This window comes from Hevea brasiliensis, chromosome 13 (assembly GCF_030052815.1).
Source record: "Hevea brasiliensis isolate MT/VB/25A 57/8 chromosome 13, ASM3005281v1, whole genome shotgun sequence".
Classification (NCBI taxonomy): Eukaryota; Viridiplantae; Streptophyta; class Magnoliopsida; order Malpighiales; family Euphorbiaceae; genus Hevea; species Hevea brasiliensis.
In genome coordinates, this window is record NC_079505.1 from 56,162,889 (window position 1) to 56,234,977 (window position 72,089).

General features: G+C 33.0%; 4 protein-coding genes, 2 long non-coding RNA genes and 2 pseudogenes across 9 annotated transcripts; 4 read left to right on the plus strand and 4 right to left on the minus strand.

Annotated features, from left to right (window-relative positions):
- Positions 1-5,717: 5,717 nt before the first annotated feature.
- Positions 5,718-8,829, plus strand: LOC110637237 (protein CHROMOSOME TRANSMISSION FIDELITY 7-like). 4 transcript variants are annotated; one of them, XM_058132037.1, is made up of 6 exons: positions 5,718-5,968; positions 6,260-6,533; positions 6,617-6,712; positions 6,858-6,926; positions 7,210-7,556; positions 7,694-7,965. In XM_058132037.1, the coding sequence occupies exons 1-6, from the start codon at positions 5,793-5,795 to the stop codon at positions 7,722-7,724; spliced, it is 993 nt and encodes a 330-aa protein (XP_057988020.1). In that variant the 5' UTR covers positions 5,718-5,792; the 3' UTR covers positions 7,725-7,965. The 4 variants fall into 4 exon arrangements, with proteins under 4 accessions (XP_057988020.1, XP_057988021.1, XP_057988019.1 ...); XM_058132038.1 differs by having other exon boundaries at positions 7,751-7,965; XM_058132036.1 differs by lacking the exon at positions 7,694-7,965 and adding an exon at positions 8,550-8,829 and having other exon boundaries at positions 5,721-5,968; positions 6,269-6,533.
- Positions 8,830-10,772: 1,943 nt separating this feature from the next.
- Positions 10,773-48,786, plus strand: LOC110670557 (uncharacterized). Its single transcript, XM_058132034.1, has 15 exons — positions 10,773-10,865; positions 13,056-13,117; positions 13,205-13,277; positions 13,746-13,868; positions 37,428-37,597; positions 39,350-39,499; positions 44,794-44,937; positions 45,042-45,102; positions 45,532-45,818; positions 46,245-46,376; positions 47,438-47,548; positions 47,747-47,833; positions 47,982-48,104; positions 48,191-48,308; positions 48,402-48,786. The coding sequence occupies exons 2-15, from the start codon at positions 13,061-13,063 to the stop codon at positions 48,590-48,592; spliced, it is 1,827 nt and encodes a 608-aa protein (XP_057988017.1). The 5' UTR covers positions 10,773-10,865; positions 13,056-13,060; the 3' UTR covers positions 48,593-48,786.
- Positions 16,959-18,828, plus strand: LOC131171882 (uncharacterized). Its single transcript, XR_009142534.1, has 4 exons — positions 16,959-17,101; positions 17,207-17,267; positions 17,869-17,973; positions 18,789-18,828. It is a non-coding gene; the product is annotated as an uncharacterized LOC131171882 (long non-coding RNA).
- On the plus strand, positions 22,622-24,659 carry LOC131171883 (uncharacterized). Its single transcript, XR_009142535.1, has 3 exons — positions 22,622-23,065; positions 23,707-23,829; positions 24,433-24,659. It is a non-coding gene; the product is annotated as an uncharacterized LOC131171883 (long non-coding RNA).
- On the minus strand, positions 23,913-29,114 carry LOC110670565 (uncharacterized; annotated as a pseudogene).
- Positions 33,656-36,649, minus strand: LOC110670559 (mediator of RNA polymerase II transcription subunit 27). The gene is made up of 7 exons (XM_021832647.2): positions 36,169-36,649; positions 35,718-35,883; positions 35,108-35,573; positions 34,420-34,479; positions 34,254-34,322; positions 34,076-34,119; positions 33,656-34,000 (listed from the first exon to the last, which is right to left on the minus strand). The coding sequence occupies exons 1-7, from the start codon at positions 36,452-36,454 to the stop codon at positions 33,826-33,828; spliced, it is 1,266 nt and encodes a 421-aa protein (XP_021688339.1). The 5' UTR covers positions 36,455-36,649; the 3' UTR covers positions 33,656-33,825.
- Positions 48,787-50,494: 1,708 nt separating the features above from the next.
- On the minus strand, positions 50,495-57,760 carry LOC110670562 (uncharacterized; annotated as a pseudogene).
- Positions 57,761-62,306: 4,546 nt separating this feature from the next.
- Positions 62,307-64,229, minus strand: LOC110656800 (mediator of RNA polymerase II transcription subunit 27-like; the record flags this gene model as incomplete). Its single annotated transcript, XM_021813769.2, has 5 exons — positions 62,307-62,679; positions 62,755-62,798; positions 62,930-62,998; positions 63,096-63,155; positions 63,786-64,229. Coding segments are annotated over 5 exons (792 nt in total), but the record flags the coding sequence as incomplete, so codon positions are not given.
- Between the last annotated feature and the right edge of the window lie 7,860 nt (positions 64,230-72,089).

The window sequence follows — 72,089 nt, forward strand, 5'->3', positions numbered from 1 at the left end:
AGTAACTTTATGTTGCCTCCGTGAATATTACCTGTCCATTAATTTACAGTGTTGGCTAGTTTGGTTTAGTTACCCCTGCTGTTGATGCTTTGAGGATCTAGTATAAAATAGCTGAATTACCTACATTTATGAAGTATTAGGCTGTTATATTATTTAATTTCATATTTGATGGTCCCATATTTGATGGTCCCATACCTCCTGATTTAGTCATTGAAAACTTTATAACAGGCGTTGCAAGAAAACCCATATCTATGTTCATACATTTGCTCACTTATGTAGCATAAATCGTCTCATTAAGGTGCAAAAGTTTTCATTGTGCGGATTGTATAATGATAATGGCATCAAGCCGAAAAAATGCCTAATTCTGATTTTACATAAATATTGGAAAAGAAGTTACTTCCTGAGTTCTGAAGGTTAGGATCATGATATTATTGAAATACATTATTGTTCCTAGAGGATAAGGTTTTCCTTGAAGTTGAAGCTGACAATTTTTTTCCCACCACAAGGTAGTCAATTATATGTTTAGGAATGTCTGAGTTAGATGATCTTATATCCTATCGCATTGAGGCGTTCAGTAAATTTTCTCGACATCGTGTTATGGGCATTAAAGAAGGGCATGCATATGATACTAATAAAGGAAAAAACTATCCATGTCTATTGAATGTCATGGAATTTATTAATTTCCTATCTTCTTTTCCTTTGCATGTCAGATCCTGACTTGGATGAAGATGTCTTGTTTCTGATCATAGAACAATTGCATTCAATATTTAGACGCGGCAAAATTGAGATGCAGGACCACCTTAGCTTCTTTGTCACGCTGGTCACCCGTTTCAATGTTTTTCCAAGTATGTAGAAGTAAATTTAGCATTGCAACTGGCAAGCAAATTTGATGAATGATTTTAGCTAGTTTCTATTTGAAATTATTGATGTCTGCAGAAAATATTTGCTCTACAATTGAGGAAGGTACAAAGTTCTCAAATTGTGGAACTTTCAAGAAATTGATTGGTGTTGTTTTCTCATGCCTGGAACAGATGGGTGATGCTTCCCTAGTTTTATTTCTATTGGAGAGAGAAATCCTAAAGCAGATTGTAAGTTAATTGCTTCGGTCTCATTTTGTTCATTTAATTCTTTCTTTACACTATATTGTAAGGTTTTATAATACTAAAAATTTTTTAGAGGAAATTTTCTAAATGAGCAAATGAATCTTGATCTGTCCTTAAAAATTTAAAATTTCCTTGCAACCTTGAGGCCTTATATTTTTGTCATTGTTTATATTTTAGTTAACTCCGCCTAAGTAGTTTGCGCTTAGCCGGTCCCAAGCCCGGATAAAGGAGGAGGGTTGCGGTAGGTGACAACCAGCGTAAAAATTTCGTCACACCCTATGATATGGATTCAAATGATATAAACGTTGGGGCATCCTCTACTAACGACGCGCTATATCGGAGCCCGGGTGTAGTGATAAATATGCAAGGGTGTAGGGCGTTCACCGAAGCGACAGCGCCATGCCCTCCGGGTGTGGTGTTAAGTGAGCAAGGGTTCCCACATCATGGGCGGTGTGGGTAAAGAAGTTAGTCCATAGGATGATAATAGAACAAATAGTGGAACAGAACACAAGATAGACATAGAAAATAATAGAAGATATCATAGAAGGAGACCAATTAGGAAGGAGAGGATAGGAGGAGGATCGGGGTTGGTACTTGGAATGTTGGATCACTTACGGAAAATTAATGGAGCTTGTGGATACCGGAAAGGAGAAGGGTGAATATTGCTTGCATTCGGAGACTAAATGGGTAGGAGAGAAAAGTAAGGAAGTGGGTAATTCAGTACAAATTGTGGTTTCTGGAAAGGAGAGAAACAAGAGCAGTGGGTATAATTATAGACAGGACATTGAAAGACGCAGAGTAAATGTGAAAAGAGTAGGAGATAGAATTATACTAGTAAAGCTAGTACTAGACGGAGAAACAATAAATATAGTTAGTGCTTATGCCCCACAAATAGGACTAGACAGTGAGAGTAAACAAAGGTTTTGGGAAGATATGGATGATTTAATGCAAAGCATACCGAATGAAGAGAATGTTTTCATTGGTGGAGATTTGAATGGACATGTAGGAAGTGATAGGCAATGTTATGAGAATGTTCATGGAGGTTTTGGTTTTGGCAGTCGAAATGAGGAGGAAAAAGCATCCCGAATTTTGCTATGGCATACGACCTAATACTAGCAAATACCTACTTTATAAAAGAGAGTCACATTTAGTGACTTTCAAAAGTGGGCAACATAGAAGCCAAATCGACTTCCTCTTAACCAGAAGACAAATAGAACTCTATGCGAGGATTGCAAGGTCATTCAGAGAGGCTTTAACAAGTCAACATAGGTTGGTGGTCTTGGATGTCAAGTTTAGGAACAATTCAAGTAAGGTCAGAAGAAATAGTGTAGCTCGAACAAAGTGGTGGGAGTTCAAAGGAGTAAAGCAAGTGAAGTTCAAAAATGAGCTTCTTGAGTCCAAAGTATGGAAGCTAGATATGGAGGCCAATTATATGTGGATACAGATGGCATCAAATATTAGAGAAGTAGCTAGAAAAGTACTTGGGAGTCTAAAGGACATGGACCACCCTCAAAGAGAGATGGTGGTGGAATGAGGAAGTACAAAAGGTAGTGAAGAGAAAAAGGGAATGGTATAAGAAATTACCTAAATGTGATAATAATGAGGCATATGAACAGTACAAGATAGCAAAGAAAGAGGCAAAAAAGGCAGTTAGCCAAGCAAGAGCACAGGCCTTTGAAAAGTTATATGAGAAACTTGGAACTAAAGAAGGGGAGAAAGATATTTATAGATTAGCAAGGAGTAGAGAAAGGAAATGTCAAGATCTCAATCAAGTTAGGTGCATTAAGGATAAAGAAGGAAAAGTGTTGGTGAAAGATGAGGACATTAAAGAAAGATGGAGAAATTATTTTAATGATCTCTTTAATAATAGTCAAAATGGAAATAGCGTGAATATAGATTATAGAACAATAGAAAAGAATGTAAATTATACTAGAAGGATTAGATCTTTAGAAGTAAAGGAAGCACTTAAGAGAATGAAAGTAGGTAAAGCCTGTGGACCGATGAAATACCAATTGAAGTGTGGAAGTATTTGGGAGATATGGGAGTGGCATGGTTAACTAAATTATTTAATAAGATTCTAAACTCAAAGAAAATGCACGATGAATGGAGGAAGAGTATTTTAGTACCTATTTTTAAAAATAAGGGAGACATACTGAGTTGCTCAAACTATAGGGAATTAAACTCATGAGCCATACTATGAAGTTGTGGGAGAGAGTTGTGGAGCATCGACTACGTCATGATACTTCTATCTCTCTCAATCAATTTGGTTTCATGCACAGTCGTTCAACTATGGAAGCGATCTTTCTCATTAGAAGCTTGATGGAGAAATATAGAGATGGGAAGAAAGATCTACACATGGTTTTATTGATTTGGAGAAGGCTTATGATAGTGTTCCAAGAGAGGTCTTATGGAATGCGTTAGAACAAAAGAGGGTATCTATTAGGTACATACAAGTATTGAAAGATATGTATGAAGGAGCAACTACTATTGTGCGCACAGTGGGAGGGGACACAAGAGATTTTCCGATCTCAATTGGATTACACCAAGGATCAGCCATAAGCCCTTACCTTTTTACATTAGTTTTAGATGAACTCGAAACATATACAAGAGAGTATTCCTTGGTGCATGATGTTTGCGGATGATATTGTTACGATAGATGAGACACGAGAAGGAGTCAATAGGAAGCTAGAACTTGGAGAAGTACTCTAGAGTCAAAGGGTTTTAAGTTAAGTAGAACGAAGACAGAATACATGCATTGCAAGTTCAGTGAAGGCCAAACCGGTGATAGGGAAGGAGTTAGTTTGAATGGAGTGGCACTGTCCCAAAGTAATCACTTTAAATATCTAGGCTCGATCCTTCAAGTAGATGGGGATGTGAGGAGGATGTTAGTCATAGGATTAAAGCGGGATGGTTGAAGTGGAGACGTGCCACGGGAGTTTTATGTGATCGTAAGATTCCCAATAAATTAAAAGGAAAATTTTACCGCTCACCATACATGGCTATGCTATATGGTAGTGAGTGTTGGGCCTTTGAAAGAGTCGTATGCATCTAAGATAAGAGTTGCAGAGATGAGAATGTTAAGGTGGATGAGTGGTCATACTAGACTAGATAAAGTCCGTAATGAAAGTATTAGAGAAAAGGTAGGAGTGGTGCCAATTGAAGATAAGTTGAGAGAAGGGAGATTGAGGTGGTTTGGTCATGTGAAGCGTAGACATACGGAGGCTCCAGTTAGACAAGTAGAGCACATTAGGCTAGAGGATAGAAAGAAAAAAGGGGTAGACCTAAATTGACTTGGAGGAGAGTAGTACAGCATGACTTAGAAGTATTACACATTTCTGAGGATTTAACCCAAAATCGTTCAGAGTGGAAAAAGCGAATCCATATAGCCGACCCCAAATTTTTGGGATAAAGGTTTAGTTTAGTTGAGTTGAGTTATATTTTAGTTATTAAAGCCCCCTCTAGACAATGCCTGTGCTATGCTAAGGATACTTGTTAGGCTAGACTCCAAACCCATAAGACTTTCTAAACAAAGTATTATCAATTTGAGCAATTTCATTCCAGGCTACTTGATTGACGTTGTGCATGTGAGTATTTCTCTCTCATGTAATATCTGCCCTCAGTTGATTGTTGATGCATAAGGATGATAAGATGAATCGAATTATTTCTTCATCGAGGGCTGAGTTTGATCATGTTTCACAGAGCATACGCTCATTAAAGGTATAGTTTTGCTCAAATGTGTTTGAAATTAGCAGCTAAAAAGTGTATGTGATTTAGTTGTAACGTGCATCTGTTTTTCTTCTTTTGCAGTTGGAGGATAGCAGTCTAACTGTTGGGGAAAGGCGTAGAATACAATATGCGTTAGAGCAACTAAACACTGTTAGAAGCTCATTAGATCAAGAGATGCGAAGAGCAAAGCAGGATATGTTACCCTAGTTTATTGCACTGCAAGTTTGCAATGGCCTAAAATTTTGAAGTTGACAATTTTGAGAATATAGTAAAAGATTAATTAAAGGGGATAACGTTTTCCATTCATTTTTTTGCTGTACATATAGAGGAACCATAATGGATATAATATTTCATGTCAAAACTTGAGCACATAACATGTTCTTTTTTGCCAATCTTTTTTTGTTCATCTTCACAGAAATTTGAAGAAGTCGGCAGATGGGTAAAAAATAGTAAATAATCAGCAGTTAGTAGAAATTTACCCAAAAAAATGTTCAATTTAATTCCTAGCTTATTTTTAGCTTTTTATCTAAATTAGTTTTAAAATTTTAGTTTAAATAAGTCGACAAATGGGTAAAAAAATAGTGAATAATTATCGATTAGTAAATTATTTTTCAAAATGTACCAAAAAAATAATAAAAATTAAAAGCTATAAGCTAAATTTTTGGATTTAAATTAAAAAATCAAGAAGTTTATTTTTTTTAATTTAATTGTAAAAGTTTAATTAATTTCTTAATTTTTTAGCTAAATTGAATTTAAATTATAACTTATGAATAAAATTAAATAAAATATTAAAAATGGTAATATTTTGTGGCGGGTCGGGAACAGTATTTTTTTTTTTTTAATATTTCAATCTGTTTATACTAATTAAATGGGCGGGAAATAAAAAAATCTTAGAAATACGTGTTGGCGCTACTGGGATCCCATGTCTTACTTACTCACAGAAAATAGAAAACACAGGATTCAATGCAGTCCAAGATAAGTTCCTTCTTCAAGCCATCTTCATCGTCTTCTTCTTCAAAATCTGACCAGGACCTGCCTTCGATTTTCAAGGACGATGACCATGAATTGGTGCTTTGGGAGATTGCCGAGCACCAATTTGTCAATACTTACAAACGCAGAGCTCCACAATCAAACGAAGGGTACGAATTTTCTTTGAGTTAATCTTCTTCTTCTTCTTCTTGTTTTTCTTTTTTTAATGGATTTTGATGGGAAGGTTTTGTTCTTTATGGTTTGATGTATAATCCCCATTGAGAAAAATTATAGGGAAAAAAAATTATTCCACAAAACAATAATCAACAGTTTAATATTCATTTCATATTTTCTTCCAAAACATCGATAAGCAATGGTATTATACAGCTTTTCACAGCATGGGTTATGTTATAAACCAACTGGCTTTCTGCGTATTTGTTAAATTTTGGGTTTTTGGCTAGAAACAAAAGAGTTGAAGGCAATGAAGGACCTGGAAGTGATGTATTGACAACACCCATTTCAAAGGATCTGTGTCTGAAACCAGAATCGAGGAGTTCTGGGAAAGTTCTCAACAAGAAGAGAAGCTATGCACAGTTCCATTTGGACTTGGGTCAATCTGATTTCAATTTCCGTACATGTTCCGCATGTGGGGTTAAATATGCTCCTGGGGAAGAAGAGGATGAGAAGAACCATAAAACATTTCACAGGAATTACACTCACGGGGTTCAATACAAGGTATATTTCTAGACACTTTCACAGCTAATGAGTTTATTTGGTCTATTTTAATGATTATTTTTATTATCTTGTGGAATTTATAGGGTTGCAGGAATGAAAGGGTCGTTCATATGCCTTGCTCTGAGTTGGGGCGCATTGTTTTGGTGTTAGGCAGTGACCCTCCTGCTCAGAGAAATAAGGTTTGCACTAGGTCTTTCAGATTCTGGATTTGGGTTTTCAGTGGATCTATAATGAAATTTAGTTTTCATGTGCCTGATGCTTGTGTTTTCAGTGCAGAAGCCTGTACGGTCTACTTTTTAACTGGGGTTCTATTCTTTTTGGCAGGTACAGGAGGTTGTAAAGATGATGGAAATTGAACTTGGTGGTGGATGGATTTTTCATAAGCTCTGTAAGGCAAGAGGTTTCTTGACAATTATCAAATTGTAATCAATTTTTTATAATGCTTTGAATTAGAAATTTTCAATTAAATATGAACTAGTGTTCAGAACATATTCCAATTGCTATTGTGGTTTTTGTTTGAAATACAAATACTCTCTCTATTTGTGTTTGATTAATTTTCTTTCTAGTTTTCTCATGTGGGCTTTGGTAAGTTTTGTCCCCATCTTTTTCCTGTGTTTTGAAAGTAGAACAAATCTTGATTTCCTTTCTCTGGAATCTCTCCCCCATTTTTTTGCAGGTGTATCTATTTATATCTTCTCAGAGAGTTGCTGGTTGTCTAGTTGCTGAACCAATAAAAGAAGCATTCAAAGTCCTTCCTTGTTCAGTGGATAAAAGATCTGATGCTACTAAAAAGGATTCGAAATCAGATTCAACCACTCTTCGATTTGGGGAAATCATATTGCAGAGGGAAACCACAAAGAAAGCCCCCACTGTCAATTCTCTTGAAGTGTTGGATAGGAAGAGCAATGGAGCTATTGTCTGTGAAGAGAAAGCTGTATCCGCTATTTGTGGCATTAGAGCAATCTGGGTCACTCCCTCTAACAGAAGAAAGCGCATTGCCGCCCAGTTACTGGATGCTGTGAGGTAAATACGGGCCTTAAACTTGTATTATGATTCTGTTCATTCTTTATGTACCTTTAACTGACTTGGCTGTTTATGATTACTCTTCCGCCTATAAGCTCCACACATGCCTATTTAATAAACTTGCAATTCATTTGTAGTTCTTTTTGCTCCATATATTACTGCCGCTGATATAAGCTAAGAAGAAAATTGATCAGGTAGATGGAATTCTTCACTCGTTATTGAGAGGGTAGCCCACAAAAGCTTGAACCTGAACAAATGTCAGCTCTCAACTTGTGAAATTGATTTTTGAGCTGCACTATGTGGTTACAGTTTTATTAAATCCAGCAATTGAAAATTGGAGTTTATATGAGCTTGATTGGTTGGCATTTCCCTATTTCATAAAATAATGGAAAATTTATAATTTGGTTCTTGGGTGTTGTCCTATATTACATTTTAGTCCTTAGGTTTTTGAGAAATTAATTATTTAGTTCTTGAGTTTTGCATTATATTAAACTTTAGTTTTTAAATTTTGAGTAATGAATTATTTAGTCCATTTAATTTTAATATATAGAACAATTTAATCTCTATAATTTTAATGTTTATAACAATTTCATCCATTGAAAGAATGATTAAATTGTTAAATATATTAAAATTACAGGAATTAAAATGTGATATAGTGTAAAATTCAGAAATTGAATAATTAATTTTAAAAATCTTATGGACTAAAGTGTAATATAGTGTAAAATTTATGGATTAAATAATTAATTTTCTAAAATTTAGGGACTAAAGTGTAATATAGGGTAAAGCTTAGGTACTAAATTGTAAATTTCCCTAAAATAACAAAGCAACTATGAGTCAATCTTTGAGAAGAGTCTTGAATTTCTGGTCAAGGGAGTGAACCCATATCCATTTATCTTGTCAATGATTGAAAAACTGTTCAAGTTGCTTTTGGTTTGCAATTTGGTTTACATAAGTAGTGGTTGGTTCACTTATTTTTCTCTGCAACCTATGCAGGAAAAGTTTTTGCATAGGTTTTACTCTGCAACAATCTCAGATAGCATTCTCCCCACCAACGTCAGCAGGAAAGGCATTGGCATTCAGTTATACTGGAACTGCATCATTCATGGTGTACAAGCCTAATGCTGTGGACAGTTGAATGCCATGAAGCTGCAATTATGGTGACTAGTAGTTAGGTGTTGCAGTTTTTAATTATAATTTTGATCACTAGCAGTTGGATTTTCAAATGATTCACAAGCAAGCAGTAGAAAATAAAAATGCCAACGATTCACCTCAACCCTTTACACAAATGAAGCTTTTTATATAAAAAAAAAATGCGCATATGGAGAATTGGTTGTCATAAACTTTTGTATAATGATGAGGAATGATGGTGTTGGGTCTCATTGAAAGATGAAAGTTGGACATGAAAAATTAATTAAAAGAAAATGCTGCTCATGATGACTACAAAATCTGAACCATGTGCTCAATTGCACGTTCTGGACTCCCTTCCCTCTTAGAATCCTTTTTCATCAATGTCAGATATATAGATGCTACTTAAGATAATATCACGTGTGAAATAATTGGCTTAGATGAAAAGTATTTTTCTTAGCACCAAGAGTTTATTTAATTTAATTGTTGAATATAATTGATGATTGATAATAAATAATAGACAATTGATAGTTTTTGCTGATTGTTGTTAGTTGATTATAGTTAATGTATTTTAAGTGTTTAATAAAATTTTATTTAGTTATCATTATTATATGTAAAATAACTAATAAAGATGTATATCATATTATTTATTTTATTATTTAATAAATATATAATTATTAATTTATTACATAACATATTAAAATATAATTATTTTTTAAATATTATAAAAAATAACATTATAATTATTATATTTACATTATTTTATATTTATTTATTATTTATTGTAATTTGAAATAATCTATTAGTATAAAAGACAAATTTTATAATTAATAATTTTTTTAAATATAATATATTCTAAATAAAAAAATAAAATAAAATCAACTATCAAGTAATAAGAAATAACTCTAAAAATTAAAACTGATATAAGTTGTTGTTGATGGATGTATAAATTGTAGTTGATGATTATCCTGTTAATTACTATCATCTCTATTTTTAAAAGTTTACAATTATGAAGTTTATTTGGCATTATTGAAACAATCACTTTTTACATATATTAGTTAAAGAATATTAAAAAATAATTTAAAATTAAATTTAATAAGTTTTAGTCATAAGAATACTAAAATAATAAAATAATTTTTTTAAACTATTTTTTTTCAATAGCATATAAAATGGTACCTTTATACATTAAGAGTTTATTTGGCATTATTATTGGAACTGTTGTTGAAAAAATCACTTTTTAGATATATTAATTAGAGAGTATTAAAAAATAATTTAAAATTAAATTTAATAAGTTTTAGCTATAAGAATACTAAAATAATAAAATAATTTTTTTAAACTGGTATTTTTAACAGCATATAAAATAATACTTTTATTTAGAAAAACTATTTTGATCTTTTAAACGCAATATCAAACAGGCACTAAGTGTTAACTCATAAGAAAAATAAAATCAAAAGTAAATTTTGAAAGTTTTGATTTTTTTTTTTTATTTTAATTGATTAAGAACACATGCACAAAAATTGATTAAGAACACATACAGAAAACAGTAAAAGTATATGTCATTCAATAAAATTATAACAATTTTATCAAATATACAAAATTTTATATTCCATTGCTTTTAGTTTTAGGCCAGTTATTTCTGACAATCGGATGATATTATTTTAGCGTGATTGAGGGCTAATTTGGCATATTATATTATTGTTCCCAATTCTCAAATGAGCTATGCTTTACAATAATATTCGCTTGTAACAAAGGGTCCCCTTTAACTATAGATTTTGTGTAATTTTGAGATTTACCTAAAAATTTTCGTTATGGTTTCAATTTAATTTTTTGATATTTTTGTTTTGATTTCAAATTTTGATGTTTTGATTCTAATTTCAATCTCAATTTTAAAACAATTTTATAGAATTTGTCAATTCACTAGAAATTTTAGGGTTTTTGGATCAAAACAAAATGCGCCGCTCCGCGCCATCGCTAAATAGAATAAAGATTTCGAGTTGACCTAATCCTAATAGCATCCGACTCGATTTCTTAACAGAGTTCGGGTTTACATACATGGTTTAGAATCCGGAGCAGTCCATCATTGTTCCTGACTTCGAAACGATCATCTTCTTCCCCGTTTAAGGTCTCTTCACCGATATAGCACTGTCTAGTCTGGCGGCGGCCTCATCTTCTTCCCCGTTCAAGGTCCAATAGAGTATTTTCTCTCTCCTTTCACTCTTTATGTGAGTGTGTGTTACTTTTCTTTAAGCTTCTGATACGAGAATATGCCAGCTGAAATTGTTGAAGTAGTCAGGACACTTGGGTTTAGGAAAGACGGTTACGAGTCTTTTATTTTGAGCTGGCTATATGAGCTATGGTTGTAATCCAGATTTTCATCTTGAATGATATTGTGAATTGTGTTCTTCTCCCTCATGAATTCTCTCTATTTTCTCTCTGTGTTCTGTTTCTGTAAAAATCCATAACAATGGTATCAGAGCAAATGACCCTCGGCCATGGATTTTGCTGCTGCTATTCTTCCTTTCCGTTTCCTCTTTTCTCGAACCTAGGGTTCTTCTAAATTCTCCTCTATTCTTTCTGATCTTTTCATTCCTTTCTCTTCTTGCCTATTCTTCTTTCTTGGTCATTCTCATTCTCCTTTCTCAATATGTTTTTCTTTCCGTCTTTTCTTGGTTACAAACAGAGCTGCTAGATCCTTAGCCAGGATGGAAGATATGAAATCACAAGATTTTGTACAAAAATTCACTGTCACGATGCAAGAATTAGAACAACGACAGGAGGTTTTGCAAAAGGAAGCAGAGCAACGACATCAAGAAGCTTTGGAAGAAATTAAAGCGTTGCTTACTGGTATAAGTTTTCGCAATATGAATATCGTCAATAATATAACTCAAGGTGAATCCACAAAAGCAAGGGAAGATCCATTAGAGGATTTAAAGAATTTGAAACAAGAATTTACCTTGCAAGATTATTGGAATTCCTTTAACCAGTTGTATTCAAAAGCTAGAATTCAAGAAGAGAAAGCATTGAATTTTTTCCTCTCTAGACTGGTTGATGAGTTGCAATTGGCAGTGAAGATGTTTAAGCCAAGGACACTTTCAGAGGCTTATTCATTGGCTAGGTTGCAAGAGGTAACTGTGGCAACAATCAAGAATAATGTCAATCCAGATACTAAACCCACAATCTTTGTTACTGCTTCATTCCCTCCTTCCACTCCATCCAATCTCCAATCTAATTTTCCTAAGCTCTTGGGTTCTGGAGACAAATTTGATCTTTTGCCAATACCCATCATTCAGTTACCAAAACTACCCGGTGTACCTCCAAGAAATCCAAAATTGGAGCATCATGAAAATTTCAAAGGTGAGAAGAGTATCAATGGAAGTTCTCTTCCTAAATCTGTTAAGGTATGAAGGTAAAGCATATGTTCTTGTTACTAAAAAAACTGACCAGCACAAAAAGAGAGTTGGTGGGAAAAAACAGTACATGAACTATGGGAATTATGGTGAGTTTGATTTGGGTGCTCATGAAAAATACGGGAATTATGAGAACTGTGTTGACTTTGATTTGAGTGACCATGATTACATCACCCTTAAAGAAGATGAGTTTGAGAGATGGAAAAGGCAGAAAAAGAAATTTTATGGGGGTGTGAATTTGCTGTATAAAAAAATATATAAAAGCTATAGAAACATTTCAATTCTGGATCATATTGGTTTATTCAAGAATCTCAAGATGCCTGTTCTCAAGCGTTAATAATGCCGCAAATCTGCTCCTCATTCATTGAAGATTTTTTTTTTCCCCAATTGATGCTTCCTAGAAATGTGCAGATGAGTTGATATATCAGTTTCCTGCATTCCTTGAGGACAAGGAATCTGAAGGGGGAAGTATTGATACGAGAATATGCCAGCTGAAATTGTTGAAGTAGTCAGGACACGTGCCATGCTTTACTTGGGTTTAGGAAAGATGGTTACGAGTCTTTTATTTTGAGCTGGCTATATGAGCTATGGTTGTAATCCAGATTTTCATCTTGAATGATATTGTGAATTGTGTTCTTCTCCCTCATGAATTCTCTCTATTTTCTCTATGTGTTTTGTTTCTGTAAGAATCCATAACAGCTTCACGCTGCGTCATCTCTCTCGGTCTCTCTCTCTCTTTCCACCTTCTTCTTCTCCTCCTCCTTCCCTTTCTTCTATTTCTCTTCCCCCTTTCCTCTATTTTCTTCCCCCCTATCCTCTATTTTTCTGTTTGGTTGTGGCATAGTCACAACACTTGGCTAAAACTAGCATGAGCTTTTAATTATTGCCATTGAATTAATTTTATGAAGACCTATATCAAATTCATTATTATCATTAATTTTTCCTTTATCTGTATTGTTTTTTGCAGTGAAAATGGAAAAAACTAAGGCTTCCTCAAAAAAGCAGCAAAAGCGTGGTGTCGATTTCAAGGTGAATTTACCTAGCAACGCTCTACCTTTTCTTTTATAAGTCCTAAATTTCGTGGCTTTTATTGATGGATCTTTTTAATGTCTATAGAAAATTAAGCGGAAGCTTGGCAGGAAATTGCCACCACCTAAGAATGCTACAAACACTGAAATTAAATCTAAAGGTAAGGTAAAATAAAGTATAAGGCTCCATGTTTTGTTTTTTTCTTTTAATTAGTCAAGAAATTGCTTGTTTCACTGGGAGATATTCTTTTTGAAGAAAAATGTTGGATTTTTTTTCTATGCTAAAGCAAACGATAGATGTATCATATTATCCGATTTATTATTAGGGAATGTTATTTCTATATGTTTGTTAAGGGAATGTTATTTCTATATGTTTGTTAATCGAGTAAATCCTTCCACAGAACTACAGTTAAAATGTAATTGCTTAAAATTGTAGTTTTATTAGTACAATATGTCCAAGAAGAATGAAATCCCAAGGGCTTTTCATGCCTTTGAAAGTTAATATCTTCTAAGATAAATGGATCCTTTATATGCTGTTATGTTCAGTTGTAAATGGCTTTCTATGAGTAATATGATTGTTGAAAATTTACTTGAACGTATTATGAGCAGCAATTATTCTTTATGAGCAGCAATTATTCTTCCTGAGCAAAGTGTGGCATCAGAGAAAATGGGTTTAGCTGTGAGCAAGAAAGGCTTGACTTTGAAAGAGCTACTTCATCAAACTTCCCATCACAATGCAAAAGTTCGAAAAGGTGGCCTCATTACTACAATATTATTTCGTTATTGTAAACGGCCTTCTTTCAAAAGTTCAAGGAGTGAATGAGATCTGAAAATATAATGCTCTGGTTATCAAGAAATGTAGGGGAAAGGAAGTTAGTAGAATATCTTAATTTGGTTATCACGTGGGAAACAAAACAAGTAAATGACATAATATATGTTATGTAACTTAGAGTAAATTTTTTTCCTATCCCAAGAGAAAACATTGGTTCTTACAAAATACTAAAAGGGAGGTGATATCATTGCATACATATCTGCTAGTGGTTGAATGTTTCCAATGCTTCAACTGAATACTGGTTTCTTTTGTGGCTGAAAATTTGTCTGCCTTTTTGTCTTTGTTATCTACTTGACTACTCAATTATTCTTTTATGTTTATTTGGATTTTTTTTTGTTTAATGTTTGAAGTCAAATAATTTGTGTAAGTAGTGCATGTGAATTATAAAATGTAGAGGCTTTAATGCTTCCACTATTAGTTCATGAATCTTTGATTGAATTTACCAATTCAATTACTCGAAGGATTCATGAATCTTCGATGCTGGCAAGAGTTCTTTAGTTTATTATATCACATTCCTTTTGCAGATGCATTGATGGGTATGAAGGATTTATTCCTTAAGTATCCGGAAGAGCTGAAATTGCACAGATATGCAGTTATAGAAAAACTACGTGAACGTATCAGTGATGAGGATAAAATGGTTCGAAAATCCCTTTATCAACTTCTCAAGTCAGTAATTTTACCTAGCTGCAATGAGGTAGTTCTTCATTTTCTCTACTGCTTGAAAGCTCATATTTGTAGTGGTTGTAAATTGGACACCTTATAAGGACAGTCTTTAAATTTGGCTCCGTAAGTTCTGGGTGGTGAACACTTTTATATTTTATTTTATTTTATTTTACTTTGCAGTCTTATCTTCTTTATTATAACTTCTTTTATTGTTTGGGATAGCAAGTTTCCCATCTATCTTTTTATCACCCAAAGCATGAGACAACTGTATTTGATCATTCTGTTAATGTTTGTTTGGTTCTTATTGATGGAAAAACAATTCTAGGATGTGCTTTGTTTTTGTGTGGGTGTTTCTGTGCTTGATGTCAGGGACAATGTTTAAAATCTTGAACACTTTATGCACAAATTGTCATTTATGAATCTTTACAATGTCCACTTCATGTAAAATTAACGATCAGAAATATATTCATTCTGTACTACCTACCCTAGGACCATAAATTAGTGCTTATCTCTTTTATTTATAGTGTCTTTTTCTTTCATCTTAATATATTTTAGAAAAAGTCAAGAAATATGGGTTCCCTATTTCTTTCCTCCAATCTTCTATTGTGGATTTTCAAATACACGTGTCTTGTTTCTTTCCTCTAATCTTCTAATACGGATTTTCCAAAGCACTGGTAGAAATTTCAATTGTCTAGTTGTTTGCAGAGTTCAATATCCCGGTCAGAATAGTGTTTGTTGGTATGTGAATACAACCTCAAACGAGAATAAAGATTTACAGTTTCTTTTCATTTATCATTGAGGAATAGCTCATAGATGAGGATGAGGATGTAATTCATAGGATCAAAACAAGTTGGATGAAATGGAGGAGTGCGACGGGTGTTCTATGCAACTATAGGATCCCTAACAAAGGCAAGGAAAGTTTTGCAGAATTGTGGTCAAGCAACCTATATTGTATGAGAGTGAGTGTTGTGCATCTAATGTACAACATACCTACAAAATGAGTGTGGTAGAGATGCGGATGTTCAGATAAATATTTGTTAACACAATAATTGATAAAACTAGGGATGACAAAGTCGATAAGAGACAACATGTAGCACACATTAGGGATAAAATCAATTAACATAATTTGGTCATATCCTACACAAAGTGTCGAATTCTACAACATGAAAGTATGATAAGTTAGTGGTGAAAGAAGTGAGAACAAAAAGAGGGAGACCTAAAATGACATGAAGGGAAGCAGTATCAAAAAATTTACAATTTTTTTTTGGAAATTTATGTGGAATTGGTTTCAAACAGAGTTGAATTTCAAATAAGGATCCATGTAGTTGATCCCAACTAGTTTGGGATTGTGGCACAGTTCTTCTTCTTCTTGTTGTATATCCTTAAATCAAAGCCAAAGAAGATGATGTTTTGTAGAGTATTTTGCACTCTCTCTCTCTCTCTCTCGTCGTCACAAGTTCATATTTTTTATTTCTTAACTTTAGCTGTTATTTTTTATTTTTTTGTTGGTTCTTCTGCCTTTCCAATGAGGCATCCTGCCATTAATTGTTATTGTATTATTCTTTATCATCATTACTCCGCCCTTTGCTTTGACAGTTGTTTCTCTGCTCTACTTGTCCAGGCTAATCAAAGGCCTTTCATTTCTTTAATGATGGCCTACATTTTTAATGCAATGACACATTTAGCAATTGAAGTTCGGCTTATGGCTTTCAAGTGTTTTGATCTCATTGTACAGCATTATCCTGCTGTGTTTTCCTTGTATGCTAAAAAGGTAACTTAATTTGGATCATGCGATTCAGACGTTTGGAGTGCATCATTGATGCTTTGTTTTTGAATACACACACACACTCTATTGATGACCATAGCTGGTGATAGAAACTGCATCATGTTTTGAGTTCAAATGTCAAATTTCTGTTAATTATTCATTTCTTATAAAAGTACAAGATTATGGGTCATATTAATGTTGAAATGGAAGGGAAATGAACAATTTATACATGGTATAACTAGAAGAGTGCATAATGACCACGGATACATTATTTTAGTTTTTCACCTTATAGTTGCTTGAGGGACATCTTTCTTTTACTTTAAATCTTCAAGATTTCTTTGTGTTTCTACATAGATTGTTTAGGGTATGAGTGAATCATTTTGTTGGTGCATAGGTTGTAGGACTTTTATTTAATGGCAAAAAAAGTACGCATTCAGTTGTCAATCAATCTCATATATAATCGAATCTTAAAAAAAGTTAGGAATTCATCCAATTCCTCACCTATTGTCCATATATTGTCAATATGAACTTTAGTTGATAAGATTTTTGCAAATGATCTTTCATTTGTTGTTGATTAATAGGTTCTTCAAAATTATGCGGATATTTTGTTGAAGAACCAGTTCTATTTAGAAGACAAGGGCAAGCTCAAGAGTGCGCTTGCTAGTTTGGTGCGCTGCTTATTGCTATTGCCATCTAATAAAGTAGAAGTTGACTCATTCAAGAAGGTTCTCTCCCCAAATTTATTGCAAAGTAGAAGTTTTTTAAGTCTTTTCCTTTGTTGCTTTTTGATTGCCTATTATTTTCTAAAAATCTCTTCTTCAATTTGAAAGGAAGTCCCAGGGCAAGATTTGTTGCATGCTTATGAGCCTGACAGGCCTACAGAATTTGCTGGTATTGCTCAGCACCATGTTCTTATTTTTTTATGGGTTTTTGTTGAGTTACATTTCCCAATGCCATCATTCAGTTTCTGCATTTATGGCCATGTATGTGTTACCAAATATATAAATACTTTTAGTTTTGCACAGGCAATAATTCCAGCAACCTTACCATTTATGATTTATATATATTTAATTTAACATGATTTTGAGAGTTGTTAGCTACTTTTTGTTTATTTTGCTATTTAGCTCATTGTTTTGCATGGCTTCCTATTCTTGCAGAGAAATCGATTCATATCTGATAATTATAACTGATAGCACATTCTCTACATTCATTGTAATAAGTGTTACCATATTTATTTACTTTTGTTTGTCGTACTCCCAATATTAGATGGTATTGTACCAAACCTTACATTTTTCTTTTTGTTTGGGTAGAGTTTTCTATCATCATCAATGAACTAAAGGATTTCGTTCCGGTTTTAGTCAATTGCTTCCAAGCGTTTATTCCATTAATTCATAGTGCGCCGCAATTGGATGCACAATCATTTGATTGCTTACGTAACATACTTCAGAGCATTGACCTTATAGTCAGATTTTTTGTTTATGCGACTGACAAGGGTAATCCAGAATCATATGCTTCTATGTGGGATCAAGGCATCTCATCAGTGCTACTAAAGAAGTTCCTAGGTGTATTTCCATTCAATGCAGTGCACTCAGAAAAGGTAGGACCTTATGTTTACTTGCAATGTGTTTCTCCATCAGTTTGTTTGACTTAGAAGATTGGAAATAGACGAAAATATTGAATAAGAAGAAAGGGAGGAGGAGGGGGGGGGGGGGGGTGTGGGGGGGACTCAGGAGGTTGAAATGTATAAGGATAATTTCTTTATCATTTGTGGAGGGATGAGAAAATGTGAGATTTTTTTTTGGGGGGGGGGGGGAGGGGGGGGGGTTGGTTGTGGGGGGGACTCAGGAGGTTTAAATTTATAAGGATAATTTCTTTATCATTTGTGGAGGATGAGAAAATGTGAGATTTGGGGTGGGGAGGATGTGTGGGGACTCAGGAGGTTGAAATGTATAAGGATAATTTCTTTATCATTTGTGGAGGGATGAGAAAATGTGAGATTTTTTTGTGGGGAGGGGGTGTTGGTTGTGTGGGGACTCAGGAGGTTTAAATGTATAAGGATAATTTCTTTATCATTTGTGGAGGGATGAGAAAATGTGAGATTTTTGGGGGGGGGGGGGGATGTGTCGGGGACTCAGGAGGTTGAAATGTATAAGGATAATTTCTTTATCATTTGTGGAGGGATGAGAAAATGTGAGATTTTTTGGGAGGAAATTACTTTCTCCAATTTTCTTTTCTCCTTTGTTTCTTTTCCATTGAACAAATGGAAGTATGGTTCTTTTTTTCCCCTACTGCATGTGTTCCTCCCATATCTTTTTATAGTTTCTATTCTATCTTAAACTGTCTATACGTCTTAAGTTCTGTAACTCTTCTGACTCACTGTCATAGTGACTTAACATTTGTTTTCAATGGCAGGATGATGACAGATATTTTTCCTTGAATGTTATGATTGCTGAAATATTTTTGCACTTAAGTGAATGGATCTGCCCTCCCGCCGAGTTACTAGAGAAATTTCATGCATTTATAGAGCATGCACTGCTTGAAAAGGTCTAACACTCTTGACTTCCATGCCATTACTATCCCAGAAATGTCAGAAAAGAGCTTAATCCAGAGAACTTTGCATCTTTGGCCTATTAATTAGTAATCAATATGATGCTTTATTCCTTCTTAAATGGATATAGAATTATTTCATGGTAGTTTTTTTCATAGGAACTTATAATGCTCTTGTAAATAGATTAGTCTGATAAATTATGCTAGGACTGCTCACAAGTTCAAGTCACACAATCATTTTAATTAATACATCACAAGGGCAGCAGAAAAATGTCAAGAGCTACCTTCAATGGCAGCCAGAGGATAGAAGTTACTTCAAAATTGAAATATGAGAATATAAGATGAAACATTTGATTTTCTGATAATTTCATTCATAAGTAATAACTATGTCTTCAAACTTCTTGCAGATGAATCTACTAGAATACACACTGAAGTTTGGGGTGCTTTATAATGTAGAATTGATAGGACTTAGTAGAAACTAGTATTATAAATTGAAAAATAAAAGATGAGATTATGCAACTTGAAAAAAAAAACAAAAAGTGAGAACCTATGGATTTTTAGTGTATTATAATAATGCGCGACAGGAGATTCCATCTCCGGCCTAAAAAACATATAAAAAAGTTCCTGTGAGATTTTTCTAAAAGATGGGTTAATATATCTATATTTATATTTTATATATAAATATATGAAGGGAGGGAAAATACTGGCTTCACTCGAAATTGCCTTTCGTTACTTATAATATTTATAATTATATTTTTTTATTATTTAATTTAATTTTAAAATTTATATAAATTTAAAATTCTTATAACTTAAAATTTAATTATCTATATAATTTTAGAGTTTATATAAATTTAAAATTTTTAATCCTACTTATTTTTATATTCTATTTAATTAAATTTTTATTATAATATAGTATAAAATAAAATTTTATAAAAATTCTTTTATAATTTATGTTATTTAAAAAAATAAAAAAATATTTTATTTATATGAATAACTTTTTTAATAAATCTTAATAAATTTCTATATCTAATCTTAATAGATTTCTATCTCCATCTTAACTATAATTATTTATAAAAAAATATTTTAATACAAAAATATTCAAATTTATATAAAAAAAATTATTTTTATCAACCAAACATATGATTTCTTTTATTAATTTTCGAATTTTTCTTTTAATTTAAATTATTATGAGTTCATTAAAAAATGTTACATATAAAATAAATTTATATTTTTAATTATAAATATAGTTCTAAAATTTTTAATTATTGATTAATATGTAAGTTAATACATTTATTGATAAGTTTATATATAACAATGAAAAAAAAAGCATAAAAATTAATATTTGTTTATTTAAAAAAATTTAACTATAATATGTAATATATAATAAAATCATATGAATCTAAAATTTTTAAATAATATATAATTATGCATATAAAACAAATTATATATATGAGAAGAAATTTAAATGTATAAATATATATTATTTAAAATATTGAGTTTAATTATAAAATTAATATAATTAATAGGGTGAGTAAATTTATAATACTAATTTTTTAATTTTAAAATAATATATTATTAAAAATTTAAAAATATTAATGTGTACATATCAAAAAATATAATAATTTTTTAACATTATAATCTTATTATAACTTGGTAAACAGTAAATACAATATAAAAAAATTAAAAATCATATTTTTAATATAGAATTATTGAATTATTTAAAAAAATCATAAAATGTTAAAAGTTAATTAATTTTGATAAACTCAATACTTAATTATTGAAAAAATTTAATACGAAAATATATGAACCAATAAAATAATAAATGGTTAAATTTATATATTTATAAAACATTGACAATTATAAAATTATAATTTTTTCATAATAAATTTATCTTCTATAATTTCTTATTTTTATTGATATATTTTTATTTTTATTAATTTATTCTAAAAATTATAAATGCACGTACAATACATATGTCATGAAAATAAAAAATTGTTATATTATTATTATAATAATCAATATATTCTATAAAAAATTAATAAAAAATTATATATAAAAATATTAAATTATATAAAACATGGAATACACGTTTAAAAGAAATAATATAATTAAAATATGTCATCACTCATAAAAATAAATAAATAAAGACTATTAAATAAAATATAAAAGTGCCACTATAACGATCAATAACATAGATAAATAAAAAAAATAAAGATAAAAAGGAAATATATGAAGAATCAAAATTGGAAACTCATCTTTGTATATATAAACAAATTTTAAGAATGAATAAAAAATTTGAATAAAAATAATAAAAAATATAACAAATCAAAAAACAATTTGAAAGCATTAAATGATAGAAAAAAGCTTGGTAATTTACAAATGGCACAAAATACTGACTATTCATAGGAAAAATGATGAAAAAAAATTCAAAATAAATTTAATTCAATCATTAAATAATTTTAATTTGAAAACTTTATACCATTAACTTTTGCGTTGAAAGTTTGGCTATTCAATAATCAATGACCACTAAATATAATTCATTATTTATTCTTTTAATTCATACGTAACATAAAACATTAATATAATAGTATTAAAAAAGTAATAATTAATAAATTATATACATATATATATATATATATATTACAATAAAAATATCAAAAATAACTAAAAAGCATAAAATTAATAATATTAAATTAATATGTGAAAAATAAAATTTTATTTCAATCGTTTATTAATTATATTATAAAAATATCAAAAAAATAATTAAAAATTAAATATTAATAAAAATATAAATGATGCGTAAATTTTTCTAAGTAATAACAAAAGCATTGTGAAATGATTTATATTAACTAAAATAATGATATTAATCATTCATTAATTTTATTATAAAAAATAAGAAAATAATATAAAATTGAATATTAATAGAAATTTAAATAAAATATTAAAGTAAATACCATTAAAAGAGAAATATATATATAGATTTGTGTTTCCCAGTGGCAGCTGGTGAAGACGTTTCCAATTACACTTTCAGCAGTCCTGAAGTGATGAGAGTTTTTATTAAGCTAATAATCCTATTTAAATTAAAATTAGTTAATTAAGTTATTCTATGTTAAATAGTATTTTCCTAATCGATTTAAGATTTAACCTTCGGATTTTTGTTAATAAAAAATATTTAGTAGGCTAATTTCTCTCTACGTTTATTCTTTGTGTTGAATGTATATCATCTCCCTCACTCTCTCAAGATTTTCTGTTTGGTAATGGCATAGAGACAAGGCTTAGCTAAAGCTAGCATGAGCTTTTTAATTAATGGCATTGCATAAATTTTATGAATTAAATTCAGTATTATCATTATTTTTTTTTTCTTTCTGTGTTGTTTTTCTAGTGAAAATGGCAAAAACTAAGGCTTCCTCAAAAAAGCAGCAAAAGAGTGGTATCGATTTCAAGGTGATTACTACCAACACTCTACCATTCCTATTTTATGTACTGAATTTTATGTCTTTTATTAATGGATTTCTTTTATTGTTTATAGAAAATTAAGCTGAAGCTTGGCAGGAAATTGCCACTGCCCAAGAATGCTACAAACACTGAAATTAAATCCAAAGGTAAAATAAAATATATAAGGCTTTGCATTTTCTTTTTTTTTTTGTTTTTAATTAGTCGCAAATTTGTTTGTTTCGCTAGAAGACATTCCTTTTGAAGAAAAAATTGTTAGATTTTCGAAACGACGCGTCGTTTAGGTGCCCAGTTGTTAGCAGACTTCGGATTTTAAATACATTTTTCCAACTGCTGTCATCTTCTTCAATATAGCCCCTCTCTTCTCCATCGCTGGTTGACGGAGGCAGATGAGCTTAGTTTGATTGGGTATAACTGTGTTGTTTGTAACTGAATACCGAGTAATGGTGGCTTCTAAATATATAAATAATGTATAAAGCTGTGTTGAAAATAATTCAGAAATCCTTTTTCCCTCTCCCTATTCCTCATCTTTCTTCAATTTTTCTTCTATTCTTTTTCCTTTATTCTCCCATTTTTTCTATTTTCTATCGTTTCCTTTGGGTTGTGGCTTTGCCACAACATTTGGTATTGGAGCTGCAAGATCCTGAGTCTCAACGATTCTGTGGACAGTTGATTGCCGATTCAAGAGGGTAACACACCTAACCTAATCTCGAATAATTCTAAGATGGGTATTCGTGTTTCTTGATAAGAAAGAATCCTAAGATGGGCATCTTTTCTAGCCGCAAAATTGTGAATAAATGTGGGGATGAGAATCACAATTGTGGCTGGAAATCTAATGTTTTTATGATCTTGAAGGAACAAGAATGGGAAATTTGTAGAAGAAACAGAGAAAGTTAAATCATTGTCAATTAACTGTGCATCTTTTAAAGGTGTTCACGTGTCTTTATGCAGTGGAAGTTCTGAAATTGTTTGTTTCACTTGTAGATATTCTTTTTGAAGAAAAAAAAATTGTTATACTCTTTTTTTTCTCCTATGCTAAAGCAAATGATAGATGTATCGTTTGATAGCATTTATCTTTAAAGAAAGTTATTTCTATGTGTTAATCCGATAAATCCTTCCACAGAACTACAGTTAAAATGTAATTACGTAAAATTGTAACTTTATTCGTATAGTATGTCCAAGAAGAATGAAATCCCAATGGTTTTTCATGCCTTTACAACCAATATCTTATAAGATGAATGGATCCTTTATATGCTATTATGTTCAGTTATAAGTGGCTTTCTGTGAGTAATACGATTGTCGAAAATTTACTTGAATGTATTATGGGCAGCAATTATTATTCCTGAGCAAAGTGTGGCATCAGACAAAATGAGTTTAGCTGTGAGTAAGAAAGGCTTGACTTTGAAAGAGCTTCTTCAACGAACTTCCCATCGCAATGCAAAAGTTCGTAAAGGTAGCCTCATTACTACTACACTTTTGCATTATTGTAAACGGCCTCCTTTTAAAAGTTCAAGGTAGTGAATGAGATCTGAAAATATAATACTATGGTTATCAGGAAATGTAGGAGAAAAGGAGTTAGTAGAATATCCTCATTTGGGTATCAGGTGGGAAACAAAACAAGTAAATGACATACTATATGTTATGGAACTTAGAGTAATTTTATTCCTATCCCTTGGGAAAGCATTGGTTCTTAGAAAACAGTAAAAGGATGATGATATGATTGCATGCATATCTGCTAGGAAATCAATGTTTCTAATGGTTCAACTGAATACTGGTTTCTCTTACGGCTGAAAATTTGTCTGCCTTTTTGTCTTTGTTATCTACTTGACTACTGAATTATTCTTTTATGTTTATGGGGAATTTTTTTGTTTAATTTTTAAAGTCAAATCATATGTGCAAGTTGGTCATGTGAATCATAAAATGTGGAGGCTTTAGTGCTTCCACTATTGGTTCTTGAATCTTTGATTGAATTTACCAATTAAATTACTTGAAGGATTCATGAGTCTTTGATGCTGACAAGAGTTTTGTTGTTTATTATATCCCATTCCTTTTGCAGATGCATTGATGGGTATGACAGATTTATTTCTTACGTATCCGGAAGAGCTGAAATTGAACACGCATGAAGTTATACAAAAACTATGTGGACGTTTTGGAGATGAGGATAAAATGGTTCGAGAAACCCTTTATCAACTTCTCAAATCCCTTTATCAACTTCTCAAATCAGTAATTTTTCCTACCTGCAACGAGATATTAACAAAACAAAAAGTGAATATGTGAAGGCCGTCTTACCTTAGGTAGAGGGACTTCCCATTTTCCAGCCTTCTCTTTCCTCTTTTGCTTTATAGTGTTGCTCATGATCTGCAAATAGCACAATGTCATACACAGCACACATACATGCTAGTATGATACACATACATGATACATATATAGACTCATATTAACAAACATCCATCAATAATTAACCTTTGCTCGTGTTGTGTTTCACGATCCAGCAGATAGGCAGGAATAGCTCCTTCATGAACTTCATCATCCACCTTCCGCCTAGATGTTGACTCGTCATGCATGGCCAATCTATTGACATGAAAGAAAAAATATCCACAAGTAAAACTGCTAATAACTGTTGACTCATTAAGCTGGCCATACAAATAACTAGCAATAATAACTAAGTATTGAGCTGATGTAGCGTAACTGCATATTCACTACTAATAGCTGGAAAAATAATTTGCAAGCAAGTATAATTACAATATTTATTCAACCAGGACCTAGGCAAAACAGGAGGAAAAAGACTGAACAGCCAGGACACATTCACAAGTCTGCATAAGGTTTCAGCTATTGAAAGATTCTTCCATGATTTCACAGAAAATTTAAAATATCCTGTGTAACAAAATATAGATGTAGACATTTATTTTACCATTCAGATTGTACAATTACAAATTTACAAGGAGGCCATCAGATCATTCATCATTGTATGGTTAGCTACAAGAGTGCTCAAAATTTAATTGCATGCTTTTAGTAACCAAATTATGCTATACGCCAAAGAATCATAAATTCTCAGAGAATTAGCAGCCAAACCTACTCAACATTATGTTACAGTGAGAAATGAAAAATCAGCAGCAAATTTTATCATTGATATTTTCTCCCATTCTACCTCAGCATAAGCCAAACACTTAGTTAGCAGTTTATGACACCGAGACAAAACCAAAAAGGTGAATGATATCAATTATTTTCAGAAAAATATCCCTCAAATTCAATACATACCAACATCGTTTGCTATGCACAACTTAATTTGGTGAAAAATCAAGAACAATCATCATCCCTAAAATAACACCTGTATCACTTTGAGCTTATAATATGAACTGTTAAGTACCACGAGTCACTAAGATTGCACCATGTGAGGATAGACTGTCTATGTAGAACTCACCCTTGAAAACAAGCTTGCAACGAGAGAGTGCCTAAAGACTTATTAACCTCTTATTAAGATTATTTCTTAGCAATGTGGGATCGAAACAATACCCACGCTTGGAGAACCAATATTCTCGTTGGTCACGGCCAGCACCCTACACATCAGATCATCTATCGTTACGCAATGGACCTAGGCCACCACACTGTGAGCTACCATTCTGAGTGTCAGATCTTGCAAGATGGGACTGGCTCTAATATCAATTGATATGAACTGTTGAGCACCACAAGTCATTAAGGTTACACCACGTGAAAATAGGCCACTTAGATAGAATTCAACTTTGAAAACTAGCTTGCAAGGGGAGGGTGCCTGGCAACTTATTAGCCTCTCACCAAGGTTATTTCTTAGCAATGTGTGATCATAACAGCTCACATAACAATGTTCTTATAGCGTTCAAATAATGGATTCAATGTGTTACAATTCAAACCTCAATTAGAGCACCCTCCTAATCACCCACATAAAACCAATCAAACATATGGACTCCAAATGAATGGGCAGTAACAGGAAATTACCCTTTAAAAATAAAAATACATAATATATATATTTGTGTGTGTGTGTGTGTGTATATTTAAATACTTTTAAGTAATGATTATAAGCTTTATACTTAAATAATTATAATTATATAAAAATTTAAACACTTTATAAATATATAATTCTTAAATACAAAATAAATAATTACTTAAATATGAATAGGGATGGCAAGCCTCACAAGTAAATCCACAGGTTTGCAACATTGACACCAGTGAGATAAGTTCCATAAAAAAAATTCAGCCAGATATAACTGACTTTCTACATAAACATATTACAAATAATTTCTCTAATTATTATGTTCATCAAAATGTTGCCACAAGAAACTCATATTTACAAATATGTCTACCTCCTCATTTGGAGGGGAAAAAAAGTGCAGTAGTTGACTAGTCTATATGAATTTGTGCATAGTATTTGTTTTGTTGCAGGAGGGAGACATGTTGCATATTGAGTTTCAAAATGTCACTATCAGCTCCTACTCAGCCCGCATAAGAACTATGGCATATGGGAAAAGGTAATAGGATGAAGAAGATGAATTGGACTTTGAATTTCATCGTCATTAAGCAGCATGATAAGTAAATGAGATATAGAATGGCATTTAGACATCCCTCATTAAGTGAAATGTCCATTAATAAGGTTTGTCCTCCATTCAGTGGTACATAAGCATTAGATCCATCCCATGGTAAATCCTATGCCAACTCCAGATGTAACTAAACTACTAAAGCAGTAAAGTTTCTGGAAAACAGCTACCAGTCCCTTCCACACCAAACCACCCCCCCCCCCCCCCCTTCTTTCCTTTTTCTAAAAACAACCCAAAACCAAAGGGGTGAAAACCATCAAATACGACAAAGCCCAGACACTGTGAAAGCTTCCTAAAAACGAATGTCATCAATTTAGAGATCATAACCAAAGATGATAACAAAAATTAGCACTATAGAAGTCGGTTCCTGAAGGCTAATATTCCACAACTGAATATTTACACTAGATTTTCATAACAAGAAGACCGCTTTTACAGCAGCACCAAATTACTCTTTATTTTTTATTTTAGGGATTATTATGACGATTCAATATTAGGATGCAAAGTAAAAAAAACAGCACATGTTCATCTTTTCAAAGCACAAATTCTGTTAACTACTTCTGCAGTCCTATCTATAATAAGAAATCACCACAAATGAAGGACCAATTCTGATATGTGTGGCTCTCTATGCTTTGTCCCATGAACTACTAACACAGGTCCACTTATCAAAGAATCCACAAAATGAACAGCTAATTAATGATAAAATTCTAGAGAGGCCATAATATAATCAATGTCACTCTTCCAAACTTATGGCATAAACACATACCCATTCACCTCCCTAAACAATGAACAAAAGACCACTTCCCTAGGGCCTTTGCTCATAATAAATCCTCAGAACAGTTTGATCAGCTCTTTAGAAATTCCATCACAACTAAAGATTATGTCATTTGAACAACATTGTAAAACCAATACATGAAATCCATTTAACTTTTTGCTTGTATGTTGTATCCATGCCAAGCCATGCCTAGCAAAATGACAAGGAATATGGGGATAACAACAGTGTTGCGTTATCATTTTCATAAGCAAACACTTCTTAAAAGATAGAAAATTAGTTCCTAATTATAATTTTAGGATTCCTACACCTTTCTAAAGAAAATAATAATTGCAGGGAAAATAGAATTTCCACAATAACTGCAAAGCCCTTCACACAATATTGCAAGAACACATATGTTAATCTACAAGCTATTCTTAGCACAAAAGTCTAAAAAGTATAATGCGTAATCCAATCAGAATCATTGAGGAAAATACACCATTCTTGTTATTAATCCCAAATCACATTGCATAACCCTTGCAGGTCCACGTTTAAAAGAAACATATGGTACCTCTCTTCCACAAGTCAAATCTATAAAGGCATGAGATGGCAATCACCACAAACGCATTCAATAGAACCTCAAATACTAATTTATTTTGCTCTATCATAAAATGGGTAAAAAAAATAATTAGTTCTACATAATCATTTCAAAGAACTATCATATCATCAAGATACAAGTAAAACACAGATACACAAAAGACATGAAAAAAAAAAAAAAAAACTCTAGAAACGAATATTCCAAAACAAACTATACCCAATCAGGCATAATGAAACTGTAATCCATATATATATATATATATATATATATATATATATATATATATGATGAAATGATAAAAGTACTAACGTTTTCTTCATGAGGGCCTTCTCAGCATAGTTTTTCTTGGCAATCATCTTACCCTTGATACCCAATGCCTAATGCCATGCAAAAAAATAAAATAAAAATCCAATTCACCCATAAATCAATCATAAAAAATATCAAATTTAAAAAGAAAAGAAGAGAAAGAAACAGACTTTCTGGGCCCTCTCAGAGCGCTTGTGGACTTCACGAGCCTCCTTCTTGCGCTTGCGCTCGAAGTGGTCGAGGCGGTAGCCATGTCTCTTCCTGTGTAACTCTATATAATCTCCTTGCGGCTACAATCAAATTATCATTTATCAAAACAACCATCATAAGAATCAATCACCGATCAATCAAGCAAGAAACAAACAATAATCGCTAAAGGGAGAGGCGAGTGCCATGACAAACCATGGTGTTTGAGTATTAGCTTTTACACACAGAGACGGTGCAGATTGCAGAGAAAAACCCTAACAAAGGGGTTTTTGTCTTCTTGATTTTTAGAAATGGGTTTTCAAAATCGGGTGGAGGAGGTGGGCTTTGAGTAATCCGATCGGTGCAAATAGACAATTATTCGGGTCGGTGTTGGAAATGCTTGATCCAGGCCCATCTTGACCCTATTGGGCCGAAGTTCTACTTTAGGGTAATGAACTTTCTATAGCTATCAATTTGGGTCAAACAAATATGGCCCACTCTATTCCGTTAGTTCAATTTGAGTCAAAAATTATAATTTCGGGCTTTTTTTTAATAAGAAGATTTTTTTTTTGAAAATTATATTTTATTAAATTAAAAAAAAGAAGATGTTCTTTTGGTAATAATAATAAAAAATTAAAATAAAAATAAAATTTAAACATATATATATATATATATAAATTTTTTATCCTTAAAATTTTCTATTATGAAATTTACGTTTGATTATTAAATTATTAATTATTAACTTAATTATAATATTTTAATTTGTTTTAAATTGAAATTAAAAACTATTTTTATGCTTTTCAGCTTATTTTTTTGTTAAAATAATGTTAATATTATTAAATAAAAATAAAATTTAAATATATTATATTCTTAAATATTATTTTTTTTAATATATTAAGTAAATATAGAAATTATTTCTACTTAAAAATACTCAAATTATTCTATATTTATTTAATATATTAAGTACAATCCGCCCACCCCTTCGACCCCGTAAGAGACAACCGAAATTTGTCTGTGCTAATGCCGTACAATTTGCTAGAGTTAAGCAAATCCCAACCCAATAGAACAATGATAGTTTCGCTCACAGCAACAACAACTTTTGACCCAGATGTATTCGTCGTAGCATTTTGAGTTGTAGGAACTCTAGTAATCCCTACGAGCAAAGACTGATTTGAGGATTAGAAGGCCCTGTAATCTTCTTACCGTCAACGGTTACCTCAACTCAATGGCCAAAATTAGAGAAGAGTTCCCTCGTGCTTTGATCTTCACTAAAAGCTGCCATCGGCAACAGTAAAGTCACACTTGAGCCTCTCTCCTCCCTCATATTTTCAAAGGATATCGTAATAAAAACAAAGAAAGAAAAAGAACAACAAAAGTTACTTTCAACAAAACAAAAAAAGTTTCGAAGAACCGCCAGAAAATAAGAGAAAGCAGTCGGAGAGCCTTGGAAAGAAAGCAGAAATAAAGATGCAAAAGGAAAGAGGGATTTGCCTTTTATAACATCAGTATGCGATAAATGTGTTTTCAAATTTTGAATTGCCAAAAGTCCGTCTCTGGAATAACCCTTTTCATGAATCAAGGAAGTTTTAATGGCACCCTTTCACATCGAAGTGACACAAGGAGAAGATCGCGCTCGATAGCTATCCAAAGGTCATTGAATATAGCACAGGTGCACTGCACAAGGTTACAGGGTTCACAAAAGAACATGAACCTGAAGATTCGTATTAGCTAAAGAGGGGTACTAATGATATTACCCACCTTAAATAACCAACATGACAGTCAAAGAGGCAACTCTTGAAAGTAAAATATCAAATGTGGAGGTCAGAGTGTTAACACCCATAGATAAAGTTAAAGACAGAAAAAGAGGCCTCTCAGCCACCTAAACTGGATAAGATTGAATCGAACAAAGCAGAATCAGTCTAGGCCTAGATCGGATAAGCGGAGTAATAATGCTTTTGCTCACCCAACAAGCTGAGCAAAATCCATACCGAGCAATAGCAAAAAATCATCATATGTTCAAGGCAAATTTATAGGATATAATATCGGAATGTCAACCTAAAATTATCTTTATAATTAAGGTAGCGACTATTTTCCTTAAAAGATTATAAATATTAGGAACAATAAGAGATCGTTTACACTTTTTATACTATCAAAAGTTCATATTAAATTATTCTCTCAATCTCTCATTTTCAAGTTCTTGATTTTCTTATTTGAGCGTTGGAGTAGCTGGTCAAGAGGCTACCACCCTCACTTTTCTTTGTTTTTCAGATCTACATGGTAATTGGACTAAACTTTTAGAGCTCACAGCAGCATCATATATCTCTTATATCTATTTATATTCTATTATTTTTATTAATCAGATTTTATGTTATTAATATTATGAAATCATCTTTTAAAAATTATAGGACTCAATAAAATATATTAAATTTTTGTTTATTGAAATATATTAAATTTAATATAAATTTTTAAAGTAATTTTTTAAGAGCAATTCAAATAATAACACTAAATAAATCATCAATTTTCTATACATCGCATGGAGAAATTTTTGACAAATTTAAAATATATGAAAATTTATTCTAGATGGAGTATAGAAAACTTGTCCTTCGTAAATGTGAGTGTTCTGGTGGAGGGGTCATTGAACCATCGACAGTACTTTGTAAATCAGTTTTCATATGTTGGAAGGGTCCAACTTATTGACTAGAGTATAACTACGTAATATAATTCTTGAATAAAGACATACCAACAAATCTAGGTTGACTTGTGAACTAAGGGTAAGTCTTATTCGATTTAAATTAAATAAATTAAATTAAATTATTTAATTTTTATGTTAGTTTGATTTTAAATTTTGATAATTTTGATTATTTTAATTCAGTTTAGTGATAGCGGAAAAAAAAAATTGCGCTTGCATATTAAATATCTATACTTTAAAATTTTAATATATTTATATTTGAAATTAATATTAATTAATTATAATAAAAATATAAATTTAATATTACATAAATTATTAAAATATATAAATAAAATCTTAACAAAATAATTATTACTATAAAATTTACATTAATATTTCAAATAATTATAAAAAATATATAAATAAGAAGCAAAATAAAACAATGCAATATGTTAATATGAAAATATAAATAATAAAAAAATGGAAAAAGCTATATGTTTTTATTATAAGGTATATAGAATATATGTTAATATATATTAATAGTATTGAAGCTAAAATTTAAGTTAATTGGCGATCACTATATTTATAATTATCTCTATCATCAAAATTCGGATTTATATATTTTGAATGAATATACACAATTAATATAATAAAATAATCAAATTCTTTTTTATTTGAAATTGATATTATTTTTATGAAAATCATAGTAAATATGTGAGCATAAATTATAAAAATAAATAATGGTATTTTTATTTAAATTATAGTTTTACTATTAAATAACTATTAAGTAGCATGTTAATTCCTTTATTAATTAGCAAATTATTATTTTCAAAAAAAGTATCATGCGGTAATATTAGAGAAAAATATTTTCATAGAAAATGACATTCTCAACGGCACCTTGGGAAAACAATACTTTATATACATGCCAAGAAATTGTACATGCTTTTACACGTATCTATTAATAATTTTAAAATATAAATAAATAATTTTAATTTATATAATTTTAGTTTTAATATATGAAAAATAAAATAGTGTCTTATACTATTGTTAATTGCTTTATATTTTATTTTTATTATTTTTTAAAAAGATTAAACCTTTATCTCTTGAATTTTTTAATGAAGATTTTTATATTAAAAATTATATTTTATAAATAAATTGACATGCATAACTTCACACACATATGTATTAAATGCAAATTAATATAAAATTATAAAAATAAAATAAATTAAAATTTATTAAATACATAAAAAATAGAGGGTGAGCAAAACTTTTAAATATTTCATATAAACTCTTCAAAAGTTTTAGACTAGTTTTTGAAAAATTTGCCACCGCCTAGCCCTACTCCTTACCACTTCATTTCTAAATTTTTGTTTTCTTCTCCTTTGGCAATTGGTACTACCACCTCACCTCTTCAATACCCATTGCTTATTCTCCTTCGTTTCCTCTTCATTGTCCGTCGCCCTACTTTGCGAATCCGACGATCTCTCACCTGTGCATGTCGCCAATCGAGCAATCTCTCACCTCTTTATTTCTTTTCATTCATCTACTTACCACCGTCCTACCTCTTGAATCCTCCATCTCTTCTTCTCCTTAGTTTCCTCTTCATTGTACATCGCCCTACTTTGCGAATCCGACAATCCCTCATCTGTGCATGTCACCAATCGAGCAATCTCTCACCAACTTGCCAATCCGCCATTGCAATGTTGTAGCCTCACAGCAAAGCTAAACCTCTCTTTTCCCTCTATTTTTTCTATTCACTTGGGACAATTTATAATATTGTGATTTTGAGTTAATGTACATTTTGTTTATCTATCCTGTGTTTATGGAATGTGAGATTACTAATTTGTAAATTTTTTTTTGTATTATCTGTAACTTACATTGATTTGACTATAGATGAAATTATAAATGAAAGAATGAAGATAGGAAAACTGAATTTTTGAACTGAACTGATTTATTTCAATTTAGTTCAATTTGATTTAATTTTTAATTTATTTAATTTGATTCGATTAAAAAACGAGCTCTAAGTGTGAACTATTCTATAGTTACCCTTAACTACAAGAATACAAGAAAAAAGAAAAAGAAAAAGAAAAAAAAGGAGCTTCAACATTACATGCAAAATTTTTTTCATGCATGAGCAACACAACTTTTCCTGATGTATGCCATGATATTACCAAATATTAAAAAAAAATGATCATAATTACAGTATGTAAAAAGCTAGAGTCATTCTGCCATATATTGTGCGATATCAATTCTTACAATTTATCACCAAGATTAATGAAATATCATTCCTAGGTGAACCTGTAAAATGCCTCATACGTCATAGATAGGCATCTCAAAGTAGTCAAACATCATCGAGTCGGCTAAAGTTAGAGAAACTACAAGTCCTCTGAAAAGCAACCAATATGATAAGCTCCTGGAAACTGGTCCTTGGTTGAGGAAGTGGCAGGGGTTGATGAAACTTTCAGAGCAGAAAAATGCCGGTAAGGTCGATGAACTGGAGGTAGCAATAATGATGATTCTCGGTCCATTGCCAGTAGCCGCCCACACTTACTGCACAAACAACTAACAAGTTCAGAATCCAAAAAAATTTAGTAATCGCATCAAGTCAAAAGAAATGACTTTTACCTGCAAACTTTAGTAAAGAGCGTTTGATAGCTGCAGATCCAATGCTTCCCAAAAAAAAAAAAAAAAAACAGAGAGAGAAAAGCATCAAGAAAAAGACAGAATGTCCCAAAGATTCATATTTACCTTAAGAAACATGAACAATTAACAAACACCAAAATCCATAACTTCAGGACCATACCAAAAGGAAATGAAGTGCTGTTTCAGTCCCAATACCCAGAAAATGTTGCAGTGCCATTGCAGCATGCTCCTGGAAAGGTGTTAAAAGAAATCAGCCAGAACTGAAAGGTTTAAACATATCAGCCACCCCAACAAGAGAGAATTAAATTATAGACAAGCATGGTTACCGTGATATGTCTGAATACATGATGAACTGAAAAACCTCTTGTATGTACATAGCTGCCTCCCTATTGAAGAGGGTAAAAGATGAATAAATTGTCAGCAAAATGCAGCTAGATCACCCTCCCGTGTAAAAGGAAGGGGCAGCAAAAGACAAAACCGAGTAGATAATGGATTCTGTTTTTTTTTTTTTTTTTAAGCTCAAAAGCATCGAAATGTAATTGTCTCGTTGACAAGACTTCAAAATATTTTTTGGTTCAGTTCCAACAATTAGTGGCACAAGTAAAACCATACACCCCATCAAACTAGAATTAAGGGTAGGATTTGACTAATAAAATTTGGTGAATTGACTTCTATAATGTTGAGACTACATGTTACTGCTCAGTTTGAGAAATAGCACCTGAACTTATAAGTTAATCTAAATATATAATACATGGATAGGATGTACTAGGATAGTGAGAACATATCCAAGCAAGCACTAAAATTCAACTCTTCAATTTTTTACTGCAATTCTGATATAAACTTCAAACAGAAGAGTAATTATTGAACTCTGAATTGTAGCAACTATCAAGAGGTAAAGTGATGCTACTCTAGATCGAAGAGGCAATATGGTCATACATGAACATCAGAGCTCACCAATCATACCAAGGTAATGAAGTAGAATTGAGAAAAAGAGAGATCTTATAAAAAAATTACCTCATCTGGTGAAAAGAAAGCTACTGCATCTGGGTCAATAGAACCAGCTGGATGCAATGAAACAATAGCTCTGAAGACAGAAGGAAACAACAGTTCAATTACAGCAGCCTTATCAGTGGTAACAGGGCCCTGTGATCCTGTTCTTAGTTTATTTAAAGAATGAAAAGTATGCTCTTTTGATGTTTCAACAGGATTTTCATTTGTTGAATTTGGCAGTGAAGAAGCTCTTTTCAACCAATCTAGTCGCTCAAAAGTGAAAACTTTCAAATTTGGCATTTCTTTTTCCAGACGTGTTAAAACATCTGAAAATGTTTTGCAATCACTAAGATCTTCCTGAAGAGTTGCTGGTGGCACTTGGGTACTGCAATGCTTTTTTGATACAGGTTCATTACTTTGACCCTCTAGTCCATCATCGAGGTGAGGGAAAAATTGCCTTTTCTGATCTGTGAATGCCTTAAGAGCTAACCTGCAAATAAATGTTGAGTTGATACTTGAAATTAATTATACCATATAACTATTATATGCCAATGGGTCAAATTTATGCACAACTGCACTATATCAAAGTGGCACAGGCATTTGCCATAACAATATCAAAGATCTCCAAACCAACCTAGTTCTATCAACTGCTGATGCACCAGCCTGGCCAGCAAGTTGCCTTTTCCAAGCATATGCAACGACTGCACCATCTGGACACACTAGTGGCATATGCAAACCCCAAGAATTGCTTCGTGACCTTAGAGAATCATTGAGAACCCCAGATTCTTCTAGCTGCCTTCCTACCAAAATTAACGAGATTCAATATTCATGAGTAACAGCAGCCTACTACCAAATTGAAGTCGAAAGAACACACACACACATGCACATAACTAAGATCAACTAAAGCTCAGAAATTAATGTGCTTTTTCTCCAATTTCTTCATTGAGTTGCAAAGAAAATAAAGGATCAATTTCACAGAACAGTATTAAACTATTTGCATTATCATCGTCATTTGACATTAAACCATAAAAACCTAAACCTAGGAATCTTGCAACAACAGAAAAATGCAAACCGCTTAAACATACCAACGGTGCGGAGGTTTTGGAGATGTTGACGCATGGCAGCGTCTTCTTTCGCGAACAAATGCAAGGGCTTGTTACTCTGGTGGGGCTGCGCTGCAATGAACAGCGCTTCGAGGAGCCGGTCAGCGCCGAGCCTTACGTCGGCAATGAGACGAGCTGCTTGGGCCAGCCTGTCCATAGCCATCGCCACCTGCTTGGGCGGCGCATCCGCAGATGAAGCCTGGTTCGAATTCTGGATCGCCACCGCCTGAGGCTCCTGCTGCTGCATTAAAGGGTTGGGTTTCATCATGAAGCTAGAGTATTAGTAGTAACTCTAGCGCACTGATTCAAACAATAATTTTTTGGTTTTTTGTTGGACTCCTGCGACTATGAGCCAGAAGAAGTCAATTCACAAGATATTTTAGGGTTTGTTTGGAACAAAACAAAATGCGCCGCTCCGCGCCACCGCTAAAGCTCTGTTTTGGAGTTTTGGATGAGGTGATAGAAGAGTAATTCATACAAAGATAAGGGAGGGTAAAGAAGGGTAAAGGCAAAGAGGATTATAATAAAAAAAATTTCATATTTGAAAAAATGTGAAAGAAGGATAAATAATTATTAGAATTATAAAAATATTATTTTTTATTAGATAATTTATTAAGTGATAAATTTATTATGATAAATTTTAAATTTATAAATAATAATAGTTTATTATAAATAAATTATAAAATTAATAGATCAAAATAATAATGTGTAAATTTAATAAAGATTGAATAAAAAATAAATTATTTAAAAAAAAAATTATAATTGAAGGATAATAATTGAAGTAAACTATTGAAAGAATAAATAAAATAATAATAATTAAAGTACAATAATTATAGTAAATTATTTAAAAATAAATGATTAAAAATAGAGAAACTATGTAAGGCCACTTAAGAAATAAGATATTTATTTATAGTGGTATGCTAATTTTATTTTTAATAGATATAATTAGATTTTAATACAAAGTTAAGGGTACAATAAAAAAATAAAAAATAAAGTAATTTTTAGCTCTCACCTCTCCCGCTTACACCTCAAATTTTAAATATAAGAAAATTTGAGATTTGAGGGGTAAGGAAGGGTAAGCCTTACCTGGCATGTGAATCATAAAATGTAGAGGCTTTGATGCTTCCACTATTAGTTAATGAATCTTTGATTGAATTTACCAATTCAATTACTTGAAGGATTCATGAATCTTTGATGCTGGCAAGAGTTTTTTAGTTTATTATACCCCATTCCTTTTGCAGATGCATTGATGGGTATGAAGGATTTATTCCTTAAGTATTCAGAAGAGCTGAAATTGCACAGATATGCAGTTATAGAAAAACTACGTGAACGTATCAGTGATGAGGATAAAATGGTTCGAGAAGCCCTTTATCAACTTCTCAAGTCAGTAATTTTACCTAGTTGCAATGAGGTAGTTCTTCATTTTCTCTACTGCTTGAAAGCTCATATTTGTAGTGGTTGTGAATTGGACACCTTATAAGGACAGTCTTAAAAATTGGCTCCATAAGTTCTGGGTTAGAGGATAGAAAGAAAAGAATGGGTAGACCTAAACTGACTTGGAGGAGAGTAGTACAACATGACTTAGAAGTATTACACATTTCCGAGGATTTAACCCAAAATCATTTAGAGTGGAGAAAGAGAATCCATATAGCCGACCTCAATAAATTTTTGGGATAAAGGCTTAGTTGAGTTGAGTTGAGTTGAGTTTATTTTGCAGTCTTATCTTCTTTATTATAACTTCTTTTATTGTTTGGGATAGCAAGTTTCCCATCTATCTGTTTATCACCCAAAGCATGAGACAACTGTATTTGATCATTCTGTTAATGCTTGTTTAGAGCTTATTGATGGAAAAACAATTCTAGGATGTGCTTTGTTTTTGTGTGGGTGTTTCTGTGCTTGATGTCAGGGACAATGTTTAAAATCTTGCACACTTTATGCACAAATTGTCATTTATGAATCTTTACCATGTCCACTTCATGTAAAATTAACGATCAGAAATATATTCATACTGTACTACCTACCCTAGGACCATAAATTAGTGCTTATCACTTTTATTTATGGTGTCTTTTTCTTTCATCTTAACATAATTTAGAAAAAGTCAAGAAATATGGGTTCCCTGTTTCTTTCCTCAAATCTTCTATTGTGGATTTTCCAATACACATCTTGTTTCTTTCCTCTAATCTTCTAATACGGATTTTCCAATGCACTGGTAGAAATTTCAATTGTCTAGTTGTTTGCAGAGTTCAATATCCAGGTCAGAATAGTGTTTGTTGGTACGTGAATACAACCTCAAACGAGAATAAAGATTTACAGTTTCTTTTCATTTATCATTGAGGAATAGCTCATAGATGAGGATGAGGATAAGGAAGTAATTCGTAGGATCAAAACAAGTTGGATGAAACGGAGGAGTGTGATGGGTGTTCTATGCAACTATAGGATCCCTAACAAAGTGAAAGGCAAGGCAAGTTTTGTAGAATTGTGGTCAAGCAACCTATAGTATGAGAGTGAGTGTTGTGCATCTAATGTACAACATACCTACAAAATGAGTGTGGTAGAGATGTGGATGTGTAGATAAATATTTGGTAACAGAATAATTGATAAAACTAGGGATAACCACGTCGATAAGAGACAACATGTAGCACACATTACGGATAAAATCAATTAACAAAATTTGGTCATATCCTACATAAAGAATTGAATTCTACGGCATGAAAGTATGATAAGTTAGTGGTGAAAGGAGTGAGAACAAAAAGTGGGAGACCTAAAATGACGTGGAGGGAAGCAGTACAAAAAAATTTGCAATTTTTTTTTGGAAATTTATGTGGAATTGATTTCAAACAGAGTTGAATTTCGAAGAAGGATCCACGTAGTTGATCCCGACTAGTTTGGGATTGTGGCATAGTTGTTGTTCTTGTTGTTGTATATCCTTAAATCAAAGCCAAAGAAGATGATGTTTCATAGAGTATTTTGCACTCTCTCTCTCTCTCATCGTCACAAGTTGATGTTTTTGATTTCTTAACTTTTAGCTGTTATTTTTTATTTTTTTGCTGGTTCTTCTGCCTTTCCAATGAGGCATCCTATCATTAATTGTTGTTGTATTATTCTTTATCATCATTATTCCGTCCTTTGCTTTGACAGTTGTTTCTCTGCTCTACTTGTCCAGGATAATCAAAGGCCTTTCATTTCTTTAATGATGGCCTACATTTTTAATGCAATGACACATTTAGCAATTGAAGTTCGGCTTATGGCTTTTAAGTTTTTTGATCTCATTGTGCAGCATTATCCTGCTGTGTTTCCCTTGTATGCTGAAAAGGTAACTTAATTTGGATCATGCTATTCAGACATTTGGAGTGCATCATTGATGCTTTGTTTTTGAATACACACACACACACACACACACACACACACTCTATTGATGTCCATAGCTGGTGGTAGAAACTGCATAATGTATTGACTTCAAATGTCAAATTTCTGTTAATTATTCATTTCTTATAAAAGTACAAAACTATGGGTCATATTAATGTTGAAATGGAAGGGAAATGAACAATTTATACATGGTATAACTATAAGAGTGCATAATGACCACAGATACATTATTGTAGTTTTTCACCTTATAGTTGCTTGAGGGACATCTTTCTTTTACTTTAAATCTTCAAGATTTCTTTGTGTTTCTACATAGATTGTTTATGTAGAAAGAGATGTTTCTCATTGATTTCAATTAATCTGTACATGGGTATTTATATACAATTGATTCCTATAATTGTGTTATACTAATTAGGAAGAAATCCTAAATAAGAAATCCTAAATAGGAATACAGAAATAATATAATGATTGACTTTCCATAACACTCCCCCTCAAGTTGGAGCATAGATGTTAATCATGCCCAACTTGTTACAAATGTAGTCAATCCTAGCTCCATTCAGAGCTTTTGTGAAAATATCTCCTAGCGCTCTCGGTTTGATATGTCCTGTTGAGATGATCTGTTGTTGAATCTTTTCACGAACAAAGTGACAATCAATCTCAATATGTTTGGTCCGCTCATGAAATACCGGATTAGAAGCAATATGGAGAGCAGCTTGATTATCACACCACAATTTCGCAGGTTGGGGGGTCTTAAAACCTGTCTCATCTAGTAATTGAAATATCCACATTACCTCACATACTGATTGTGCCATGGCTCTGTATTCGGATTCAGCACTAGATCGAGAAATTACACTCTGCTTCTTGCTTTTCCAAGACACCAAATTTCCTCCAACAAAAATGCAATATCCAGTAGTTGACCTCCTATCAACCTTAGATCCAGCCCAGTCGGCATCTGAAAAACATTCAACATTCAAATGCCCATGATTACCATATAACAAACCTCTTCCTGGAGCTCCTTCAGATAGCACAAGATTTGTCCCAAGGCTTCCCAATGAGCAACAGCTTGGGAAGACATAAACCGACTTACCACACTAACGGCATAAGCAATGTCGGGACGAGTGACAGAAGGTAGTTCAATTTTCCTACCAATTTCCTGTATCTCTCTGGATCTTCAAACAACTCACTATCCCACTATGATTTGTAAATTTGGAGTCATTGGTGCACTACAAGGCTTAGCACCTAATTTTCTGTCTCTGTCAATAGATCGATGACATATTTTCTTTGAGACAAGAAAATACCCTTCTTACTTCTCATAACTTCAATACCCAAAAATACTTTAATAATCCCAAGTCTTTGGTCCAAACTGGTTTGGAGAAAGGTTTTAACAGATGAAATACCTGCAGAGTTACTCCCAGTGATGACAATGTCATCCACATAGACTATCAGGAGAATTAGACCAACCTCAGATTGCTTATAAAATACTGAGTTATCACACTTACTCTTTTGCATACCAAATTTCTATACTGCTTCACTGAATCTCCTAAACTAGGCCCTAGGACTTTGTTTCAAGCCATAAAGAGAGTTCCGAAGTCTACAAACTTTTCCCAACTCCCCCTAAGCAACAAACCCAGGTGGTTGCTCTATATACACCTCCTCTTGAAGATCACAATGAAGGAAAGCATTATTGATATCCAATTGGTGCAGGAGCCAATCATATATAGCTGTTAAAGAGATAAACAAGCGAATAGAAGTAAGTTTAGCTACAAGAGAAAAAGTGTCAGAGTAATCAACCCCATATGTCTGAGCATATCTTTTTGCTACAAGGCATGCTTTTAACCTAGCCACAGAACCATCAGGATTTACCTTTACTGCAAATACCCATTTGCAATCAATAGCTTTTTTACCCGGTGGGCAAAACAGGTTCCCATGTACCATTAGCATCTAAAGCCTCCATTTCTTCTTTCATAGCGACACACCGGCGGGATGAGACAATGCCTCACCAACAGATATTAGGGATAGGAGCAGTCTAAAGAAGTAACAAAACACCGAGAACAAGAAGACAATTGATTATAAGAAACAAAAGAAGAGATAGGGTAAGTACATGAACGTTTACCTTTACGAAGAGCAATGGGTAAATCTAGATCGAATCATGATCGTATGAGTGCAGGATCTCCCAACGAAGTAGGCGGTGGAGGATCCAGTCGGTAATCTCAATCTCCTGGAATAAACATGAACAACGGGAGGCCGAGTAGGTCTAGGGACGTAAGAAAGCAGTGTGAGAGAGGACTAGACATTGATTGGGCAAGATATATTAAGATATCATCCTCCTCCCCCGACTCTCATACGGATGATTGAGAAAAAATGGAGTGGACTCAAAAATGTGACATCTGCGAAACAAGATAACGATTAAGAGTAGGAGAGAAAGCAGGTACCCTTTTTGAATCAGGAGTACCCAAGGAAGACACATTTGAGAGACTTTGGATCCAATTTAGTAACCATGACGAACATCACGTACAAAACAAGTACAACAAAAATACGGGGTTCAACAGAAACAAAGATTTTGTAGGGTACAAAGCTGTATAAGGAATATCCCCATTAAGGAATGAAGAAGGCATACGATTGATCAAAAACATGCCGTGAAACGCATCATCCGCCAAAAGTGTTTAGGAACTTTCATCCGAAAAGAAGAGCACGAGTTACCTCAAGAAGATGCCGATTTTTTCTTTCGCCACGCCATTTTGGGATGGGGTATCCACAGAAGATCGATGAAGAATGCCATTTTGTGTCATGTAAGACTGAAATTGTCTTTGAAAAATATTCTTTAGCATTGTCACTTCTTAATATGCATGTAAATATTAAATTGAGTTTTGATTTCATTACAAAAGGCACAAAGATAGAAAACAACTCGAGCGATTCTTCATTAAATATAACCGGGTAACACGAGAGTAATCATCAACAAAAGTAACAAAATAACGAAATCCGGTTTAGAAGTAATGTAACAAGGACCCCAAACATCGAATGAACTAACTCAAAAGGGGATGAAGCCCGTTTATTGACTCTAGACACGAAGGCAAAGCGATGATGTTTTGCAACCGACACGACTCACATTCTAGTCTTGATAAAGACTGGCGAGGACACAACTTCTTCATGGTAGACAAAGAAGGATGACCCAATCTACAATGAGCTTCAAGAGGTGTTACGATCTGGAGCAAACAAGCGACCGGTACATGATTTTCGAATGTAGAGACCACGACTCACGTCCTCTACCAATAATCGCCGTCGTAAGATCCTGAAACAAAACGATCGGAAAAAAGGAAATAGAACAATTTAAGGTACGAGTAAGTTTACTAACGTAAAGTAGATTAAAAGAGAAATTTGGTAGACACAAAGCAGATGACAAAGAAATTGACGGTCGGATTCGCGATTCGAACCCATGACACAAGAAGTAGAACCATCGGCTAAAAATACTTGATGAGGAAGTGGGATTAGAGTAAGCGGATAGAAGACTAGAATTACTGTCATGTGATCTGTTGCACCGAATCAATAACCCATTTGGATGAGGAAGACACAAGGCATGTAGTGGATTTACGACTCGTGATCGCGATGATAGGGGCGGTAGGCTTTAGAGATGCACGATCTTGGGAAAAGCGTGCAAAATTCTCTGCAGATACCAAAACAGTTTTCTCAGAGGAAGATACCGTAGAATCCTCTGCCGCCATATTTGCCATCTGTGATCGCTGATTTTTCCTCTGAAGTTGCGGACAATTATATTTTGTATGGCCAGGCTCATGACAATAATAACAAATGACTCCTCTTGAGTCTTGATTAGAACTAGCCTCTCCATTACGCTGATTACTTCTGTTGCCTGTAATTCCTCCTCTACTTCCTCTTCTATTACCCTGTTGTCCATTTGGATTACGGCTAATAAAACACTCTTGTGATCGTGAAGATTTGGTACTCTCTGTACGAAGGACCCGTGTGAATGTTTCATGCAAAGAGGAAATCTCAGAACTGGAAAGAATCTGAGATTTAGCAGTCTCATACTCTGAAGGAAGGCCTGCAAGAAAACTCATAACAGCCAGTTGCTCCCGTTGGGCCTGCTGAACTTTTACATCAGAACTAAAAGGCAACAATACATTAAGTTCCTCATATACCCGTTTAAAATCCATAAAATAAGCCGTGAGAGACTTATTCTCTTTCTCAGCACGGTAGAATGCCTTACAAACATCATAAATACGGGAGATATTCCCTTTACCAGAATACAAAAAATCTAAGTAATCCATCAATTCTTTAACAAATTCACAGTGATTATTTAAACTAATGACCTCACTGTGAATCGAGTTCATTGCAAAAAACAATAGCGTCCTCCCTTAGCCAAATTTGTTGTGTATCATCAGTAGGTGGATCTTTAGTAAGGTGATCATCCTTATCAATGCTACGCAAATAGACCCTAACAGTCTTACTCCACTCCAGGTAATTTGAACCATTAAGTTTGTGTTCCGTGATCTTAGTCATCATCGGAATCACATCGAAATAACATTCTTATTGTCCGCCATTTGTTGAGACAAAGAAAACTAACCAAACGCTAATCCAAAGTGGCCGATAAAGAACAAAATAATTCAAAATCACAAATCAAGTAAATACCGAAATAGGATCTGAGAGCCAAACCTCAGAAGTCCTTTAATGGTGTACTGGATCAGGCAATAGCACACAGTGGTGGAATGAGGGGATTGAGGCGACGCTGGCAATATTGATCGGAATCGAAACAGCCGATCGGCGGCCAAGGTCTCTCCTGAGTTGGGTGGTGAGAACAAATAGTCACCCTAGATGGCCTGCTCTGATACCATGTAGAAAGAGATGTTTCTCATTGATTTCAATTAATCTGTACATGGGTATTTATATACAATTGATTCCTATAATTGTGTTATACTAATTAGGAAGAAATCCTAAATAAGAAATCCTAAATAGGAATACAGAATACAGAATATACACAGAAATAATATAATGATTGACTTTCCATAACAAGGGTATAAGTGAATCATTTTGTTAGTGCATAAGTTGTAGGACTTTTATTTAATGGCAAAAAAAGTACACATTCAGTTGTCAATCAACCTCATATATAATCGAATCTTAGAAAAAGTTAGGAATTCATCCAAATCCTCACCTACTGTCCATATATTGTCAATATGAACTTTAGTTGATATGATTTTTGCTAATGATCTTTCATTTGTTGTTGATTAACAGGTTCTTCAAATTTATGCGGATATTCTGCGGAAGAACCAGTTCTATTTAGAAGACAAGGGCAAGCTCGAGAGTGCGCTTGCTGGTTTGGTGCGCTGCTTATTGCTGTTGCCATCTAATAAAGTAGAATTTGACTCATTCAAGAAGGTTCTCTCCACAAATTTATTGTGAAGTAGAAGTTTTTAAGTCTTTTCCTTTGTTGCTTTCTGATTGCCTATTATTTTCTAATAATCTCTTCTTCAATTTGATAGGTAGTCCTGGGGCAAGATTTGTTGCATGCTTATGAACCTGATAGGCCTACAGAATTTGCTGGTATTGCTCAGCACCATTTTCTTATTTTTCTATGGGTTTTTGTCGAGTTACATTTCCCAATGCCATCATTCTGTTTCTGCATTATGGCCATGTATGTGTTACCAAATATATAAATACATGTAGTTTTGCACAGGCAATAATTCCAGCAACCTTACCATTTATGATTTATATATATTTAATTTAACATGATTTTGAGAGTTATTAGCTACTTTTTGTTTATTTTGCTATTTAGCTCATTGTTTTGCATGGCTTCCTATTCTTTCAGACAAATCGATTATCTGATAATTATAACTGATAGCTCATTCTCTACATTCATTGTAATAAGTGTTACCATATTTATTTACTTTTGTTTGTCATACTCCCAATATTAGAATCTAATAATTAGATGGTATTGTACCAAACCTTAAATTTTTCTTTTTGTTTGTGTAGATTTTTCTGTCATCATCAATGAACTAAAGGATTTCGTTCCAGTTTTAGTCAATTGCTTCCAAGCCTTTATTCCATTAATTCATAGTGCGCTGCAATTGGATGCACAATCATTTGATTGCTTACGTAACATACTTCCTAGCATTGACCTTATAGTCAAATTTTTTGTTTATGCGACTGACAAGGGTAATCCAGAATCATATGCTTCTATGTGGGATCAAGGCATCTCATCAGTGTTACTAAAGAAGTTCCTAGGTGTATTTCCTTTTAATGTAGTGCACTCAGAAAAGGTAGGACCTTATGTTTACTTGCAATGTGTTTCTCCATCAATTTGTTTGGCTTAGAAGATTGGAAATAGGCGAAAAGATTGCATAAGAAGAAAGAGGAGGGGGGGGGGGGGGGGTGGGGGGTGTGAGGGAGGGAGGTGTGGTGGACTCAGAAGGTTGAAATGTATGAGGATAATTTCTTTATCATTTGTGGAGGGATGAGAAAATGTGAGATATTTTGGGGGGAAATTACTTTCTCCAATTTTCTTTTCTCCTTTGTTTCTTTTCCACTGAACAAATGGAAGTATGGTTCTTTTTTTCCCCTACTGCATGTATTCCTCCCATATCTTTTTATAGTTTCTATTCTATCTTAGACTGTCTATACGTCTTAAGTTCTGCAACTCTTCTGACTCACTGTCATAGTGACTTAGCATTTGTTTTCAATGGCAGGATGATGATAGATATTTTTCCTTGAATGTTATGATTGCTGAAATATTTTTGCACTTAAGTGAATGGATCTGCCCTCCTGCCGAGTTACTAGAGAAGTTTCTTGCATTTATAGAGCATGCACTGCTTGAAAAGGTCTAACACTCTTGACTTCCATGCCATTACTATCCCAGAAATGTCAGAAAAGAGCTTAATCCAGAGAACTTTGCGTCTTTGGCCTATTAATTAGTAATCAATATGATGCTTTATTCCTTCTTAAATGGACATAGAATTATTTCATGGTATTTTTTTTCATAGGAACTTATAATGCTCTTGTAAATAGATTAGTCTGATATATTATGCTAGGGCTGCTCACAAGTTCAAGTCAAACAATCATTTTAATTGATACATCATAAGGGCAGCAGAAAAATGTCAAGAGCTACCTTGAATGGCAGCCAGAGGATAGAAGTCACTTGAAAATTGAAATATGAGAATATAAGATGAAATATTTGATTTTCTGATAATTTCATTCATAAGTAATAGCTATGTCTTCAAACTTCTTATGGATGAATCTACTAGAATACCCTCTGAAGTTTGGGGTGCTTTATAATGTAGAATTGATAGGACTTAGTAGAAAGTAGTATAAGGTTTCGGGATAGGCTTATGGTTGACTGAATATGATGAGGATGATTAGTTAGAAATGAAGGAATTCATGATGAAGTATAAACAATAAATCTGCCAATCTCAATTAAAATCACGGCATCCTGGAGAGATTATTATCATAGGTTCTTCTGGAAGTGTGTATGTCTATTACTGTGTTATGAATTGAAGTAATCTCCATTTAGAATTTAAGAAACTCATAATATTGCAGAATGTTTACTGATTACTTTTAAAGTTGCTTCTGTAGTAGTTCAATGTTAAAAGCATTTGCACCCTGCTTAATTAACTATATGGAAAGCTGTAAACCAAATAACTTCAACACATATTTTCAGTTTGGAAATGGTTTTATTCTTTTAAATACTTTTAGTTAATTCTTTTAAATACTTCAACGCATATTTTGTTCTGAATTAGTTATTGAGATGTTCTGGCGTTCTCAATTGAAATCCTCCCCCCACCCCCCATTTTTTTCTTTTATGACCAAGGGGACATTATATCTGTTAGTACCTTATAGATCTTATATGTGTTTGCATTTATTTCCTTATTAATATTTTCTGCAGATCCACGGTGAAACAAGGTCTGGCAAAGAAAAGCAGATGCTTACACTGGTTCATTTTATGCCAAAACTTGTAGCACAAGTGATAGGCGACTGGAAGTCTCGCCTTCTACAGGTTAGACTTGTACTTTCAAGAATTGGACAATTTCTTATTTTCAGCAAATTATGTCAATTAGATCTCTCTTGGTCATGAGATCTATTCTTGCTTTGATGGTTCCTTTTTCGAGGTTTTTGTTCTGAAATATCTGGAGGTTCCCTCAAGAATCATTAAGACTGATAGTGAGGATTTTAAATAATCAAATCTTAATTGCAGGCATTTACAAAGACATTCCTTGATTGCAAACCAGAGTCTTCAGTAAAATTGGCTTGCCTTGCCGCAATTGAAGGAATGCTTTTTTCTGTAAGCTCAACTCCTGACCCCTAGAAAGGCCTGTTCCTTTCCCTAAAATGTTATTCCTATTGTGAGCGTTTGTGCTTGGCAATTTCCACTGCAAACCACTGAATCTGTGTCTTGTTTCTCTCTCTTATGTATTTTGTAAAATTCTTAGAGAAAAGGAATGTGGCAACCAGATGGATATGATCCAGAAGTAGTGGGCCCTCTTATTACTTGGATAAGAGAGCTACCTGTGTTGTTAATCCTGCTTGGTGATAGGCATCCATCCTCTTCTGAGGTATCTGGACAAGCTAAAGAATAATTATCATTTGCAACATTACTCAGCGACAGTTTGATACCCTTTTTATGCACTCATCCTTGTAGGCTGTGTTGCATCTTCTGCTTGACTTGGGTCGATTTGCTTCACCGGGTTCTTTCCTTGCAAAGGAATACGATGAGGTGCAAAAGTCGCTACAAGAATTTTACTGCACGTATCAAGAAGGTTACTACTGATTGATTAACAATTTCATGCTGGTTACATGCCTATCTGAGCGTAATTAATTGTTTCTTTGTCATGCTTGTATCTATTTAACAGGGGATAAATGTTATGGTCCTTTCACAAGGCTTCCATTGGAGCGTCAAAAACTCTCCATCTATAGTCTTGCTTACTTTTCCCACCTAGATTCACCTTTGCTGACGTCAATAACTTTATGTTGCCTCCGTGACTATTGCCTGTCCATTAATTTACAGTGTTGGCTAGCTTGGTTTAGTTACCCCTGCTGTTGATGCTTTGAGGATCTAGTATAAAATAGCTGAATTACCTACATTTATGAAGTATCAGGCTGTTATATTATTTAATTTCATATTTGATGGTCCTCCTCCTGATTTAGTCATTGAAAACTTTATAGCAGGCATTGCAAGAAAACCCATATCTATGTATACATGCACATTTGCTCACTCATGTAGCATAAATTGTCTCATTAAGGTGCAAAAGTTTTCATTGTGTGGATTTTATAATAATAATGGCATCAAGCCGAAAAAATGCCGAATTCTGATTTTACATAAATATCGAAAAAGAAGTTACTTCCTGAGTTCTGAAGGTTAGGATCACGATATTATTGAAATACATTATTATTCCTGGAGGATAAGGTTTTCCTTGAAGTTGAAGCTGACAATTTTTTTCCCACCACAAGGTAGTCAATTATATGTTTAGGAATGTCTGAGCTATATGATCTTATATCCCATCACATTGAGGCGTTCAGTAAATTTTCTTGACAGCGTGTTATGGGCATTAAAGAAGGGTATTCACATGATACTAATAAAGGAAAAAACTATCCATGTCTATTGAATGTCATGGAATTTATTAATTTCCTATCTTCTTTTCCTTTGCATGTCAGGTCCTGACTTGGATGAAGATGTCTTGTTTCTGATCACAATTTATTTTTATTTTTATTTAATTTTAAAATTTTATCACAATTTATTTATCATTGTTTAATAATTCTAACAATAAATGTGTTTATCAATTATTTTTTACTAAGGCTCCGTTTGTTTCACAGAAAATATTTTTCTGAAAAATATTTTCTGTGTTTTCTGATATTTAAAAGCACTTAGAAAAATTGATCAATGAAAAATATTTTCTTGATTAAAGGAAAACTAAGTTATTTTTAAGTAAAACGACTTTCATTTTTTAAAAAAAGAAATTATTTTTCATTTTGTAAACTTTGATAATCTTATAAAATATAAACACATTATACATATATGAAATAAATAAATATCATTAATTTAATATTACAACCAAACAATAAAAAATATTTTTATAAAAAATATTTTTTAGTTCATATACAAGTTATTTTTCGTGAAATAAACATGGTCTAAATGTATTATTTATTATCTATTTAAATGTAGTTTAATCAAACACTATGTTTTCATGAAAATTGTTTTATAAGAAAATATTTTTTATGAAAATATTTTTTATGTTAAATTATAATATATGTTCATATTATGCATGTATAAATATTTTCATATATTGATAAGTTGTCAAAGTTTAAAAAATAATCTTTTTTTTTTTAAAAAGAGATAATTATTTTAAAAAAAATCTTAATTTTTTTTAATTAAAAAAATATTTTCGTTGATGAATTATTTAAATATCTTAGACGCTCAAAAATATTTTTCATTTTACAAAACAAACAAAGCCATAATTACTCAAATACTTGTAATGTAAGCTAAGTTGAATCATACACCCTCTTAGCAGGCCATCTAAGTACATTCAGCTACCATGTTACCAGTCATAGTGACAATAATTCTGCAGGAAATCTTAATTTTACCTCTAAATTTTATATCCATATCCAAAAACACTCAGTTTTAAATTTATCAATTAATTCACAACTGGGATAAATTTTTTATTAAAAAATTATTATTATAAAAATTAATTAATATTTTAATTTTCTTTGGCTAAAAATTAAGCCTACTAAAGTTGTGGGTTAACTAAAACAAAAAGGATCTTACTTCAAATCCAAAAATTCTTCGCAAAAAATGTTCTTATCTATTATCTGACTTCGCAGAAACTTAAAATGGTTCAGTTTTATAGCAGACTTTTTACAAGCCTTGCGCTTGTTTCATGGCAACGTGTATTACCAAATGCCAACCCCATGTTTCTTTAATTTCATCACCTATTATGCAACTTGGAAGGAAGCTCATAAATCTGGAGGTTGATGAGTAGAAAGTTCAATATCAGATACATAAGCTCGCAATGATGATCAAGAGTGGCATGCAAATGCAAGCACGCCCAGAGGGTTCCCATGGGTTCAGGTAGTGAAGTTACCTCCTAGGCATGGTAGTTCATATATAATGACACATGATATGAAGTGCCATTATCAAATCATAACATTGACATTGTAAAACCAAAACTTCTAAACTTTTGAACCCAAGGCCCAAAAAAAAAAAAAAAAGGGAATAAACTACATTAAAGAGATGAAAATAGATGAAGCGGCTTCTGATGCAAGTAACAAAGCTGTTAGGAGTTTGTAATCTGCTCTGATCCAAATCTTCCGTTTTATTGGTCTACTAGACAAGAAGAACTGCATTTACGCAACCATCATTCTCTGGATTATTTGTTACTTGAGCATATTTCCCTGCACCATAATAATTAGTTGTTACTTGACCAAAAAAAGGGCAAAAGCCACTCAAAGAAAGCAAAGGTGAACAAAAACAAATAAAAAGAACGAGTAGGGGTACACTTTGTAACAAAGGTTGAAAGGGAAAGGCTTACCCCATACAACTTTCCCAGCAGGTGTGACAAGACCTAATTCACTGACATTCACCTGAAATTCACAAGATAAAACGTGTAATCCAGAAAATAGCAAATCAAAATTCTAAATGTTACCCATCATGTAAAAAAGTATTACCTCAATGATGGTTCCTTTGGTCATAACACCAAGCGATGTATACATTGGACCATTAGGGTTTTTCTTCACTCCAATGATCTCCAGATTAAACGTGCATTTGAGTTCAGGGTGTGTCACATGGGCCTTTGTAAAACGCAATCCTGAAGGACGGATAAATCGCTCATACTTGGGAGGTTTTCTGGTAAAACCTGGTCCCACAAATGTGACTTTGGTGACCATTCTCTTCCACTGCTTGGCTGCAAAAATGAAGAGAGAAGCAATATGAAAAGAAAAAATAGGGGCAGTTTAGAACTTATCCTTCAAATGATTGTTACAAATGACCAAAAAGACTAAAACTAACCTAAATCTCAAATGGGGAGAGAAGACACTTTTTTGTACCAAAAGTACACAAAGAAAAGCCACATTGAGAGAGAGGGAAGGGGAAGAGGGAGGAGAGAAAGGAGGGGGAGAGGGGGAGGGGGGGGGGGGGTGGGTGTTGGGGGTGTGTGGGGGAGGGGATGGAGTTTTTAGCATACACTCAATAACATAAATATTCAAGAATTTAATAGCATCTTTCATCAAATGAGAAAAAAACAGTAATGATCTGAAATGCTTACTCTTCCGCTTGCCAGATCTAATCACTTTAAACATCTCATCTTCAGCGACAGGCCTCACCTAAAGAAGGAAGAACAATTAAAGTTAAATACTAGTAATCATAAAGAGAAGTGTAAAGTGAGTCATAAAATGTGGAGAGGCTTAGAGTAAAACCCAATAAGAACTTTCCAAAGGATTAAACTCAAGGAAGTACACAACAAAGATATTAACAAAACAAAAAGTGAATATGTGAAGGCCGTCTTACCTTAGGTAGAGGGACTTCCCATTTTCCAGCCTTCTCTTTCCTCTTTTGCTTTATAGTGTTGCTCATGATCTGCAAATAGCACAATGTCATACACAGCACACATACATGATAGTATGATACACATACATGATACATATATAGACTGATATTAACAAACATCCATCAATAATTAACCTTTGCTCGTGTTGTGTTTCACGATCCAGCAGATAGACAGGAATAGCTCCTTCATGAACTTCATCATCCACCTTCTGCCTAGACGTTGACTCGTCATGCATGGCCAATCTATTGACATGAAAGAAAAAATATCCACAAGTAAAACTGTTAATAACTGTTGACTCATTAAGCTGGCCATACAAATAACTAGCAATAATAACTAAGTATTGAGCTGATGTAGCGTAACTGCATATTCACTACTAATAGCTGGAAAAATAATTTGCAAGCAAGTATAATTACAATATTTATTCAACCAGGACCTAGGCAAAACAGGAGGAAAAAGACTGAACAGCCAGGACACATTCACAAGTCTGCATAAGGTTTCAGCTATTGAAAGATTCTTCCATGATTTCACAGAAAATTTAAAATATCCTGTGTAACAAAATATAGATGTAGACATTTATTTTACCATTCAGATTGTACAATTACAAATTTACAAGGAGGCCATCAGATCATTCATCATTGTATGGTTAGCTACAAGAGTGCTCACAATTTATTTGCATGCTTTTAGTAACCAAATTATGCTATACACCAAAGAATCATAAATTCTCCAAGAATTAGCAGCCAAACCTACTCAACATTATGTTACAGTGAGAAATGAAAAATCAGCATCAACTTTTATCATTGATATTTTCTCCCATTCTACCTCACCATAAGCCAAACACTTAGTTAGCAGTTTATGACACCGAGACAAAACCAAAAAGGTGAATGATATCAATTATTTTCAGAAAAATATCCCTCAAATTCAATACATACCAACATCGTTTGCTATGCACAACTTAATTTGGTGAAAAATCAAGAACAACCATCATCCCTAAAATAACACCTGTATCACTTTGAGCTTATAATATGAACTGTTAAGTACCACGAGTCGCTAAGATTGCTCCATGTGAGGATAGACTGTCTATGTAGAACTCACCCTTGAAAACAAGCTTGCAACGAGAGAGGGCCTAAAGACTTATTAACCTCTTATTAAGATTATTTCTTAGCAATGTGGGATCGTAACAATACCCACGCTTGGAGAACCAATATTCTCGTTGGTCACGGCTAGCACCCTACACATCAGATCATCTATCGTTACGCAATGGACCTAGGCCACCACACTGTGAGCTACCACTTTGAGTGTCAGATCTTGCAAGATGGGACTGGCTCTAATATCAATTGATATGAACTGTTGAGCACCACAAGTCATTAAGGTTACACCACGTGAAAATAGGCCACTTAGGTAGAATTCAACTTTGAAAACTAGCTTGCAAGGGGAGGGTGCCTAGCAACTTATTAGCCTCTCATCAAGGTTATTTCTTAGCAATGTGTGATCATAACAGCTCACATAACAATGTTCTTATAGCATTCAAATAATGGATTCAATGTGTTACAATTCAAACCTCAATTAGAGCACCCTCCTAATCACCCACATAAAACCAATCAAACATATGGACTCCAAATGAATGGGCAGTAACAGGAAATTACCCTTTAAAAATAAAAATACATAATATATATATATATTTGTGTGTGTGTGTGTGTGTGCATATTTAAATACTTTTAAGTAATGATTATAAGCTTTATACTTAAATAATTATAATTATATAAAAATTTAAACACTTTATAAATATATAATTCTTAAATACAAAATAAATAATTACTTAAATATGAATAGGGATGGCAAGCCTCACAAGTAAATCCACAGGTTTGCAACATTGACACCAGTGAGATAAGTTCCATAAAAAAAATTCAGCCAGATATAACTGACTTTCTACATAAACATATTACAAATAATTTCTCTAATTATTATGTTCATCAAAATGTTGCCACAAGAAACTCATATTTACAAATATGTCTACCTCCTCATTTGGAGGGGAAAAAAAGTGCAGTAGTTGCCTAGTCTATATGAATTTGTGCATAGTGTTTGTTTTGTTGCAGGAGGGAGACATGTTGCATATTGAGTTTCAAAATGTCACTATCAGCTCCTACTCAGCCCGCATAAGAACTATGGCATATGGGAAAAGGTAATAGGATGAAGAAGATGAATTGGACTTTGAATTTCATCGTCATTAAGCAGCATGATAAGTAAATGAGATATAGAATGGCATTTAGACATCCCTCATTAAGCGAAATGTCCATTAATAAGGTTTGTCCTCCATTCAGTGGTACATAAGCATTAGATCCATCCCATGGTAAATCCTATGCCAACTCCAGATGTAACTAAACTACTAAAGCAGTAAAGTTTCTGGAAAACAGCTACCAGTCCCTTCCACACCAAACCACCCCACCCCCCCCCCCCCCCCCCCCCCCCAAAAACCAAAGGGGTGAAAACCATCAAATACGACAAAGCCCAGACACTGTGAAAGCTTCCTAAAAACGAATGTCATCAATTTAGAGATCATAACCAAAGATGATAACAAAAATTAGCACTATAGAAGTCGGTTCCTGAAGGCTAATATTCCACAACTGAATATTTACACTAGATTTTCATAACAAGAAGACCGCTTTTACAGCAGCACCAAATTACTCTTTATTTTTTATTTTAGGGATTATTATGACGATTCAATATTAGGATGCAAAGTAAAAAAAACAGCGCATGTTCATCTTTTCAAAGCACAAATTCTGTTAACTACTTCTGCAGTCCTATCTATAATAAGAAATCACCACAAATGAAGGACCAATTCTGATATGTGTGGCTCTCTATGCTTTGTCCCATGAACTACTAACACAGGTCCACTTATCAAAGAATCCACAAAATGAACAGCTAATTAATGATAAAATTCTAGAGAGGCCATAATATAATCAATGTCACTCTTCCAAACTTATGGCATAAACACATACCCATTCACCTCCCTAAACAATGAACAAAAGACCACTTCCCTAGGGCCTTTGCTCATAATAAATCCTCAGAACAGTTTGATCAGCTCTTTAGAAATTCCATCACAACTAAAGATTATGTCATTTGAACAACATTGTAAAACCAATACATGAAATCCATTTAACTTTTTGCTTGTATGTTGTATCCATGCCAAGCCCATCCCATGGTAAATCCTATGCCAACTCCAGATGTAACTAAACTACTAAAGCAGTAAAGTTTCTGGAAAACAGCTACCAGTCCCTTCCACACCAAACCACCCCACCCCCCGCCCCTCTTTCCTTTTTCTAAAAACAACCCAAAACCAAAGGGGTGAAAACCATCAAATACGACAAAGCCCAGACACTGTGAAAGCTTCCTAAAAACGAATGTCATCAATTTAGAGATCATAACCAAAGATGATAACAAAAATTAGCACTATAGAAGTCGGTTCCTGAAGGCTAATATTCCACAACTGAATATTTACACTAGATTTTCATAACAAGAAGACCGCTTTTACAGCAGCACCAAATTACTCTTTATTTTTTATTTTAGGTATTATTATGACGATTCAATATTAGGATGCAAAGTAAAAAAAACAGCGCATGTTCATCTTTTCAAAGCACAAATTCTGTTAACTACTTCTGCAGTCCTATCTATAATAAGAAATCACCACAAATGAAGGACCAATTCTGATATGTGTGGCTCTCTATGCTTTGTCCCATGAACTACTAACACAGGTCCACTTATCAAAGAATCCACAAAATGAACAGCTAATTAATGATAAAATTCTAGAGAGGCCATAATATAATCAATGTCACTCTTCCAAACTTATGGCATAAACACATACCCATTCACCTCCCTAAACAATGAACAAAAGACCACTTCCCTAGGGCCTTTGCTCATAATAAATCCTCAGAACAGTTTGATCAGCTCTTTAGAAATTCCATCACAACTAAAGATTATGTCATTTGAACAACATTGTAAAACCAATACATGAAATCCATTTAACTTTTTGCTTGTATGTTGTATCCATGCCAAGCCATGCCTAGCAAAATGACAAGGAATATGGGGATAACAACAGTGTTGCGTTATCATTTTCATAAGCAAACACTTCTTAAAAGATAGAAAATTAGTTCCTAATTATAATTTTAGGATTCCTACACCTTTCTAAAGAAAATAATAATTGCAGGGAAAATAGAATTTCCACAATAACTGCAAAGCCCTTCACACAATATTGCAAGAACACATGTTAATCTACAAGCTATTCTTAGCACAAAAGTCTAAAAAGTATAATGCGTAATCCAATCAGAATCATTGAGGAAAATACACCATTCTTGTTATTAATCCCAAATTACATTGCATAACCCTTGCAGGTCCACGTTTAAAAGAAACATATGGTATCTCTCTTCCACAAGTCAAATCTATAAAGGCATGAGATGGCAATCACCACAAACGCATTCAATAGAACCTCAAATACTAATTTATTTTGCTCTATCATAAAATGGGTAAAAAAAATAATTAGTTCTACATAATCATTTCAAAGAACTATCATATCATCAAGATACAAGTAAAACACAGATACACAAAAGACATGAAAAAAAAAAAAAAAACTCTAGAAACGAATATTCCAAAACAAACTATACCCAATCAGGCATAATGAAACTGTAATCCATATATATATATATATAGGTATCAAGGGTAAGATGATTGCCAAGAAAAACTATGCTGAGAAGGCCCTCATGAAGAAAACGTTAGTACTTTTATCATTTCATCATATATATATATATATACATATATATATATATATATATATATATATATATATATGATGAAACTGTAATCCATATATATATATATATAGGTATCAAGGGTAAGATGATTGCCAAGAAAAACTATGCTGAGAAGGCCCTCATGAAGAAAACGTTAGTATTTTATCATTTCATCATATATATATATATATATATATATGAAGAAAACGTTAGTACTTTCTAACGTTTTCTTCATATATCATTTTGAAGAAAACGTTAGTACTTTTAATATATATGAAGAAAACGTTAGAAAGTACTAACGTTTTCTTCATATATATATATATATATATATGATGAAATGATAAAAGTACTAACGTTTTCTTCATGAGGGCCTTCTCAGCATAGTTTTTCTTGGCAATCATCTTACCCTTGATACCCAATGCCTAATGCCATGCAAAAAAAATAAAATAAAAATCCAATTCACCCATAAATCAATCATAAAAAATATCAAATTTAAAAAGAAAAGAAGAGAAAGAAACAGACTTTCTGGGCCCTCTCAGAGCGCTTGTGGACTTCACGAGCCTCCTTCTTGCGCTTGCGCTCGAAGTGGTCGAGGCGGTAGCCATGTCTCTTCCTGTGTAACTCTATATAATCTCCTTGCGGCTACAATCAAATTATCATTTATCAAAACAACCATCATAAGAATCAATCACCCATCAATCAAGCAAGAAACAAACAATAATCGCTAAAGGGAGAGGCGAGTGCCATGACAAACCATGGTGTTTGAGTATTAGCTTTTACACACAGAGACGGTGCAGATTGCAGAGAAAAACCCTAACAAAGGGGTTTTTGTCTTCTTGATTTTTAGAAATGGGTTTTCAAAATCGGGTGGAGGAGGTGGGCTTTGAGTAATCCGATCGGTGCAAATAGACAATTATTCGGGTCGGTGTTGGAAATGCTTGATCCAGGCCCATCTTGACCCTATTGGGCCGAAGTTCTACTTTAGGGTAATGAACTTTCTATAGCTATCAATTTGGGTCAAACAAATATGGCCCACTCTATTCCGTTAGTTCAATTTGAGTCAAAAATTATAATTTCGGGCTTTTTTTTAATAAGAAGATTTTTTTGTTGAAAATTATATTTTATTAAATTAAAAAAAAGAAGATGTTCTTTTGGTAATAATAATAAAAAATTAAAATAAAAATAAAATTTAAACATATATATATATATAAATTTTTTATCCTTAAATTTTTCTATTATGAAATTTACTTTTGATTATTAAATTATTAATTATTAACTTAATTATAATATTTTAATTTGTTTTAAATTGAAATTAAAAACTATTTTTATGCTTTTCAGCTTATTTTTTTGTTAAAATAATGTTAATATTATTAAATAAAAATAAAATTTAAATATATTATATTCTTAAATATTATTTTTTTAATATATTAAGTAAATATAGAAATTATTTCTACTTAAAAATACTCAAATTATTCTATATTTATTTAATATATTAAGTACAATCCGCCCACCCCTTCGACCCCGTAAGAGACAACCGAAATTTGTCTGTGCTAATGCCGTACAATTTGCTAGAGTTGAGCAAATCCCAACCCAATAGAACAATGATAGTTTCGCTCACAGCAACAACAACTTTTGATCCAGATGTATTCGTCGTAGCATTTTGAGTAGTAGGAACTCGAGTAATCCCTACGAGCCTGGCAGCACTGATTTGAGGATTAGAAGACCCTGTAATCTTCTTACCGTCAACGGTTACCTCAACTCAATGGCCAAAATTAGAGAATAGTTCCCTCGTGCTTTGATCTTCACTAAAAGCTGCCATCGGCGACAGTAAAGTCGCACTTGAGCCTCTCTCCTCACTCATATTTTCAAAGGATATCGTAATAAAAACAAAGAAAGAAAGAGAACAACAAAAGTTACTTTCAACAAAACAAAAAAAGTTTCGAAGAACCGCCAGAAAATAAAAGAAAGCAGTCGGAGAGCCTTGGAGAGAAAGCAGAAATAAAGATGCAAAAGGAAAGAGGGATTTGCCTTTTATAACATCAGTATGCGATAAATGTGTTTTCAAATTTTGAATTGCCAAAAGTCCGTCTCTGGAATAACCCTTTTCATGAATCAAGGAAGTTTTAATGGCACCCTTTCACATCGAAGTGACACAAGGAGAAGATCGCGCTCGATAGCTATCCAAAGGTCATTGAATATAGCACAGGTGCACTGCACAAAATTACAGGGTTCACAAAAGAACATGAATCTGAAGATTCGTATTAGCAAAAGAGGGGTACTAATGATATTACCCACCTTAAATAACCAACATGACAGTCAAAGAGGCAACTCTTGAAAGTAAAATATCAAATGTGGAGGTCAGAGTGTTAACACCCATAGATAAAGTTAAAGACAGAAAAAGAGGCCTCTCAGCCACCTAAACTGGATAAGATTGAATCGAACAAAGCAGAATCAGTCTAGGCCTAGATCGGATAAGCGGAGTAATAATGCTTTTACTCACCCAACAAGCTGAGCAAAATCCATACCGAGCAATAGCAAAAAATCATCATATGTTCAAGGCAAATTTATAGGATATAATATCGGAATGTCAACCTAAAATTATCTTTATAATTAAGGTAGCGACTATTTTCCTTAAAAGATTATAAATATTAGGAACAATAAGAGATCGTTTACGCTTTTTATACTATCAAAAGTTCATATTAAATTATTCTCTCAATCTCTCATTTTCAAGTTCTTGATTTTCTTATTTGAGCATTGGACTAGCTGGTCAAGAGGCTACCACCCTCACTTTTCTTTGTTTTTTAGATCTACATGGTAATTGGACTAAACTTTTAGAGCTCACAGCAGCATCATATATCTCTTATATGTATTTATATTCTATTATTTTTATTAATCAGATTTTATGTTATTAATATTATGAAATCATCTTTTAAAAATTATAGGACTCAATAAAATATATTAAATTTTTGTTTATTGAAATATATTAAATTTAATATAAATTTTTAAAGTAATTTTTTAAGAGCAATTCAAATAATAACACTAAATAAATCATCAATTTTCTATACATCGCATGGAGAAATTTTTGACAAATTTAAAATATATGAAAATTTATTCTAGATGGAATATAGAAAACTTATCCTTCGTAACTGTGAGTGTTCTGGTGGAGGGGTCATTGAACCATCGACAGTACTTTGTAAATCAGTTTTCATATGTTGGAAGGATCCAACTTATTGACTAGAGTATAACTACATAATATAATTCTTGAATAAAGACATACCAATAAATTTAGGTTGACCTGTGAACTAAGGGTAAGTCTTATTCGATTTAAATTAAATAAATTAAATTAAATTATTTAATTTTTATGTTAGTTTGATTTTAAATTTTGAGAATTTTGATTATTTCAATTCAGTTTAGTGATAGCGGAAAAAAAAAATTGCGCTTGCATATTAAATATCTATACTTTACATATAAATTTATTAAATTTTTTAGTATTTAAAATTTTAATATATTTATATTTGAAATTAATATTAATTAATTATAATAAAAATATAAATTTAATATTACATAAATTATTAAAACATATATATAAAATCTTAACAAAATAATTATTACTGTAAAATTTACATTAATATTTCAAATAATTATAAAAAATATATAAATAAGAAGCAAAATAAAACAATGCAATATGTTAATATGAAAATATAAATAATAAAAAAAATGGAAAAAGCTATATGTTTTTATTATAAGGTATATAGAATATATGTTAATATATATTAATAGTATTGAAGCTAAAATTTAAGTTAATTGGCGATCACTATATTTATAATTATCTCTATCATCAAAATTCGGATTTATATATTTTGAATGAATATACACAATTAATATAATAAAATAATTAAATTCTTTTTTATTTGAAATTGATATTATTTTTATGAAAATCATAGTAAATATGTGAGCATAAATTATAAAAATAAATTATAAAAATAAATACTGGTATTTTTTATTTAAATTATACTATTACTATTAAATAACTATTAATTAGGATGTTAATTCCTTTATTAATTAGCACATTATTATTTTCAAAAAAAGTATCATGCGGTAACATTAGAGAAAAATATTTTCATAGAAAATGACATGTCTCAAGAGCACTTGGGAAGACAATACTTTATATACATGCCAAGAAATTGTACATGCTTTTACACGTATCTATTAATAATTTTAAAATATAAATAAATAATTTTAATTTATATAATTTTAGTTTTAATATATGAAAAATAAAATAGTGTCTTATACTATTGTTAATTGCTTTATATTTTATTTTTATTATTTTTTAAAAAGATTAAACCTTTATCTCTTGAATTTTTTAATGAAGATTTTTATATTAAAAATTATATTTTATAAATAAATTGACATGCATAACTTCACACACATATATGTATTAAATGCAAATTAATATAAAATTATAAAAATAAAATAAATTAAAATTTATTAAATACATAAAAAAGAGAGGGTGAGCAAAACTTTTAAATATTTCACATAAACTCTTAAAAAGTTTTAGACTAGTTTTTGAAAAATTTGCCACCGCCTAACCCTACTCCTTACCACTTCATTTCTAAATTTTTGTTTTCTTCTCCTTTGGCAATTGGTACTACCACCTCACCTCTTCAATACCCATTGCATATTCTCCTTCGTTTCCTCTTCATTGTCCATCGCCCTACTTTGCGAATCCGACAATCCCTCACCTGTGCATGTCGCCAATTGAGCAATCTCTCACCTCTTCATTTCTTATCATTCATCTACTTACCACCGCCCTACCTCTTGAATCTTCCTTCTCTTCTTCTCCTTAGTTTCCTCTTCATTGTCCGTCGCCCTACTTTGCGAATCCGACAATCCCTCATCTGTGCATGTCACCAATCGAGCAATCTCTCACCAACTTGCCAATCCGCCATTGTAATGTTGTAGCCTCACAGCAAAGCTAAACCTCTCTTTTTCCTCTATTTTTTCTATTCACTTGTGACAATTTATAATATTGTGATTTTGAGTTTATGTACATTTTGTTTATCTATCCTGTGTTTATGGAATGTGAGATTACTAATTTGTAAATTTTTTTTTGTATTATCTGTATCTTACATTGATTTGACTATAGATGAAACTATAGATGAAAGAATGAAGATAGGGAAACTGAATTTTTGAACTGAACTGATTTATTTCAATTTAGTTCAATTTGATTTGATTTTTAATTTATTTAATTTTTAATTTATTTAATTTGATTTGATTAAAAAACGAGCTCTAAGTGTGAACTATTCTATAGTTACCCTTAACTACAAGAAAAAAGAAAAAGAAAAAGAAAAAAAAGAGCTTCAACATTACATGCAAAATTTTTTTCATGCATAAGCAACACAACTTTTCCTGATGTATGCCATGATATTACCAAATATTAAAAAAAAATGATCATAATTACAGTATGTAAAAAGCTAGAGTCATTCTGCCATATCTTGTGCGATATCAATTCTTACAATTTCTCACCAAGATTAATGAAATATCATTCCTAGGTGAACCTGTAAAATGCCTCATACGTCACAGATAGGCATCTCAAAGTAGTCAAACATCATCGAGTCGGCTAAAGTGAGAGAAACTACAAGTCCTCTGAAAAGCAACCAATATGATAAGCTCCTGGAAACTGGTCCTTGGTTGAGGAAGTGGCAGGGGTTGATGAAACTTTCAGAGCTGAAAAATGCCGGTAAGGTCGATGAACTGGAGGTAGCAATAATGATGATTCTCGGTCCATTGCCAGTAGCCGCCCACACTTACTGCACAAACAACTAACAAGTTCATAATCCAAAAAAATTTAGTAATCGCATCAAGTCAAAAGAAATGACTTTTACCTGCAAACTTTAGTAAAGAGCGTTTGATAGCTGCAGATCCAATGCTTCCCAAAAAAAAAAAAAACCAGAGAGAGAAAAGCATCAAGAAAAAGACAGAATGTCCCAAAGATTCATATTTACCTTAAGAAACATGAACAATTAACAAACACCAAAATCCATAACTTCAGGACCATACCAAAAGGAAATAAAGTGCTGTTTCAGTCCCAATACCCAGAAAATGTTGCAGTGCCATTGCAGCATGCTCCTGGAAAGGTGTTAAAAGAAATCAGCCAGAACTGAAAGGTTTAAACATATCAGCCACCCCAACAAGAGAGAATTAAATTATAGACAAGCATGGTTACCGTGATATGTCTGAATACATGATGAACTGAAAAACCTCTTGTATGTACATAGCTGCCTCCCTATTGAAGAGGGTAAAAGATGAATAAATTGTCAGCAAAATGCCGCTAGATCACCCTCCCGTGTAAATGGAAGGGGCAGCAAAAGACAAAACCGAGTAGATAATGGATTCTGTTTTTTTTTTTTTTTTTTTTTAAGCTCAAAAGCATCGAAATGTAATTGTCTCGTTGACAAGACTTAAATATTTTTTGGTTCAGTTCCAACAATTAGTGGCACAAGTAAAACCATACACCCCATCAAACTAGAATTAAGGGTAGGATTTGACTAATAAAATTTGGTGAATTGACTTCTATAATGTTGAGACTACATGTTACTGCTCAGTTTGAGAAATAGCACCTGAACTTATAAGTTAATCTAAATATATAATACATGGATAGGATGTACTAGGATAGTGAGAACATATCCAAGCAAGCACTAAAATTCAACTCTTCAATTTTTTACTGCAATTCTGATATAAACTTAAAACAGAAGAGTAATTATTGAACTCTGAATTGTAGCAACTATCAAGAGGTAAAGTGATGCTACTCTAGATCGAAGAGGCAATATGGTCATACATGAACATCAGAGCTCACCAATCATACCAAGGTAATGAAGTAGAATTGAGAAAAAGAGAGATCTTATAAAAAAATTACCTCATCTGGTGAAAAGAAAGCTACTGCATCTGGGTCAATAGAATCAGCTGGATGCAATGAAACAATAGCTCTGAAGACAGAAGGAAACAACAGTTCAATTACAGCAGCCTTATCAGTGGTAATAGGGCCCTGCGATCCTGTTCTTAGTTTATTTAAAGAATGAAAAGTATGCTCTTTTGATGTTTCAACAGGATTTTCATTTGTTGAATTTGGCAGTGAAGAAGCTCTTTTTAACCAATCTAGTCGCTCAAAAGTGAAAACTTTCAAATTTGGCATTTCTTTTTCCAGACGTGTTAAAACATCTGAAAATGTTTTGCAATCACTAAGATCTTCCTGAAGAGTTGCTGGTGGCACTTGGGTACTGCAATGCTTTTTTGATGCAGGTTCATTACTTTGACCCTCTAGTCCATCATCGAGGTGAGGGAAAAATTGCCTCAGTTGAAAAGAATACCGGGAAAGAACCCGAGGGATCGAGTCAAGGCCAAGAGGCGACGCGTATAAGGTTTGTGCACAACATAGAATTTTTGTAAATTTTCTTCTGCACATTGTTTTGAATGAATTGAGATATGAAATTGTGACATAATTGAATTGAAAAGTTTATTATGATTTGATTTAAATTGTTGAAAGATTAATTGTTTGTGTTTGAAATGGCAATAAAGGTTTAGTAAATTGTTCAGATAGTTTTAAAACCACAGTGTCATGACCATATATTTGAATATCTCACTAGCATGACTAGTGGGGGAAATCAGTTTTGAATTTTGATTTCTTCTCTGGTTGAAGTGTTGAGGTGTGTGCCAGTAGAAGAAGAAAAAGAATGGGTTCCCATATATTTGAGCTAGCTAGCCTTGTGATGTGACTTCTCCTTAGCCTCTGGCTATTGAGATGATATTTGTTACGAATGACATGATATAATTGTGTATTTTTATGAAATTTATTTTGAGACTTTCGAAATGAAATTGTTTGGATTAAAATTTTATAAGTCATGTTTTGAATTTATATTTCATGTTCAGTTTAATTTTTGAATAAGTATGATTTAAATTCCGCATAAAGATTATTTTAGTATGTTGTGCACTACTAAGTCATAGTACTCAGCAATGGCTGTTATTGCTGTCACAGATATAGAGACTAGAAGAGCAGTAGAGTGAGCTACTGAGGATTGAGGAGCTACCTACTTTGAAGTTTATCGGGTATATTTTATACCCTGATTGTAAAAATTATTTTGATGTATGTAATGTATGTAAATGTAGGAAATGGTCATGAGCAGTTGTATAAAACTTGTAATAAATTTTAGTTTGGATTTTTCTTAATGTAAATTTTGGAATGATGTATATAAATTGTTTTATCTTTAATGAAATATGAATGGAAGTATTTTGTTTTAATTTGATGAAATTACTTAGTAGTATGTTTTATGATGTTGAATTTTGGAATTTGAGAAATGATGTTGAAATTGGTTGGGATGGATATTGATTTGATGAAGTTGATGAGATAAATCATTGGAAGTACTTTTTACAGGTATTTGAAGAACTGTTTTCTCAAAATACAGACGGCACTCTGACGAATTTTTATAAAATTTATGGAAAAATAAAATGGGACAAAAATCTTAACTAGTTTTCAAACTCTAATTAAATGTTTTAATACCTATTAGAAAATGCTCACCACTTATAAAAGTAAGAAAATTATTTTAAAATCCCTTGTAGGGTACTTAATGAGTTATCGATAGGTGAAGTTTGGTAGTTCATTAGGTATTCTATGGGATCATGTTATGCCTTATAGAGGGGTAAGGTGTGACATGTTTTAGTGGTATCAGAGCCAATTTTTGAAGTATATTTTAACTTGTGAATTTGTGTCTTTTCTTTGCTAAGTACAACTGTTCAATGTCCTTATTTGTTACATACAGTGCATTACATCATAAATATGAGCTAACGGAGGGAAATCTCCTTGTGTTATTTATTCAGGAGATATCCTATTTCAGATTGATATGGAAGAAGGGGATCGCTCAGTTGAGCAATCTATTGAAGCTGAGGCACAAAGGGAAGCCCCAGCTTTACAGAATGTCAGTGGGTCAGTGGCACCAGCCCCGCAAATGCCGCAGTTTCCTGAACAGTTCACACAGCAGATGGCTGCAATGTTCCAACAAATGGCTGAGGGTATGTCTGCTCAAGCTCCACCCCAGACTACTGTCTACAGTGTAGTCGAGCAAGGCGTGCCAGAACACCTAGCCTGTGATTATTTCATTTCCTGAACCCAATTTGATTTTAAGAAGCCTTTTATGTAATATTCATATCATGCTGATACTATTTTCATACTTTGATAAAAATCAGTGTTTCAAAAATGGTAATAAAAATTTGCCAAGGTGCCATCTGTATTTCGGACAAACTGTCCTTCTAAACCTATTGAAAACAGTTTAATATGATAATATCAAAATCTCAAATATTTCACAGTCTCTATTTCTCAGTAAAGTCAATAGACTTTTACAGTCATTAAACAGTTCTATAATACAGTCCATAATAATTTAAATATATCCAGAAAATCTTCATGTTATTTAATATGTACAAAATATTACAAACTTTAGAGCTTTCATAACATTACAAAATACAGGGCCGAATTTCATAAATACAACAAAAGTACAAAATACAAGATATCCTAAGTCCTACCATGTATGCAATGCAGTGTAGATGACTCTGGACTCCTGTGCAGATCTGATGTCTCACCCGGTCATAGGTCTGCTGGGCTCCCCAGCTGTGTCTCCAATACCTACGCGTTACAAAAGCAATGCTGTAAGCAATTTTGCTTAGTGGTGCCAAATATAAAGAAATATACACTAAAATAAAGTAAATGAATTTATGACATTGGTATTCTTTACAATTGTTGATTCTACCTTTATTTGCTAACATTTCAATATTTGCTAATTTTGGTAGTGCTGTATGTCAGAAGACTGGATTTAGCTATTTGAATTTAATAGTACTTGAATTACTGCCCGTGTAGCCTATATACTGACCAAACTAGATAAATGGATATACTGGCACTGGGTACCTAGTACCTCGGGCCGTCACACCATCGATCACAAAGTGTCTCCCGGTGTGCAAATAGTGTGGCTAAAAAGCCATATAGTCAATCTGGCGATAAGCCAAGAATAAATACACAATATGCATAGTCGTAGGCTATTAAAGTCACAGTGCAGCATAATAAGCCGTAAAAACACAGTATGGCATGAAGCCATTTACAGAACAGCTGTCAGAATCCTATTGGCATGCCAACCTATCCAAACTAGTCAACTAGGCAAACTAGGGCACATTATAAATTAATTGTTTAATTCATCAATTTTTTTGAGTTTACTAGCTATTATGTAATTCATAAGTCAATGCATATGTTGACCTTTTTAGGTACGATGGATAAGTCGTTTCTAGCATCAATATGTCACAAATTGTAATTCAATATGCTACCAATATAGTGCAATTTACAATTTTTATAAGTTGGCATTCATTGCCAAATTGCTTCAAACATCATTGTATGTAAATGTCAAATTCTCAATTTTTGGTGTGCTAGATTGGTCTAGCTTAAAGTCCTATTTCTCTTGGTTTTTAGCTTCTGGTCAAAGAAGAAAAATTGTAGCTCTATGTCTTATTGCACTCGGGGTAAAATTTCAGATCATTCTAAGTTGTATAGACCAAGATCTGGTCAATTTACTAAAGCTGGACAGATTGCACCTTTTGTGCAAAATTTGGTCAATTTTAGGTCACTTTTAGTTCTAGCAGTTTTGGTACCCGAACTTGTGCAAGCTATTTGACTTGGTTCTGGTCATTTCTAGGCTTTGGTGTCTTCATAAGAATTGTAGCTCTATGTCTAATCTGTCCATGATAAAAATTTCAGGTCCATTGGACCTGTTTTGATTGAGTTATGGTCATCTTAATGTCTACTGTTTATATGGTCAAAAATCTGGGTTGCAAGGTTGTCATTCCGGATTTGGTCATTTTTAAGGTCAGTTTCTAGGTAGAATTTTGGCAACATTTCTACATGAAAGTTAGTCTATTTGGTGTCTAGTTTCACTCCCCATTGGCCTTATACCAATTGGGTCCACAATTTGGCACTTATGACCTAATTTAGGTACTGCCATCAATACACAACCTGCACAAGACACTTACACTTCCAAATTAACATTCCTTCTCCTCCTCATTACTTCATTATTCATGCATAGCACTTCTACAATATTAAACACAATTCCAGCAAGCAATTTTGGGCAGAACACTGAAGTGCTCAATGCACACAATACACCATTCAAGTTCAACTTTCACTTCCACCAAAATTCAACATATCTCAATATCAATATTACACATACACTTCCATATACTCATACCTCAATATCAATTACACATGCTGCTCACAATTTAATACGATCATATTTCATTAATAAACTTCATATTCACACACACAAATTCATGATATTATGGGCTGCCAAACATGGCAGTTTGCCAAAGCATCAAGGTTCCATTTCACACTCTTAATTCAAGCACTACATGCACATACTTAGATTTTAACTTACTACATCTTCCATTTGAGTTAATCAACCTTAATTCCCATCCATTAAAGGTAAGAAAAACTCAAATACAACAATTATTCATGGCTGCCGAAAATGGACAATTACATATCTCACTATTCTCTTCATTTCTCTTCACCAAAATACTCACCTCAACCTAAACACAAGGTTTACTAACGCAAGGGAGAGGTTTTGGACACTTATCACTTTTGGAGCTTATCAAAACTTCACCAAATCTTGTTTTTGTTATTGCCAATATCTTCCCCAAGGTAAGTAGGCAAGCTTTAATGAAGAAACCAAGTGGAAAGGAGGCTTGGAATGGGAGTGCATGGAGGTCCTTCTATGGCTGGCTATGGAGTTCTTTCAATGGTGAGAGTTTTGGCTGGTTTATGGAGCAAGGTTGAAGATGATGATTCAGCTGTCCCAAGGCTTATATAGGTGTCCAATTTTCTGAATTAGTGGAGCACTTAACAATAGTTTAATGGTTAATTATACTAAGTTCCATAATTTGCACATTTATCTCAATTCTTTTACTATTTACATAATGTATCTCATTTTAATTTTTCATGACATTTTCTAAGTACAATATCATTTATTTTTAATGGACATTGAGGTCAAAAGGCAACTCTAGGTGTCAAATGACCAAAATTCCCCACTTCGGGTTATATTCCCGATTTTTCAATAACACCGATTTTTATCTGTTTCTCAATTTTTCGTTTTTCTTTGTACTAATTTATTAATTTTTCTTTGATAATTCTAGTGTCAATTACATTTCAATAAACCTTTACTTACGTCTCGAAATTTAATTCCGAGAGTTCCCCGTGGTCCTAGGGTCGGCAACGGCCTTCCCAGTGCAGTCACCCATCGCTGCTGTGCCGACTCGTTTAACTTAGCTTCATTTTCTCTCTTTCACTTTTCTTTGAATTTTCTTGTATTTTCTTTTTATTTATTTCATCATTATATGTCTGTTCACTATCATCGAAGTGTAGTTCGGACATCCCGACTTACTGGTGATATTTGTACTTTGGAAACCAGAGCATTACATAATACATACAGTGGGGATGTTACAACTCTTCCCTTCTAAATAAAAATTTCATCCTCAAAATTTACCTGATGTGAAGAGCTGATGGAACTGTTGCCTCATTGTCTCCTCACTCTCCCATGTTGCCTCTTCCGTGTTGTGGTGTCTCCATAGGATTTTCACTAGTGGAATTATCTTGTTTCTGAGCTCTTTTACCTCTCGTGCCAAGATTTTAATTGGTTCTTCTTCATATGTCAGGTCAGGTTGTACCATAATTTCTTCTACTGAGATGACATGTGAAGGATCTGATCTGTATCTTCTGAGCATTGAGACATGGAACACATTATGTATCTTGTCCAGCTCAAGTGGTAAGGCTAATCGGTAGGCTACTGGTCCCACACGTTCCATAACTTCATATGGGCCAATGAACCTAGGGCTTAATTTTCCCTTTTTCCCGAATCTCAACACTTTCTTCCACGGTGATACTTTGAGAAATACCTTCTTGCCAACTTCATACTCAATGTCCTTTCTCCTCAAGTCGAGATAAGATTTACATCGATGCAAGCAACTTTCAAATTGGCCTTTATCAGTTTCACCTTTTCCTCTGTCTGTTTTATCAGGTCTAGCCCCACTTGCTTATCTTCACCTAATTCAGTCCAACATACAGGTGTTCTGCATTTTCTCCCATACAGTGCTTTATAGGGTGCCATTTGTATGCTAGCTTGATAGCTATTATTATATGCAAATTCTACCAGTGGAAGGTATCTGTCCCAGCTTCCTTCAAACTCAATAACACAACTCCTTAGCATGTCCTCGAGGACCTATCACATATGTTCGGTTATTATTATCATTATCAGTTCAATTATTGTTTACAATAACTCAATGAGTTTCAGAATTTACCAGGATTATTCTTCCTGACTATCCATCCGTCTGAGGATGAAAAGCCGTACTAAAATGGAGTTGTATGCCCAAAGATTCTTGTAATTTCTTCCAAAATCTAGATGTAAACCTAGGGTCTCTATCAGATATAATGGAAAGCAAAATTCCATGTAGTCTAACTATCTCACTGATGTACAATTCTGCTAGCTTTTCCAGTGAGTAGTCAGTTCTAACTGGCAAAAAATGTGCTGATTTGGTCAACCTATCCACAATCACCCATACTGCATCATGCTTCTTCTGAGTGAGAGGTAGACCACTGACAAAGTCCATAGTGACTTGGTCCCATTTCCATTTAGGTATGTTCATGGGCTGTAACAAACCTGATGGAACTTGATGTTCTGCTTTGACTTGCTGACATGTCAAGCATCTAGTTACATAGTCAACTATGTCCTTTTTCATACCTGGCCACCAGTATCGGAGTTTCAGGTCATGGTACATTTTTGTGCTTCTTGGGTGCATAGCATACACACTGTTATGTGCTTCTCTCAGAATACTGGTTTTCAATTCTTTATCATCTGGAACACATACTCTTTCTTTATAGTACAGGCACCCATTTCCTTTCACTTCATATTCAGTTTCCTTCTCTTCAGTGGATTTGCCCATAACAGCCATTAATTTATCATCTGTCTTCTGCCCATCCTGTATCTGTTGTAACAGATTCGGCTTCACTTGCAGCTCAGCCAAAATAACTCCATCATGAGTTAAGGACAGTTGGGCATTCAGAGATCTTAATGCTACAATAGATTTTCTGCTTAAAGCATCAGCGACTACATTTGCCTTCCCAGGGTGGTAGTCAATCACATAATCATAATCTTTTAGGAATTCAATCCATCGCCTTTGTCTCAAATTAAGTTCCTTCTGGGTTGGCAGATACTTCAGACTCTTATGGTTTGTGTACATGTAGTATTTTTCTCCATACAAGTAATGCCTCCATATCTTCAATGGGAAAATAATTGCTGCTAACTCTAAATCATGAGTAGGGTAATTCTTTTCATGTGCCCTTAACTGCCTGGAAGCATATGCGACCACTTTCCCTTCTTGCATGAGTACACACCCTAACCCATTGTGTGAGGCATCACTGTAGACTACAAAGTCTTTTCCAGACATTAGCTGTGTTAACACTAGTGCCTCTGTCAACATAGCCTTCAGCCTCTCAAAACTGGCTTGACGCTTGTCATTCCAGTCAAATTTCATATTCTTGTGTAGTAATTTGGTCATTGGAGCAGCTATCAGGGAAAATCCCTTTAAAAATCTTCTATAATATCGAGCTAACCCCAAGAAACTTCTGATCTCAGTTGTATTTCTGGGAGGCTTCCATTCCATCACTGCTTCAATCTTCTTGGGATCCACTCTAATCCCTTCAGCTGATACTACATGTCCAAGGAATGCAATCTCATTCAACCAGAACTCACACTTGGACAATTTATCATACAGTTTCTTCTCTTTCAGAGTCTGCAGAATAATTCTCAAATGCTCATCATGTTCTGCTTTATCCTTGGAATACACTAGGATGTCATCAATGAAGACCACTACGAACCGATCTAAGTATGGATGGAAGATACGGTTCATAAGGAACATGAATGCTGCTGGAGCGTTTGTTAACCCAAATGGCATCACCAGGAATTCATAATGCCCATACCTGGTTCTAAATGTAGTCTTAGGCACATCTGCATCCTTAACCCTTAGTTGATGATACCCTGATCTGAGATCAATCTTAGAAAACACATCGGCTCCCTTCAACTGATCAAACAGATCATCAATTCTAGGTAATGGATACTTTTTCTTCACTATTACTCTGTTTAACTACCGG

Excerpts from the sequence above, each read along its gene's own strand:
- LOC110670557 (XM_058132034.1), top strand. The coding sequence starts at position 13,061 with ATGGAAAAAACTAAGGCTTCCTCAAAAAAGCAGCAAAAGCGTGGTGTC. Across the intron at positions 47,549-47,746 it reads GGAAGTCTCGCCTTCTACAG|GCATTTACAAAGACATTCCT; the intron begins GTTAGACTTGTA and ends TCTTAATTGCAG. Across the intron at positions 48,309-48,401 it reads TTACTGCACGTATCAAGAAG|GGGATAAATGTTATGGTCCT; the intron begins GTTACTACTGAT and ends TCTATTTAACAG.
- LOC110670559 (XM_021832647.2), bottom strand. The coding sequence starts at position 36,454 with ATGATGAAACCCAACCCTTTAATGCAGCAGCAGGAGCCTCAGGCGGTG. Across the intron at positions 34,120-34,253 it reads CAGCACTTCATTTCCTTTTG|CATTGGATCTGCAGCTATCA; the intron begins GTATGGTCCTGA and ends TTTTTTGGGAAG. Across the intron at positions 34,001-34,075 it reads CTCTTTACTAAAGTTTGCAG|TAAGTGTGGGCGGCTACTGG; the intron begins GTAAAAGTCATT and ends TTGTTTGTGCAG.
- LOC110637237 (XM_058132035.1), top strand. The coding sequence starts at position 5,793 with ATGCAGTCCAAGATAAGTTCCTTCTTCAAGCCATCTTCATCGTCTTCT. Across the intron at positions 5,969-6,259 it reads GCTCCACAATCAAACGAAGG|AAACAAAAGAGTTGAAGGCA; the intron begins GTACGAATTTTC and ends GTTTTTGGCTAG. Across the intron at positions 6,713-6,857 it reads CTCCTGCTCAGAGAAATAAG|GTACAGGAGGTTGTAAAGAT; the intron begins GTTTGCACTAGG and ends TCTTTTTGGCAG.